Source organism: Diceros bicornis, chromosome 1, assembly GCF_020826845.1.
Source record: "Diceros bicornis minor isolate mBicDic1 chromosome 1, mDicBic1.mat.cur, whole genome shotgun sequence".
NCBI lineage: Eukaryota > Metazoa > Chordata > Mammalia > Perissodactyla > Rhinocerotidae > Diceros > Diceros bicornis.
In genome coordinates, this window is record NC_080740.1 from 831367 (window position 1) to 903455 (window position 72089).

General features: G+C 49.8%; 1 protein-coding gene and 1 long non-coding RNA gene across 2 annotated transcripts; both read right to left on the reverse strand.

Annotated features, from left to right (window-relative positions):
- Nucleotides 1-27148: 27148 nt before the first annotated feature.
- On the reverse strand, nt 27149-57889 carry ZNF496 (zinc finger protein 496). Its single transcript, XM_058555438.1, is given in 11 exon segments — nt 27149-27479; nt 27481-27974; nt 34696-34809; nt 35738-35845; nt 36310-36442; nt 51590-51666; nt 54919-55102; nt 55493-55919; nt 56244-56360; nt 57048-57548; nt 57694-57889. Coding segments are annotated over 8 exon segments (1761 nt in total). The 5' UTR covers nt 55883-55919; nt 56244-56360; nt 57048-57548; nt 57694-57889; the 3' UTR covers nt 27149-27218.
- Nucleotides 57890-65797: 7908 nt separating this feature from the next.
- On the reverse strand, nt 65798-70440 carry LOC131414267 (uncharacterized). Its single transcript, XR_009222186.1, has 3 exons — nt 69878-70440; nt 67867-68046; nt 65798-67348 (listed from the first exon to the last, which is right to left on the reverse strand). It is a non-coding gene; the product is annotated as an uncharacterized LOC131414267 (long non-coding RNA).
- Nucleotides 70441-72089: the final 1649 nt, after the last annotated feature.

The window sequence follows — 72089 nt, forward strand, 5'->3', positions numbered from 1 at the left end:
GTAATTTTGTTTTTTTTAATTTTTTATTTATTTTTTTCCCCCATAGCCCCAGTAGATAGTTGTATGTCATAGCTGCACATCCTTCTAGTTGCTGTATGTGGGACGCGGCCTCAGCATGGCCGGACAAGCAGTGCGTTGGTGCGCGCCCGGGATCCGAACCCGGGCCACCAGCAGCGAGCCCGCGCACTTAACCGCTAAGCCATGGGGCCGGCCCAACTATGTGTAATTAAACAACACACTCTTTTTTTTTTTTTTGTGCGGAAGATCAGCCCTGAGCTAACATCTGCCAATCCTCCTCTTTTTGCTGAGGAAGACTGACCCTGGGCTAACATCTGTGCCCATCTTCCTCTACTTTATGTGGGATGCCGCCACAGCATGGCCTGACAAGTGGTGCATCGTTGCATACCCAGGATCTGAACCCAGGCCACCAGCAGCGGAGCACGCGCACTTAACCACTACGCCACGGAGCTGGCCCATAAACAACACACTCTTAAACAACCATGGGTCAAAGAAGGAATAACAAGAGAAATTAGAAAAATACTTTCAGAGGAATAAAAATGAAATACAAACATACCAATACTTGTGGATGCAGCACAAGCAGAGCTTGGAGGGAAATTTATAACTAAAACTCTGCATTAGGAAAGAAGAGGGGCTGGCCCAGTGGCATGGCTGTTAAGTTTGCGCACTCCACTTTGGCAGCCTGGGGTTCGCAGTTTCAGATCCCAGGTGCAGACCAACACACTGCTTGTCAGGCCATGCTGTGGTGGCGTCCCATATAAAGTAGAGGAAGATGGGCACACATGTTAGCCCAGGGCCAATCTTCCTCAGCAAAAAGAGGAGGATTGGCATTGGATGTTAGCTCAGGGCTGATCTTCCTCACCAAAAAAAAAAAAAAAGAGAAAGAAAGAAAAGAAAAAATCAACAAAACTGCATATTGTTTCTTTGTAAGATAACTGACAGAACCTTAATTAGGTTGACTAAGAAAAAAGAGAAGACTCAAATTACTTAATCAGAAATGAAAGTGGGGACATTACCACCTACTTTAAACAAATATAAATGATTACAGAAGAATACTATGAACAATTGTACAGCAACACTAGATAACTTAGATGAAATGAACAGAACCCAAGAAAGACACAAACTATCAAAATAGTCTCAAGAAGAAATAGACAATCTGAATACACCTATAACAAGTAAGGAGGTTGAATTAGTTATCAAAAAACTCCAGAGAAAGAAAAGCCCAGGGGCCGGCCCCATGGCGTAGTCGTTAAATGTGCCCGCTCCACTGCTGGTGGCCTGGGTTCAGATCCCGGGCACGCACGGATGCACCGCTTGTCAGGCCATGCTGTGGCAGCATCCTATATAAAGTAGAGGAAGATGGGCACGGATGTTAGCCCAGGGCCAGTCTTCCTCAGCAAAAAGAGGAGGATTGGCATGGATGTTAGTTCAGGGCTGATCTTCCCCACAAAAAAAAAAAAAAGAAAGCCCAGGGCCAGATAATGTCACTGGTGAATTCCACCATCATTTAAAGAAGAATTAACACCAATCTTCTATCTCTTTCAAAAACTAGAAGAGGAGGCAAGACTTCTTAATTCATTCTGTGAGGCCATTATCATCTTGATATCAAAGGCAAAGACATCAGAAGAAATCTGTAGACCCATATTCCTATGAATATAGATGCAAATTCCTCAAGAAAACACTAGCAAACTGGATCCAGCAACATTTTAAAAGGATTATGCAACATGACCAATGGGATTTATTCCAGGAATGAAAGGAGGGCTCAACATACAAAAATCAATCAACGTAATACGCCACATTAACAGAATGAAGGAGCAAAAAACATATAATCATCTCAATTAATGCAGTAAAAATATTTTTATGAAATCCAGCACCTTTTCACGATACAAACACTTTAAAAACTAGGAAGAGAAGGGAACTTCCCCAACATGACAAGGGCATTTACGGAAAACCCACGGCTAACGTAATCCTCCATGTTAAAATCTGAAAGCTTCCCTCTAAGATCAGCAAGAGGACAAGGGTGCCCACCCTCACCACTTCTGTTCAACACATGTTGAAGCTACAGCCAGAGTAGTTAGGCAAAGAAAAGGAATAAAAGCCATTCAAAAGGAAAGGAAGAAGTAAATTAACACAATTCAACGATGGTGTGATCTTATATATAGAAAAATCCTAAAGAATCCACAAAAACTGTTAGAGCTAATAAAGAAATTCAGCAAAGTTGCAGACAGATTTCTTTTCATCCATCACACAAAAATCAGTTTTATACCTATAGATTAGCAGCAAGCAATCCAAAAAGGAAATTAAGAAAACAATTCCATTTTAAAGAGTATCCAAAAGTACAAAAACACCTGAAAATAAATTTCACCAAAGAGATGAAAGACTTGTACACTGCAATCTACAAAACATTTCTGAAAGAAATCTGAAGACATAAGAAAATGGAAAGATATCCCATGTTCATAGATTAGAAGAATTATTATTGTTAGGATGTCAACACTAGATAAATTGATCAATGCATTCAATGCAATCCCTATTAAAATTTCAATGGTCTTTTTTCAGAAATGGAAAGCTGATCCTCAACTTCAAGAGGGCCCTGAAGAGTCAAAAACATTGGAAAAAAAATTGAAGTTGGAATACACATTTCAACTTCAAATCTTAATACAAAATTACAGAAATCAAAACAACGTGGTGCTGGTATAAGGAGATGTATAGACTAATGGAATAGAATTGAACATATGGAAATAAGCTCATAACCCAAGTCAATGATTTTCAACAAGGGTACCAAATACATCCATGAGCAATTGGGAAATATTAGTCTCTTTAACAAGTGGTGCTAGGACATGATATCCACATCCATATGAATAAAATTGGACCCCTACTTCACATCATCTCCAAAAATTAACTCATAATGGTTCAATGACCTAAAAGGAAGAACTAAAAGTATAAAAGTCTTAGAAAAGAATGTAAGGATAAATCTTCATTATCTTGGATTTGGCAAGAGATTCTTGGAAATGACACCAAAAGCACATATACACAACATAAGAAAAAATAGATTAATTGGACTTTCTCAAAATTAAAAACTTTTCTGCATCAAAGGATAGTATCCAGAAAGTAAAAATATAGTCTAAATAATAGAGGCAAATATTCAAAAAATCACATATCTGATAAGGGTTTAGTATCCAAAATGAATAAAGAACATTTACAACTCAATAACAAAAAGGCAAATAACCAAATTTAAAAATTGGCAAAGCACTTGAATGGACATTTTTCCAAAGAAGATATACAAATGACCCACAAGCACATGAAAAGATGCTCAACATCATCAGCCATTAGGAAAATGCAAATAAACAACCACAATGAAGCCGCTTCACACCCACCATGATGGCCATAGTCAAAAAATGGAAAATGACACATATTAGCTAGGATGTGGAGAGATTGGAAGCCTGATATATTGCTAGTGGGAACATAAAATGATACAGCAACTGTGGAAAGTAATTTGGCAGTTCCTCAAGAAGTTAAATATAGAATTACCATAGGATCCACTATGTATACATTTTACTAAGTATATACCCAAGGAATTAAAAACCAGAACAAATACTTATGCACAAATGTCATAGCAGAACTATCCACAATAGAAAAAAGTTTGAAAGCAAACCAAATGTCCATCAAAGGATCAATGGGTAAATGTGTTGTATACATATAGTGCAATATTATTCAGCCACTGTTTTGAGAGGTTTGGTGGATTCGATCAGAGACGTAAAGAAACTTTCCACTCCAAACAAATGGACAGAATGTATACTTTATTATATAGAGGAGGGTAAAGGCGATACTCCGCAAACAGATCCGAATAGGTCAAATAACAAGAGGGAAATGACACAAATCGATCAGAAAGGGAAACACCAGATCGATCGAGATAGAAGCAGATTCGAATAGGTCAAATAATAAGAGGGAAAAACATTAGATCAATCAAAAAGGGAAACACCAGATTGACTGAAGGGAAATAACACAAATTGACTGGAAAGAGAAACACCAGGTCGACCGAGAGAGAAACAACAGATCAGTTACTCACAACATCCATGCCCCTGCACCAGGGAGAGTCCCTTCAATTGACATGGCTAGGCGGGAGTCCGATTGTCAGAGGTCGTGGGCAAGGCGTCCCCTCACAGGCGAGACTCTCACCAGGCCTCAGTCTCCAGCAGTTTATATAGCATCAGTAATCTCCAGAGTAAGCATTTGCAGAGTTTGCAGAATAAGCATTTGGTGTTCTCATGCACAAACGGTTATCAGTTGCGTACCTGCACTGAGCCCCCAGGCTATCATCCCAGCCCGGCATGGATGGCCAGTCCCTCCCGAGCTACGATGCCCAAAGAGCCTTGTAATCTTACAAATTGCAACTATCTCTGTGGGAGAAGGGCCAGTCCCCAGGAAAAGGGCCAGTTTCCACCACACAGAAAGCAGCTTTATATTTCTTTGTGTGCTGGTGGCTGTAGGTCCATGGAACGGCCAAACATGGCTGTACTCAGGTCAAGACAGCCACAAAAAGGAATGAAATACCACATGGCTAGACCTAGAAAACATTGCGCTACCTGAAAGACGCCAGACACAAAAGGAAACATACTGTATGACTTTACTTATATAAAATATCCAGAATAGGGGCCGGCCCGGTGGCGCAAGCGGTTGGGTGCGCACGCTCCGCTGCGGCGGCCCGGGGTTCGCTGGTTCGGATCCCGGGCGCGCACCGACACACTGCTTGGTAAGCCATGCTGTGGCGGCGTCCCATATAAAGTGGAGGAAGATGGGCACAGATGTTAGCCCAGGGCCGCCTTCCTCAGCAAAAAAAAAAAAAAAGAGGAGGATTGGCTGATGTTAGCTCAGGGCTGATCTCCTCACAAAAAAAAAAAAAAAAAAAAAAAAAATATCCAGAATAAGTAAATGCAGATTAGTAAACAGGTTGTGTTTCCCAGAGACAGGGAAAGGAAGGAATGGTGAGTGACTAATTAACAGGCACAGGGTTTCTTTTGGGCTAATTAAAATGTTTTTGGAATATGCTATGCATAGAGGCAGCATAGCATTGTAAAGATACCAAATGCCACCGAATCATACACTTTAAAATGGTGAATTTAATGTTATGTAAATTTCACCTCAATAAAAAAGACAATTTGGGGACAAGTAGGGAAAATTGAATACACACTCTGTAAAACATATCCCTGTGTTAGGTGTGTTTGAAAAAATTAACAAATGGTGTTGGGAAAACTGGATAGCCATATGCAAAAAAATGAAAGTAGACCCTTACCTTACACCATACACAAAAATTAACTCCAAATGGATTAAAGACTTGAATGTAAGACCTGAAACTGTGAAACTTCTAGAAGAAAACATAGGCAGTACGCTCTTCGACATCAGTCTTAGCAACATCTTCTCAAACACCACGTCTGACCGGGCAAGAGAAACAATAGAAAAAATAAACAAATGGGACTACATCAAACTAAAAAGCTTCTGCACAGCAAAGGAAACCATCAACAAAACGAAAAGACAACCTAACAATTGGGAGAAGATATTTGCAACCCATACTTCTGATAAGGGCTTAATCTCCAAAATATATAAAGAACTCATGCATCTTACCAACAAAAAAACTACCAACCCAATTAAAAAATGGGCAAAGGACCTGAACAGAAATTTCTCCAAAGAAGATATACAGATGGCCAACAGACACATGAAAAGATGTTCAAAATCATTAACTATCAGGGAAATGCAAATCAAAACTACAATGAGATATCACCTGATGCCCGTCAGAATGGCTATAATTAACAAGACAAGAAACAACATGTGTTGGAGAGGATGTGGAGAGAAGGGAACTCTCATACACTGCTGGTGGGAGTGCAAACTGGTGCAGCCACTATGGAAAACAGTAGGGAGATGCCTCAAAAAATCAAGGATAGAACTACCATATGATCCAGCCATCCCACTGCTGGGTATTTATCCAAAGAACTTGAAAACACCAATTTGTAAAGGTACATGCACCCATGTGTTCATTGCAGCGTTATTCACAATAGCCAAGACTTGGAAGCAACCTAAGTGCCCATCAAGGGACGAATGGATAAAGAAGCTGTAGTATATATACACAATGGAATACTACTCAGCCATAAGAAATGATGAAATCCAGCCATTTGTGACATCATGGATGGACATTGAGGGTATAATGCAAAGTGAAATAAGTCTGAGGGAGAAGGTCAAATACCACATGATTTCCTTAAGTAGTAGATAATAACAACAATAAACAAACACATAGGGACAGAGATTGGATTGGTGGTTACCAGAGGGGAAGGGGGGAGGGAGGAGGGTGAAAGGGATAATTCGGTACATGTGTGTGGTGATGGGTTGTAATTACTATTTTGGTGGTGAACATGATGTAATCTATGCAGAAATAGAAGTACAATGATGTACACCTGAAATTTTTACAATGTTATAAACCAATGTTATTGCAATAAACAAAAAATTAAAAAAAAAAAAAGAAAAAATTAAACTGAGTACATTTTAAAGATCTTATTGGCTTTATTCAATGATTCGTGAATTGGGCAGCATTCCATCTCGCAGAGAGAAAGGAGCTGCAGATAATGAGTGACTTTTATAGGCAGAAGGGGATGGAACAAGGAAGTTAGTGGCAAAGAGTGGATTGTTTGTGACAAGGTCACCTTCCTTTGGGGGACAGCAGGGGTCTGTCAGGCAGATGACCTCACTAGTGCTGACCAGGTGATTCCAGATGGACTGGTCTAAGATTGTACTCCTGGGAGAGGTTGAAACTGTAATTGAGTTAGGTACTAAGTCTCAATTAGGTGACATGGGGCTTAGCACAAGTGACTCCATTTTGGGCCTGTTGTCTCTTTTTAAACAACTCCCCTCTTTTGATCAGACTCTCAGCCTAACTGAGAGATGTAATCACAATTAAGGCATTAGTGCCACTCCCCACTGCTGCTCTGGAGTTCTCACACTTTTTGCTGGTCCTCTGTGTGGTATTCACAGGTCACAACTTCAGGTTCATGTTCTTTAAGTCAGTCATTCTCTTTGTTCCTTTTCTGATGTTCCAGTCTCAGAGAGATGATTTGCTTGGGGGCTAGCAGCTGTGAACATGCATTTAAAGCTTTGAGAGAATACAGTGCACCAGGAGACTACTATGATTATTGTAAGCAGGATAATTCCCAATGTCTGGGGTGCACTTTGGAGCCACGGTCCCCAAGACCCAAACCAATCAAAATCAAATACATCAAAGAAAGACCCCACTGAAGGAGTCACTTTCTTAAGCCAACTGGCTTGTTCAGTGATCTCACGTAGCTGAGTTTCAACTTCCCCAGAAGTGTTAACCCAGGTGCAGCGGGTGGTGTTGGCCACAGCACAGACACCTCCTTGATCAGCTACAAGATAATCAAGGCTGTCCTATTATCAAGAACAACCTCCACCAGAGAGTCTAAGGATTTTTGTGGGGCATCTAACGCTTTAGCAGCAGATTCTGCAATGTCTTCAAAATAGGTTCCTAAGGATAGGTTCCTGATCATAGCCTCATTCATACATATTCCCAGCCAGGGAAGTAGGGACCTGCCAAAGGAAATGAATCCTGAACTCCTCCTGGTAGGTCCCTTCTAAGTCAACAGTGTAAATTCAGGGGAGTTGACTAGTGAGTTTTCTCAGTTTGTTAACAGTTTGTGGCACAGTTACATAACCTAAGAGGCATCGCCCAGTTATATGACGGCCATCTACGCATTCATAGGCCCAAGGAGAATGGTAACCACCACCGGCAAAGATAAATCCAATCGGGGCACAAACCACTCCTGCTAAAGTGGCACTGTTAATGCATTCATTCACAGGGATTTCCCTGTTCAAGCCAGGGGTCAGTTGGGTTTTTGGCACATTTGGGAAGTAAATCTTCTAGCCTGAAATAAAGTTGTCCCAAATTCCTTGCAAAGATGGGTGCTGCTGGTGAGGTCTTTTCTTGATTGGGGGCAGATCTGATTAGATAATCCTGAGAACATGGGGTGCAAATGTACTATGATTTGCATAGGTATTTGTGTCTAATTGAGCAAGTACAGTTATAATTGGAGAAAGGTAAAAACAAGGCACTGAATGTTCTCGCTGTGAAAGTCAGATTCTGTAAGTGACTGCTAAGAGGGGTCGATTGTAATTCATGGTGACATTGGGAACAGAAGAGAAACTGGTTACAGGGAGGACCAGGAGGTCTCTAGCATCATAGACAGATTGCAGTTTTTGATGACAAATCCAGCAGTCTGAAAGGTTACCCTCCTTGGCAATGGTCTGGGAGGTACGAATGACGGTGTTATCTTTCCAGGCCAATTCCAGAGTAAAGGAAAGAAAGAGAAGAAGAACGGGCTTCATGGATAGTTCAGGTTTGAAGTCTTGATCTGGCATCTTGGGCGGAAGCAGTCTACTTTGATGTCAGCTGCTTCTCTTCCTAGTCAGTTGGATTCAGAGGTCTTCAGAGTTGGCACAGGACTGATGTCAGGTGGAGCCTTCTTCAGCTGTGAGATGTGCACTCAAGGTTTAATACCTTCTAGATTTGCAGCAGTGTCAGCAGCCAGGAGCCCTTGGGAAGGTCCTTTTAATGAGTCTCACTTTTGCAAAAACATCAGAGTCAAACAGTAACTGTCTGTAAATAAAAGACTTTAAAATGTCCATTGTTAAAGATCTGATGAGAGCTCATTTGATACGAAAATGTAGTTATTTCTGTGATATAAAACATTTTAAGATAATAACTGGTATTATGACTGACAACTTTATAGCAGAACATATCAGATTTCCAGAAATTCCGTACAATTTCTGGAATACTTATGACATATACCTATACAAACACAACATAAAGAAGTCTTAGTATTACTTTTTATTTGACAATGCTTCCTGTGTAATTTAACATATCAAATAAGCCTAATTAGTTTAACATCTCTCTTTTTATAAGGAGAGAGAACAAATCTTTGGGTTGTTCTAGGGTCCCTCTGGAAAATCCCACTTATCTCCAGGTCAAAAAGATTTCATTTAGAATTTGATTTGGGAGAAGTTTGTCAAAAATATCAAAAAGTTTTAAACACTTAGTCAAATAGGATTATAAGGTCACTGTGAAACAATACTTAGTTATTCATTTAACCATAGTGACAATTAAAGAGTTCACAGGTAAATACAGAGAGTTAAATAGCTGTAAAAAAAATAATAATCTTAGCTCTATTAATAGGGAAGACTCAGTTTTCTTAATCAAAACCTTAATAAAGACAACATGAAATACTGAAATTATTTTGACAAAATACAGAATCTTTGTTTCCTAGGCAGATTATTTAAAAGGTAAAGAAAAAATTTTGTTTACAATTTCTTGTTAAGAGCAGACCAATAATCTAAGAAAACTTGTCTGTTCAGTAGATGAAAGAAAATTAAGGTTTAGTTTTACATAAGTACACTATAGATATTGAAGCTTATTTTTAAAACCCTTATAACAAATTCATTCAATCTTATCCAACTCAACCAAGCATAAAATTTCTTTCCCAAGATTCCTTTTCCAATAAACTTTCTACAATTTTGTCCGATGTTTTTTTCCCTCTTTCTCATTTTGAAATAACCAGCCTCACTTTAGAACAAAATTACTTTCTTTTCTCTCAACAAAAATGATCCCCTTTTCTCATACCTTCTCTTACTGAAAACACACATCCTACTTTCCTTTCAGGCAGAAATGTTTCCCTTATTATTTCTAGTAGCTTTGATTATATATATTAGAATTCTTAACCCTTAATTTCTAGTGAAAAGAAAAAAACAACTGTGGACTGTCTCTTACATTAACATTCCATGGATTGGCAGACATAAATACATTTCATAATTTCTAGAAGTATATTCTTCCTTATAAAACTTTTTTTAATGTGGCACTAAACATGTTTACTAATAGACCCAAATATCTTAAGTTTCTCAGTAATAAGAAGCCAAAAGTAGATAAACCTATGATCAGTAAATAATATTTCAGTATTCTATTTTATTTGAAAATCATATAGATATTCAATGACTACCCATTATTTAAGTAAGAAAACTTTAAATTTCAGATTACCAAAAACATTTGGGGAAACTATTTAAAAAGTTCACTTAAAAACTTTTATCCCACTTACAATTAAATCTATTTAATTTACCTGTTCTCAACAATTATGCTTAGGTTACTCATGAAAATTTCATCATACCAAGTTATTTCTCTTGCTGACAAATTTTGTGGCAGAGATAACATGAACTTATTTGACTAGTAAACCCAGGTAGAATAAAAGCTGTATGTCTGCATTATTTTAACGCTGATAACTCTGAAGACATACTTGTTTTAACTAAACCAACAACCTTAAACTAGCTTTAATACCAAATATTTTCCTAGATCGTGTAAACTTGAATACATTTGGATTAGTTTTTATACTTCTGAGAATTTTAGGAATCCTTAATCATATAAGTGTGAAACCGGCAAACAGCCATTGATGATTAAGCAGCTAGTAACTATGGGGGATTGGAATTTGTGAACTCAAAATATATCTCTGCCCGAATGACATTTTGACCCCCACCCCCACTAACTGACCAAAGGCGTTTGGGATGGGAGGCCTGCCCCAGAAAAGGCCATTACTATTGATATCTCCAGGTACCTGGGTGGGTCATGCTAAGCCCATTGTTAGTTCTGGTTACCCTTTATGAGAGACATTTACATTTGTAAAGAAAATCTCCGTCTGTAAAGGTATCTTCTTCCCTGCACCAGGAAGAAGGGAGAATGGCCTTACCTAGAAACTTATCAGAATGGAAGGCAAGGACTTAAATCTGCATGACAAACTTAATCATTGTTAACTGTGCTGTTTGGGCAATATGCTATCTGACTCCCACTAGGTTCCTATAGATGACATCTCCCTGGAGCCTGGGTTACTATGGTAATGGGTGTTTGAGCTATTTTTTTTCAGGAACTGAACCCCTTGTCCACTTCAGGCCGGAATGAGACCACCAACCCATCAACTGGTCCCTTTTGACGGCAAGAGGTTGGAACTCCACCCTCAGGGCATGCTAATGCTGCCATTCTGTGAAGACGTGCCCTACAAAGAAACATGAAGCCTGACTACGCTTGCCCAGATCATCAATTACCTCATCTCTCCTCACCTCCAATCATTTCAGACCACCTTGCCCCTTCCCCATAAATACCCCTGAGTCCCTATGTTCCGGGAGGCAGATTTGAGACTTGTTCTCCCGTTTTCCTCACTTGGTTGCCTTGTGATTAAACCCTCTCTCTCTGCAATCTCATCGTCTCGATGATTGGCTTTCTGGGATGATTGGCTTTCTGGGCTGCGGGCAAAAACGGACCTGGTGCAGTAACAAGTACTTGTTTGTTTTTAAGCCAATAAGATAGATCTCTTCTACAAATTAATTTTAACAATACCATCCAGGGGTAAGAAAATATCACATAGGGGCTGGTCTGGTGGTGCAGGCAGTTAAGTGCTCGAGCTCCGCTGCAGCAGCCCAGGGTTCACAGGTTCAGATCCTGGGCATGCACCGACGCACTGCTTGTCGAGCCATGCTGTGGCAGTGTCCCATATAAAGTAGAGGAAGATGGGCACGGATATTAGCTCAGGTCCAGTCTTCCTCAGCAAAAAGAGGAGGATTGGCATCGGATGTTAGCTCAGGGCTGATCTTCCTCACAAAAAAAAAAAATCACAGAAAATTATCACGTATCTACAACACATATATGGAGACCCACATAAACCTACAGACAGATATAAACAGAGACATTATAGTTTCCGTTGTAAAATTTTAGCCATGAATCAGGTACAATAATACAAAACTCACTAGTTATAAAAGAAGTTGGATCCAAATTGTGTCTTTGGCAGATGGAATGGGTTAAGGTTACCTGCTCAGATAGTTAAAGCTTTCTATTAATATTTGTGCAGACACTTGAGATGGTTCATTTGCCTAAATTCCAAATAATCTTTCTCTCTTTTGTTTGTTTTTTATAAGAATTAACCTTTCTGAAGTTTGCATTTCAAAGAGATGGCCTGGATAAGAGTTCCTGGAGGTAGAACATTTACATCTCAAAGGCACAGGGAAAGAATGCAAGTTCCTCTAAGAAGGACTCTTGTTTCCTAAGGCCAGAATTTTACAATACTTACCGCCTTTTGAGACGAATAGGGGAGGTTTGGGGATTGGCAAAAAGGACTTTGAATTGTTTCTGAAGCTGCATTTCTGATTTTGCAAAGATTTGTAAGACAAGGACAGTTGTTTTTAATTCCTCAAAGAACTGGGCTGCAACATAGGTTGATCCATCTGTCCCACTATATTATTTTCAATTTGCTCTTCTTTTATATATTAGGGAGAAGATCTTCAACTAAAATGGAAATCAAAAGGATTCCTATGTTCTAGATTTAGAGCTAGAATGTTTAGAATGTTTAGTAAATCCTTCCACAGAGGCTTTAGAAGTTTTTTTCTTTTTCCTCTGGGTACATTTAGCTGAGGGAAGACCTGAAACAAGTTCCTGTCAGGCTCTGAATATCAGCTTTTAATCTGGCCAATTTCTGACCACAGAGCTACTTTGGAAAAAAATCCTTTCAAATATCCTGTCAGTTCAGCCAGGACAAACAGCAAAGAACGAGACAACGTGAAATCTTGTTTTCTTCTCTTGACCAGGCACTACAGACAGATTTAGGAGAGCTGACTTCCAGTAACAATTCTCACTCTTCACTCGTTTCTGCCAGTTTTCCCTGAATCCCATCTGCAGGCTTTGGTGTGTACCAGAATTTGGCAAGGTTTTCCACTAATTTTAAACTCTTTTTTTTTCCCCCCAAAGCCCCAGAAGATAGTTGTATGTCATAGTTGCACATCCTTCTAGTTGCTGTATGTGGGACGCGGCCTCAGCATGGCCGGAGAAGCGGTGCGTCGGTGCGCGCCCGGGATCCAAACCCAGGCCGCCAGTAGCGGAGTGCGCGCACTTAACTGCTAAGCCACGGGGCCGGCCCTCCACAAATTTTAATTTTAGCTTCCCTCAGCTGTTTAAGGGAATAACGTAGCAGTTTACCAGAAAATCCCTCAAGAGTCCTGTCAACCCCAGGAGGGTCCATATGGGAGTCCCCCTTCAAGGGTAGATATGGGGTGACTGAAAGGCTGTTAACTTGGTGGACTTTTGTTTACAGTTTTGTAATCTCTTTAGAGTGAAAGACAATTTGTTACCAAACCTCTTAATCTCAAGCTCTTGTGCCCGATGCACAGCAAGCCAAACACTGAGACGTGGGTGCTCAGAGATGGAGGAAGGCCCCATTCAAGCTGGCCAAGACGAGAAGGTGGGAGCCTGGGTTCGCTCAAATCCACCTCCACCAGAGCAAAAAGCAGGGGGCTTGGCAGGAGGAGCTTCGGAGAAACAAAGGGGTCACTCCCGCTAAGCCCCCGGGGAACCTGACTTCTGGGCTGCAGCGGCTGCTGGGGGCGGGCCTTCCAGTGATCACAACCTCCTGAAGGCATTCGTTCTCGTTCTTCTGCAAAACAAGCTCACAAACGCTCGAGACCCGAGTCACTCCTCAAGTTAAACCAGAAAACAGCAGATTGACAAGATTCATCTATGTCTGTGCCGGGAACAAGGTCGAAAGTCAATCGTGTTCTTATTGAACATCTACAGTAACCCTCAGGTCCCCGCTTCACCCTGAAGCGCAGAGCAGTTCAGTGACTCCCAGGGAGCTGCTCAGGGCCGCGCAGAAAGGGGTGGGACCAGGATGCAGTCAGGCCTCCTCCTGGGTCTCTCCCCTGCACTCCCAGCCTCTGGGAAAATCAGACAGACAGACTGACAGAGGCTGGGAGGGGCAGGAGATTAGAGCTGGGAGAGCTGAACCTCCCAGACATCTGCAGTCAGCGTTTCCACGACTCGTGGATGCTCACCTGATTATCAAGACAAAAGTGCACAAGGAGACAGACCCCCAGACAGACCCCCCTCTCCCCTCCACCACCATGCCTCTGCTGCAGCCCTGCTGGAATAAACTGGGGCCAAAAGCAACGCTTTGGGGTCCCAAAGAGAGCTGTCCCTCTGAGGAGAGGTAGGAGGCACCCAGGAGTTAATATCCACACATCAGCCCCCGGCAGCCAAGCCAAGGTGTCGCCAAGGCGTCCTGGCCCTTACAAGTCCCTCACCCACTGGCGACCACCGAGGTGGCCAAGAAGGATGGCCGTGAGGGTAGCTCCTAAGCATTTCCAGGCCAAACAAGTCCTCTCCCCAGAAAGTCTCCTCCCTTGCCCCATTTCAACACAGACTAGGGTCTTATTAAAAGTAAATTTTTTCTTCCCTGGATGTATCATGACTTTACCTTGCTATCCAGAGCCTGAAGCTCAGCCTGGCTGCAGGTCTGTCTTCAGCCACACCCTGTGCGGGATCCCTGACCTCACCTGGGGGAAGTGCTGGCTAAGCAGCCCCCCTGCGCTTCCCCCCCCAGGGCCCTTCCCGGGGCTGAGGGACCTGAGTCTGGTGGGGAGGAGGAGCCGTCTGGCTTCAGACAAGCCTTTGTCTTGGACTTCTCCTTCCCATGTGCCAGTGCCACAAGAAACTGCAGAATAGCAATTTTGGTTCCCTCTGCTTCTCCTTAAAACACAGCTCAAAAAAGTCTCACCTCTGCCCAAGAAAGCAACAAACGGAAGCCTGTGTGCCATGTTCTCAGTGGTCTGTCTGGTGGGAGAGGGACTGCATCTATGACATTTATTCTCCCCTAGGGGAGGCCACGGGGGTGGGAGGGCGGGCAGTGGAGATGAGCAAGGCCTACGCAGCCACCCCGCACCTGACGCGGCCTGTGGCGGGTGGGCCACGAGCAGCAGCAGAGGCGGGGAGTTGGGGCCAGCCCTCTCAGGGTCCAAACCGCAGGGGCTCAGTGCTACCAAGCACTGGGCTCGCTCTGCTCACCGTGACCTGAGCCAGTCAATCACAGCGAGTTAGGGATTGAGAAAGGCAGTTTTAATTTGGTTAGCTGGCGTTGTCTGGAAGATGGGTGACTAATGTCTCAACAAACCCATCTTCAAGGATTACAGAATCTTGAGGCAGTTATACAGGGAAGATGGGCAGTAAGGAGGCAGTCCAGGGATGTTGGTCTCCAGGCATGATGGGCTCCAGGCATTACACTGTTCCATTCTTCTGTCAGCTGTGATGGATACCTTGTAGGTGTGTTTCCCGCCTGTTGCTGGAGAGAAACTCACAGAACAAAGTTTTAATTTATCAAGCTGTCGGGGAGTACATACATAAATGGAGGCCATATATCAGGAGAGCATGTGAATTTTTTAGAGTATGTGCAAAGTCACACAGAGGAGGGGCTGGGGCCATTTAGCGTAACCAGATGGCCTCACTAGTGCTCACTTACATCAGGACGGGAACGCAACTGTGCTGTGGTGGCATAAGAGCTATTTTGAGCAGAAGGCATTGTGGTTCCTGAAGTCCCTTCTTTGCCTTGTTAAAAAATGATTAAGACAATTTAGGTGATACAAACAAACTTTATTGCACACTTCATGAAGGGACAGTCTCATTTGGAGAACTGCAAAATGGGGTGGAGGAAAGAAGGATAAACAATAGGACAAAGAATCAAGAACAAGGAAGAGACAAACAGAAAGCATCTGATTGGCTGGGGCCACAGAGTCCACCCTGTCTGGGGGGAGAAGGCCCAGAGCTGGCCTGGTTGGGGACCAGCTGACTGGGTACACTGCTCTCTGCTCAGGCGGAGCCTTCACGGGGACATGAACATTACCTCTGGTTGTTTGCTGACGCAGCACCCAAGGGACAGGCTCCATCTGCCTCGAAATTCATTTCAACGGCCTGAAAGCAGAGCCTCCCAAACAACTCAGTTGTCCCAAGTCCCCTCCCCCTGCAGGAGTTCCATCAACCAAGGAAGATTGACTCTTATCCAGGAGACAGACCAGAAGTCGTACCACACCAAGCCAGTCGTCACAAGTATCTCGCCTCCCGTCTGTTCTCCTAAAGGCTCAGTTATCTTTCAAAAAGTCCTTTGTATTTCCATAAGTGCTCTCCTCCCACCCTTCTAAACAGTCGTTTGTTCCCCTAAAAGTGCCCTCTCCTCCTCCCACCCCCTAGTAAGATGGTATATAAGTCCCAAATTCTAACCAACAATTTGAGTCACATTTTTGTGAATTTCTGCATACTGGTGAATAAAAATATGTCTTTTCTCTTGCTTATCTTCTTTGGTCAGTTTAATTTGCGGCCCCCAGTTACTGAATACAAGAGGGTCAAGAAAAAGTTTTTCTCCCTAACAGTGCTCAACGAATACGAGACCATGCACAGAACCGGGCTTTGAGAGGCAGGCAGGTGCCACAGGAAACGCAGGTCTAGACAGAGCAGGAGGCACAGCCCACCACGAACCTGGAGGCAGGTGCCAGCACCGGAGCTGGGGCCCCAGCACAAGGATGTGCACCTCGTCCCACGGCTGACCAACAGACTCTGAACAATAATTGCTTCGACCTCGTTGGGCTTCAGCTCCCTTGTCAACAGAAGGCGTGGGCCAAGCCTGCTGATTTTAAGGCGTCCAGTGGTTCTATAACCCTCTGCCTCAAGGCCAGGAACGCACCTTTATGCAAATACCAGCGTTGGGAACCACTTCCCCCTGACGAGGGGGCGGTGAATTCATTCTGGAGAACTCCTTGCTGGGCTAATGTTTTGCCCCTTGTCCCTCTCATTCTGTTCTAAATGAGGGGTCACACGAAGGGCCTTTAAAAGCAAGGCGTGTAAACGAGGGGCCCCATTCTCCAACTGAGTCTGGCTCAGCTTGAGAGGCACATCGACACTCAAGGTGATTCAGTCTGGGCGGCAGGTAAGAGAGGAGGGGAGGAGGGAGGCATGGAGTTTTAATCTTGCCCCTCAGAGCGGAAACAGTGGCTGAGCTTAGAGCTGGGTGGAGGTCCCTGACGGCGAGCTCAGCGGGCTCTGAGCACAGGACAGCAGGCCACCAGACAAGTCTTCTCAGCCTGCCTTCCTGTTTCTCGGGCCTGGAAAAGCTCCCGTGCAAAAGGATGTAGGGGCTGAGCAGGAAGGACTGGGGGCGGGGACGGGCAGGCCAGTGGCCAGGGTAGAGGGAGGAAGGCAGGGGCTCATGGGGCATTTGCTCTGCATCAGCCAACTCGAGGCAGTGGGTTATGAGAGCCCAGAGAGCAGAGGGCTGGTGTTTGTTGGGGCCTCTGGGTGGACATCCAGGTGTGGAGCGGGGCAGGCGGTCAGGGGACAGCCTTCTGGAGTCCGGATGCCAGGAGTTCACAGGGGGCATCGTGTCCACCTGCCCACTTTATGCTGTCCAGTACGGCCCAAAGCCTGCTGTGGGGGCATTGGGGAGCCAGGGACGTCAGGCCCATCCAGAGCTCGTGGGGAGAATCCAGGTGGGCCCCGCATTTCCTCTGCGGCTGAGGCACGGGGATCTCACCACACAGCATCTTAGAACCTCAGTGAAGGTCCGTCTCACCTCTGAGGTTCATTGTCCTGGCTCCCATTTCTTCACCCTGTGGAGGTTCGATCATTCTGTGAAAACTTGCATCCTGAGGACCTCCTGTGCACTACAGAGGTAATATGGGGTCACCTCTCACTCTCTCCTTTCTTCCCAGGCTGGCACACAAGGTCAGCAGGGAGGGGAGCGGACAGCCCCTGGTGGGGTGGGACTGGTGTAGACCAGTGAGTGGCCGGGAGGGTCAGTCTTCCTTGGGTATCCAGGGCTGTGTGTGGCCCTGGCCTGTGGCTTCCCTGGCTCTGCCGATGGCTGGCTCTGGTGGTCCCAGTATGACAGCACCCTGAGGATCTCAGCACCAATCGAGAGGCTTGAACGGAGCACTGTCGTGACTGGACCCAGACTACTCTCATGATGAAGGGCCGACTCCAGGCCCGGTCAGCCCTTAACCCGGGTGTAGGGCTTGTTTTGAACCCAAGTTTTCAACTCGCTGAAGACTGGCCAGTGGATACCTGGGAAAGCAAGCCTTTGGCTTCTGTTACACAGACTCCATGATAGTTAACTTTACGTGTCAACGTGGCTGGGCCCTGGTGCCCTGATATTTGGTCAAGCATTATTCTAGACATTTCTGGGAAGGTGTTTTGGGGATGAGAATAAGACTTAAATCAGCAGCCTGTGAATAAAGCAGATCGTCCTCCATAGTGTGGGTGGGCCTCACTCAATCAGTTGAAGGCTGATATGGGCTAAATGTTTGTGTCCCCTCAAAACCCACATGTTGAAACCTGATCTCCAGTGTGATGGTGTTAGGAGGTGGGCCTTTGGGAGGTGGTTAGGTCATGAGGGTGGAGCCCTCATGAATGAGATTAGTGCCCTGATAAGCGAGACCCAGAGAGCTCCTTCATGCTCTCCACCACATGGGGACACAGTGAGAAGACGGCCGTCTACCTCTCAGCAGACACCAGAGCTGCTGGTCCCTTGATCTTGGACACCTCAGCCTCCACAACTGTGAGAAATAAATGTTTCTCTTAAGAAACACTGTTTAACCACCCAGGCTACGGTATTTTTGTTATAGTGGCCCAAACTGACTAAGACAAAGGCCTTAATAAAACGAAGACTGACTTTCCCCAAGACAAAAGGAATCCTGCCAGCAGACTACCTTTAGACTGCACTGCAGCCCGTCCCTGGTCTCCAGCCACCCACCTTGCAGATTTTAGACTGGCCAGCCCCCACATTCACGGGAGGAAATTCCCTAAAATAACCCTCTCTCTGTACATTCACGTCCCATTAGTGCCGTTTCTCTCTGGGGAGTCCTGGCAGACACACTGAGGCGTCTGTCTCCCCCACCCCATCCCTCAACACTTCCTGCAGCAGAACCTGGGATCCTGGCCCACCAGGCTCTTTCCCTACATGTCTGTGATCCCGGACAAAACCCTAACCAAACGGCCCCCTGCTGAGGAAGGTTTCAGGTGACTCATCGAGTCTCTTTCAGGTTTAACACTCTGGATTTTTTTTTTTTTTAATTTATTTTCCCCCAAAGCCCCAGTAGATAGTTGTATGTCATAGCTGCACATCTTCTAGTTGCTGTATGTGGGACGCAGCCTCAGCATGGCTGGAGAAGTGGTGCGTCAGTGCGCGCCCGGGATCCGAACCCGGGCCGCCAGCAGCGGAGCGCGCACACTTAACCGCTAAGCCACGGGGCCGGCCCATCACACTCTGGATTCTTGACTGAAGACAATCATCTTCTGGGGAGCATCACTTTCCTGTAGAAAACCAGAATGTCGAGGGCAGCTTTGTTTGCCACAGTCACAGGACATTGTTGATTTTAATCCTCCCGTGAAAGAATCAGATCAAGAATCACTGTAGCAGGGTGAATGGGGTCCCCTGAAGATCTGTTGCCTGGAAGCTGTGAATGTCACCGTTTTTGGAGACAGGGTCTTTGCAGATGTAGTTAAGGTAAGGATTTTTCGATGAGATCATTGAGGATCACTGGGTGGGCCCTGAATCCAGTGACAAGAGTGCTTATGAGACAGAGAAGCCATGTGAAGACGGGGGCAGAGTTTGGAGCGATGCGGCCACAAGCCGAGGGACGCCTGGAGCCCCCGGGGGGTGGAAGAGGCAAGAAAGAATTCTCCCCTAGAGCCGTCGAGACCTTGATCCCAGATGTCTGGCCTCCAGAACTGCGAAAGAAGGTACTTCTGTTGTTTTAAGCCACCTGTTTGGGTGGGACACAGACAGGTCTCTGGGGACTAAATTCACCCCACTGCACGGCCCCCTTTACCCCCTGCAGTTCCCGGAGTCTTCTCTTCCTGTCCCGGGCTGTGTTTAACCCATTTTATATGCAGGTTGTAATCATTATTATTGTTACCTTGCTTAGTCCAGAACTCAGAAACCTTGACTTTCTCTCCCGAGAGTATTTGCTTTCACTTGTGATTTCGCTCCTCGGAGTGAAGCCCAGGGAGCTCCGCTGGGCAGTGAGGGGTGGTCCTTGTGGCAACTCGAGGTGCGGGCAGTCCCAGGAAGGGCATCCAGGATCAAGACGGGATCTTGATATCAGGAGCCGGACCCAGCACCCATGAGCCTCGTGCCCTAATGCCTTCTGGCCCCCATGAGGCAGACCCCTCTCCCACCTCCTTCCTTCTACGTCAGTCCCTCACCTCTTTATAATGTGCCCCCGCTGGCAGCTTCACAGAAGGGCTCCTGTTTCCAAAGGTTTTGTGGATAAACTACCCGTGCAGGGATTAGAGACGCAGGGAAGACCGGGTACCTGGAATGGGGCGCTGAGTCACATGGACATACCGCAGCCTAAAGTGGCTCACGACTTTGCTTCATAGTGAGAGGCTAGAAGAGGCTTCCTGACGCTCATCTCCCTGGGGTCAGGGCCCGCCTTGCCCCCCCACTGTGCTGCTTTGCTGAGAGCTGCTTGCGACGCGGCACCTGGAAGATTCCACACGGGGAGTGGGCCTCACGGGAAAGCACCCCAATCAGAGTAACTCTTGGTGAATACAGCTCAGAGAATGACCGTGCTCACCCTGCGCATCTCTTCTCTAGGTCAGTGAAGGATTTGCAAACACGTACCTGGGCTAAAAACCATCCAAAAAGAGGTGCGACTCTGCGGGAGCTCCCTCTGCAGACTGAAGGAACCACAGCTGGGTCACGGGTCAGAGACCAGGTGTCTGCTTCCAGCGCCCACTTCTAACTACTAGAATCCAAAGGAAGTTTTCCACAAACCGAGGAAGTCAACTGTGGACGGGAACTGCAGCATCCCGGCTTCCTGTGGCCCTGAGGGTGTCAGTCCAGCACACTCCTCCTCACACCCCATTCACCGTCCAGTGCGTCTTATGAGAGTCTCCACGACAGGCAGAGGAGATGAGCATTCCCCGCTGTAGAGACAGGACAGTGGGTGCAGACAGCGGCTCTGAAGTCACTCGGCGTTAAGCCCAGGCATGTAGAACACCTTACCACACCAGCTCAACTTCCTGAGCACGAAGAAGCTTTTCTCCAAAAATCTCTTTTAGGGTTGTCTCTGGTTAGAAATGTTTAGGACTTGAAGGTCTGACACATGAGAACGGTCGCCTGCACGCATTCCTTCCACATTCATGCCCAACCTTAGGACGTGATTCTCCATCTGGACACTGGAGTCCTGGGGCTGACCCGCTGGCCCCTCCACTGCACCACCACCGTGGCATGCACAGGGTGCCCAGAACGAGGGAGGAAGTGGCATCTGTCCATGCGAAGCCACGTCCTTAGGGAGGAGTCCACCATCTCTGAGCAATATCCTAAGAGGCCACTTTGTTCTCCTTGTGTGATGTTCTCACCTGCCAGAAATTGCAACGGTCGAAGCACTCGTAAGTGCTAACAGGAGCAGCCCCTCCCACTAACCCCCTTTCCAGGGTGCATGCCGCTCTCGGGCTTACAGCTCCACCAGCGTCTGGGAACAGCAAGCCGGGGGCCTTAAGGGAACAACTCTGGCGGGCTGCAGCCGGCACAGGGTGACAGGCAGTGGGGACAGATTTGACCATGTGAGCACAATGGGGCCGCACCCAGAGAGTCCTCTCTGAAGGAGGCTCTGTAAGGCACCTTCTTGCACAATAAAGAATAGATCTGGTCTTTGCCCCTGGTTCCTGGCACAGAACTTCAAAATCCCTAGAAATTTCCTGAGTAATAGGAGCGTCTTTGTTATGCTAATTGAGACTCAAGTGGGGTGGGGGTAGATAGCTTCAGGATGAGGGCTGGTCGATTTGGAGGGTTGGGACTTTGGGCCAGGCCAACCTCTGGGGAGGGGCTGCAGATGGAGTCAATCGTGAGGTGGGGTATCAGAAGGAAACCCCCACAAGTACCCTGGAGAGGTCAGCTCAGCTTCCCGATTGTGCTGGGAGGACACGGAAGCTCTGCATGGGGACCCTCCAGACCTCACCAAGCGCATCCCTAATGTTGGCTGTTCTTGAACCGTATCCTTTAGAATCAAATCTAATCGTAAGGACAGAGCTTTCAGTGAGTTCTGTGAGTTGTTCTAATGAAAAATCAAACCTGAGGGGGTCATTGGAACCCCCTAATTTGTAGCCAGCCTAGCAGAAGTGCAAGTGAACCCCGAGACTCAAGACTGGTGTCTGAAGTGGGGGTGGTCCTGTGCAGGACTTCCCCTTAACCCGTGGGGTCTGTGCCTCCTCCGGTGGTCAGTGTCAGTGTGGACTTGAACTGTTGGACACCCAGCTGGTGCCGGAGAATCAGGCAGGACTTCAACTGAAGCGGCAGGCTCTCCTGGGCTCCAGGACAAGCTGATCTCCAAGCCCCTGCTCCAGTGGGAGTCCAGCCTCTCTCGGGAGGGCAGAGGCGTTGGGGGCGCCTTACACAGCACGTGTCAAGGTCCCACTTTGTATCACTGAGCTGAAGATGTAAACAGATGAATACCACGAGGTCTCTGCCCTTGGTGAAGAGCAGCGGAAACAGCGTAGACAGAGATGCACCAGGTATCTCTTCTTCCCTACAACAGCGGGGGTCTGTGCCCACCCTCTCTGAGCACAAGACTGCCCCCCTGCCTAACACCTTCTCGTAGGACAGAGACTGTGCACAGGCCAGAGTTCTCTGCCGTCACAATGGCAGCCACACGACAATCCCCACAGGGACGGGAAACTGCCTGAAGGGTGCTGGGGCCCCGGGCGCCCCATCTAGGCAGCCGTCTTTGCTGGAGCGCCTGGTTCTGCTTCCGTAAATTTGGTGCCTGCGTGTCTGGTCAGATTTTTGACTTCTTGAGCACAGACAGTTAAAGGAAGTTGCTAGGGAAGGTTTCAGATCATGACCACAGAATATCGCCCCAACATCAGCCAAGCCATTTTAGAAAAACATGAGTGGCCCAGAGAGAGACCAAGATCAGCGTGGTCCAGCCATGCTTCCCTGCCGCAAGTCGACAGGCCGGTGTTTGCTGAAGACGCAAAGTGCTGGCGTGAATCCACAAGCTCAAGCTCTTTCCCACTCCAGATCTTCACTCGGGAACACTTAAAAATACCCAGGGATCTCCCTCTGGATTCACCCTCAGTGGGTGGGGGGAGCTCGTCTCTCCTCAGAGCTCACAGACACTGCCAGGGGCTCCAGCGCGGTTTGAGGGCTCACTTTACCCCATCCGCGAGCTGCACCTTTTCCGACCTCAGTGCTCTCGGAGCAAGTGTCACAGCCCCTCCACATTTGGACGAGATGCGGTGAGACCTGCACAGACTAGTAGAGACACGACTACACCAAGACGTCTTTCAGCAGGTGATGAAGGGCGCACCCCCGCCAACTGGCTGTGTGCTGAGGAGACAGCCGGGTCCTGCAGACGTCACCATTGCCCACGGTGTCCTGGCTGTAGCCAGGAGAAGCGAGGTAAGCCTCCGGCCCTTCAGACCTGGGGGTGTTACTGAGGAATCTGCTTTCCCTTCTCTTCTTAAGACAGTTCTGCATCTTCTTATGAGGAATTTCTATGACTTCTATGCATCATGGTGATTACATGCACATTAGTCATGGTGCCCTGGGTGCAGGCCATGGTTCAGGGAAAGGCTAAAGTTCCGTCAGTACAGCATGGTCAAAGCAGGCATGCATGGACCCCTCGCTTTGCCCTTGATGAGCTCATGATCCCCAACAACCAGCCTGCAGACACCGGGTGCCCCAGAGCGGGCAGGGCTGCAGGGCAGCCTGGTCACCGTCTTCCTCCCAGTGCTCCTTTGCTGGCCAGCCTGCCTTCTTGTGCATGTTCCCTAAACTGTGGCGTGTATGCAGCGAGCGCTGGTGGGCAGTGACCATCACCTTTATGCAAAACAGTATCGACTTTTGTTGCTAATAGAAAATGTACCTGGGCTTGTCTGATGGAATCGGGGAGGTGACATAATATCATTGAATCCCCTCGTTACACTGCAAGCCAAGAGGCCTGTGCCTGATCTAGACTCTGCTTTTGGCAGTGGGGAAACCACCTCACAGGGAAGAGCCACGTGGACCACACTCCGCAGGTTGCAGGCATGGACCGGAGCCTTCTCCCACAGCGTGACGGCCTGACAAGGGACTTCCCACCACTGGCCTCACATTATTTCTCCCCGCTGGGGTGAGCTCTGGAGTCGGGGGATACCCGAGAATGGCTGTGGTGTGACCAGGAGCGCGACCTCCCCCCGGTGTAGGTATGCAGTTACTCTCTCTCCTCTGGAGACAGGTCAGATCAGTGACCAGATCTGCCCATTTCACAAGGTGTGTCTGAGGACCAGAGGGCCACTTGGAGCAGCAGGCTCCCACCTCCAGGGCCTTGTCAGGCCAAGAGACCATCTGCCAGCCATGCTGCACATGCTGCTTTAACCACAAGGAGAGTCTAAGGTGAATATCAACTCAGGCCGTGTCTTTATTCCGCACCTCTGAGTCTGTGGGAACAATGCCGAGGGACCAGGACAGGGTGGGCAGATGCCTCTCAGACGGGGGTCTCTGAGCCTCCATGGCAAGGTAGAGACGTGGCTCACCTGCCTGCCCAGCCCCAGGGAGGAAGGGAGGGGACTGAGGGTGTCAGCTCTCCTCAGGTGAAGCCGAGGGCCACCTGGAGCTTACCCAGTGCAGGTAACCCCACCAACTTCTGCACGGCATGACGGTGGGATTTGAGCTGCATCACCCGGGAGGGTTTCCAAATCCAGGGGCAATGTGACTTGGGACTAGCTAGGCACCTTGGTGAGCTCTGAGCAGGGCACCGGGGGCTCCCTCACAGGGTGTGGTGGGACTCGAGATGCACAGCCTCCACGAGGGTCTCAGTCCTGCTCCTATCCCTTTGTGTCTTTCTTATGATCAGTTGTTTTTTTTTTTTTTTGAGGAAGATCAGCCTTGAGCTAACATCTGATACCAATCCTCCTCTTTTTTTGCTGAGGAAGACTGGCCCTGGGCTAACATCCGTGCCCATCTTCCTCTACCTTATATGGGACGCCGCCACAGCATGGCTTGACAAGCGGCGCGTCGGTGCGTGCCCAGGATCCGAACCTGCGAACCCCGGGCTGCTGAAGCAGAGCGTGCGCACTTAACCGCTGCGCCAACGGGCCGGTCCCTCTTATGATCAGATCTTACACATAAAATGCACCAGCGAGTAGAGCAATGTTCCTCTTTTGACAAATGTCCGAGGCAGGTGGGTAAACAGCCTTCCCACTGCAGAACTCTCAGGCAAGAGGGTGCAGGTGCGGGTGTGCACAGTCTGGCTTCCATTTGGAATTTCCCTCCCTCAGCCTTCAAGACTCACTTTTTCCCTTTTCCTGGCACATCAACACTAGAGGTAAACTGCTTAGAACAAAGAGCCCGACGGTTTATTTCTGGTTCAGGGCATGACCGAACGTTTTATTGCATTTACGGTTCCCGGGCACGTAGATGCATCTACGTGGGCACAGTCACTGAATTATGAAACCCTGTGGCCCTCTCATCCGGTTTGTGGCAGCAGGGTCTCGAGGTGACGATGAAGTGGGTGACAAGCAGCAAGCCGCCTTGCATTCACTCACCCGGCCTCACCGCCCGCCGACGGGGCCCGACACACAAGTACCACGAGACACCCGCCTGGTCGCTGGCTTTCAGGTTTAGCCACAGCTACTCCACAATCCCAAGCTTTCCGTCCCTGAGCCCAGCCGACACTGCCAGTCTTCCAGGAACAAGACAACCACGGTTTTCACTGCTTGAGGTTTCGATACCCAGTCCAGAATCCCAGGTTACTACTGTGCAGAGGACAGTCGCCCCGGAAGCAGAGGCTGGGGTCTGAATCCTGCTCCCAATGGATGGAGCACTAACGCCAGTCTGTACTGAGTGACTCACCTGTGAATCAGGATTATCTGGCATTGAGGGTTGAACTGTGTCTCCCCAACCCCTGAAATTCATATGTTCAAGTCCTAACCCCAGTACCTCAGGATGTGACCTTATTTGGAAACAGGGTCACACAGGAGTAATCAGGTAAGATGTGAACGTACTGCGGTAGCCAGAGTGGACTCTAATCCAATATGACTGGTGTCCTTAAAAAAACGGACATTGGAGACAGATGCACACACAGAACACCATGTGAAGACGAAGGCAGAGACGGAGCAACGCTCCTACAAGCCAGAGAACGTCAATGATTGCCAGCAACCACCAGAAGCCAGAGGACAGGCCTGGAACAGATCCCTCCTGCACAAGGACCAGCCCTGCCGACACCCTGATCTTGGACTTCTGGCCTCCAGAACTGAGACAATGATTTCTATTGTCCTCAGCCACCCAGTTTCTGGTACTCTGTTACAGCAGCCCTACAAACTAACACAACTGGCACACCAAGTGAATACATGTGCAGAGCACGACTTCACAGAAGGTTCTGTTCCCCGCTCAGCTTGCCCAGACAGAAGAACCCCACACAGGGGTTGAGCTCTCCATTCCTAGACACATGGAATGGGGAGGGGAACTTAAGTGCCTTTCAAATGATGACCACTCTGCTTCCGCCCCACAACCACTGACCAAGAACCTCTAGGGACAAAGAACATTTTGGGGAGGTGTGCAACACACAGTCTAAAACGTGGGCTTTGCCCTTGATGAGCTCACAGTCCCTAGTACCAGTGGCCCCCACAAATAAAAGGGTATGACACAGCTTTCCTTCCACAAGGAAGAGCCATAAAGCCACCCCCAAGGCTTCTGAGCCTGAAAGGGCCGCCTGATAACTGCGGGGCGTTCCTGTGCCCAGATGGTGATGGGGACTCAGACTTCTAATGATGTGGCCTGGCCCGTGTGCTCGGCCCTGCCACCCGTGTGCCCTCGGGTCCCAGCCTCAGTGCCTTCCTCCTAGCCCTCACCCCACAGGCTGTCAGAGAGGAAGGCAGTTACCCTCCAACCTCAGGACCAGGGGTTCAGACAGGGCGGATAGGAGAGAACTGGGAGGGACACCCTGCAAGGGGTCACCACGGGCCGGACGGCAGTCCCTCGGCCGCTTGGGAAGCACTGGACGGGCTTCTGTAAGACCCAGAAACACAGCAAATCAGGGCTGATGGTGACACACCCGCCCTGCTTTTTGGCACAGCCACAGAACCGATGCTCATGTGGCCACTATCCCATTTCTACCTGAGAGCACAGGGCAGGAGGACGTGGTCTCTGTCCTGGGGAGGTGCGTCGATGGGAGGGGTCTGGGACCAGGCAGCACCAGGCGTGAGTGGGCCGCAGCCGGCCCGGGGCTGCACCTGACCAGCGGACCGCACCGGACACTGGGGCCGCACCCGGGCCCGCACCCGTGGGCCGGGGCTGCACCTGCAGGCCGGGACCGGCTCAGTAGGAGTTCAGGGCCTGCTTGGAGCGGCGCTTCATGTGCAGGCGCTGGTGGCGGAGGAGGTCGGAGTTCTGCGAGAAGCTCTTCACGCAGTAGCGGCACTGCAGGGACCGCGCCCTGCTCTTCTCGTGGACCGCGCTGCGGTGCCGGGCCAGGTGGTCGGGCCGCTGGAAGCCGCGCCCGCAGTCACAGCACTGGAAGCCCAGCTTGGCCCGGCCCTTCCCCAGCAGGGCGCCGGCCCCCCCCGCCCGCCGGCCCGGGCGCCGCGCGCTCCCGCTCCCTCACCGGCGCCAGGCCGTCCGGCTGCAGGTGCACGCGCCGGTGGCAGAGCAGGTGCGAGTTGAGGCGGAAGCTCTTCCCGCAGGCGCCGCAGCGGTAGGGTTTCTGGGCCTCGTGGGTCTCCCGGTGCCCGTCCAGGTCCTCGCTGTCGCTGAACAGCTCCCCGCACACCGAGCACTCGTGCGGCTTCTGCTCGCGGCGGCTCCGCAGGTGCCGGATGAAGTTGACTCTCCAGCGGAAGATCTTGCCACAGTTCGGGCACACGTAGGACTTCCTGGAGGAGGTCTGCACCTCGGCCCCCTCGGCGCCGCTCCGGGGGGAGGCGGGGAGACTGCGCGGCTTCTCCGGGGGGCTCCGCGGCTCGTCGGTGCAGTAGGAGCCGAGCTGGGAGTCCTCATCCCCGGAGCTGGACAGAACAATCTCGATGGTCACCTCCTCCTCCAGGCCGGGCTCCAGGGACGGCGCGTTGCCTGCGGCTACAGGAAAGCAACATGGAAGTCAGCAGTGCCGCCCAGGCCGCACGGCAGCCCCTGTGAACGCCACCAGGAGGGTTCTCTTGGGTCCAGAAACCCACATTTTTGCAAGGGAGCTCTCTCCTGTGGGGACCTCTGCTGCAGCCTGAGAAGGAAATCCTTAGCGGGGGCCACATTGAGCCCACTCGTCCTCCTCTTCTCCTCTCCCCCTCCCCGCCCTTTCCCCTAAGCCCTCAGCCCCATCCTTTATTTTTCTTTTTTAGCCACTGAGACTCCTCCAAGCTCTAAGAGTTTGTATTTATCTTTGTAAAGTCGGCTATTCACAGACCACTTGGCACCGCCGTATTACACAAGCGTGGGAAAATCCTTTCAGGGCACGTTAAGGACTTTGGAGAGAGGAAGACCAGATACTCCATAAGCAGAGTGCCAGGAGGGGGCCGGCTACCACGCTCTCAGCACTGCAACGCTCCAGGGCTGTGCGAGACTTCTGACACGCACAGCCCCATTTGCTCCTGAACCCAACCCAATGACACCTTATTTACCACACTGTACACATCAGGGCTCAGGGGTGAAGTGGGAGCTGCGCCTTGCTGTGCTGTTGGACGTCAGGGCGTCCAATGGTCCCAGACCACCAGATCACTGAGTCCCCCACCAGCATCTCTGCCTCCCAGCGTCACATTTGAGGCCCACCAGCAGCCACCAGCGGCAACAGGTAGAGACACATTCTGGACTTCATAACCTAGACTGAAGCTGACTCAATGGACCCCAAGTCTGTGATGGAAAGTGGTACCACAGGGAGGAGGTGGGTGGGCAGCGGGAAACCGGCACGAGGTCGTGGCCTGCAGCCCAGAGCCCGTCACACAGCTCCCGTCTGGCCTCTGTTTCCTCCCTTTTGTGAAATGTGGGGCTCAGGTCTAGAACGGGGGGGTAGTGGTGCTGGGCCCTTCAGGACATTAGTAGGAATATGGTTATTTTGGACTTGACTGCTGGAGGGAGGAGAGTTCTGCAGGTCAGGGAACCTGAGGGCAGCTGGAGCTGGATGAACAGCAGCAGGGCAGGAGGACCCAGAACCCACAGAGAAAGAGAGACATCGGGCAGTGGCAGAGCCCATGCGGCATTTGTCCATCCATGAGACAACAAGGGGAAGGGGGTCGGGAAGAATATGAGGCTGGGGAGTCAGAGGGAGACTGGAAGATTTAGAAAATTCCCAGTCCATCCATATTGGAAAAATGAGAGTGTGTGTTCTGGAGAGGACACCAAGGATGTGGCTGACTGACCATTTGCTCAAGAGATTATGGGGGTGACCCATGGATCCAATCAGCCGTCTCAGGCGGAGCCAGGAACGGAGATGAGGTAATCCACGGAAGATCTGTAGAGGACCCTCTGGTCTGACGGCCAGGACCCCTGTCAACTGCATGGTAGACCAACTACGTTTTTGAGAATTTTATATGAGCAGAAACCCTGCCAGCTTGGACTAAAAAGGACAGACAAAGGATGAACTGAAGGAAGGCTGTCAGACTTCTGGGATTCCACCAAATGGGTCAGTAGAACTATCTGGCTGGAACATACGTTGTTAAGAAAAAGGAAGAACAACTCCAAAGGCGGTTCAGAGGTCTACAAGGCTGCCATTGTCAACAGGGCCCTGAGGACACAGGCCCAGGCAGGGGCAGAGATCTGAGCCAAAGAAGACTGGAAGAGGGAGCCGGCCCCGTGGCTTAGCGGTTAAGTGCGCGCGCTCTGCTACTGGCAGCCCGGGTTCGGATCTCGGGCGCGCACCAACGCACTGCTTCTCCGGCCATGCTGAGGCCGCGTCCCATATACAGCAACTAGAAGGATGTACAGCTATGACATACAACTATCTACTGGGGCTTTGGGGGGAAAATAAATAAATAAATCTTTAAAAAAAAACAAAGAAGACTGGAAGAATTAGCATAGTTAAAATGTCCATACTTCCTAAAGCATACAGATTCAATGCAATCCCAATCAGAATCCCAATGACATTCTTCACAGAAATAGAACAAAGAATCCTAAAATTTATATGGAACAACAAAAGACTCCAAATAGCCAAAGGAATCCTGAGAAAAAAGAACAAAGCTGGAGGTATCACACTCCCTGATTTCAAAATATACTACAAAACTATAGTAACCAAAACAGCATGGTTCTGGCACCAAAACAGACACACAGATCAATGGAACAGAATTGAGAGCCCAGAAATAAACCCACACATCTATGGACAGCTAATTTTCAACAAAGGAGCCAAGAATATTCAATGGAGAAAGGAAAGTCTCTTCAATAAATGGTATTGGGAAAACTGGACAGCCACATACAAAAGAATGAAAGTAGACCATTATCTTTCACCATACACAAAAATCAACTCAAAATGGATTAAAGACTTGAATGTAAGACCCGAAGCCATAAAACTCCTAGAAGAAATTATAGGCAGTACATTCTTTGACATCGGTCTTAGCAGCATGTTTTCAAATACCGTGTCTACTCAGGCAAGGGAAATAAAAGAAAAAAAAAACAAATGGGACTACATCAGACTAAAGAGCTTCTGCAAGGCAAAGGAAACCAGGAACAAAATGAAAAGACAACGCACCAACTGGGAGACAATATTTGCAAATCATATAACCAACAAGAGGTTAATTTCCAAAATATTTAAAGAACTCATACAACTCAACAAAAAAACAAACAACCCAATTAAAAAATGGGCAGAGGATCTGAATAGATATTTTTCCAAAGAAGATATACAGATGGCCAAGAGGCACATGAAAATGTGTTCAACATCATTAACTATTAGGGAAATGCAAATCAAAACTACAATGAGATATCACCTCATGCCCATCAAAATGGCTATTATTACAAAGACAAGAAATAACAAGGTTTGCAGAGGATGTGGAGAAAAGGGAACCCTCATGCAGTGGGGTGGGAATGCAAACTGGTGCAGCTACTATGGAAAACAGTATGGAGACTCCTCAAAAAACTAAAAATAGAAGGGTCAGCCTGGTGGCGCAAGCGGTTGGGTGCGCGCACTCTGCTGCGGCGGCCCAGGGTTCGCAGGTTCGGATCCCGGGCGCGCACCAACATGCCACTTGTCGAGCCATGCTGTGGTGGTGTCCCATGTAAAGTGGAGGAGGGTGGGGCATGGATGTTAGCTCCGAGCCAGTCTTCCTCAGCAAAAAGAGGAGGATTGGCAGATGTTAGCTCAGGGCCGATCTTCCTCACACACACAAAAAAACTAAAAATAGAAATACTGTATGACCCAGCTATTCCACTTCTGGGTATTTATCCAAAGAACATAAAAACACTAATTCGAAAAGATATATGCACCCCTATGTTCACTGCAGCATTATTCACAATAGCCAAGACTTAGAAGCAACATAAGTGCCCATCAAGGGACAAACAGATGAAGAAGATGTGGTATATATACACAATGGAATACTACTCAGCCACAAGAAATGATGAAACCCAGCCATTTGTGACAACATGGATGGACCTTGAGGGTATCATGCTAAGCAAAGTAAGTCAGACAGAGAAAGTAAAATACTGTATGATTTCACTCATACGTGGAAGATAAAAACAACAGCAACAAAAAAACCCACATAGACACAGAGATTAGACTGGTTGTTACCAGACGGAAAGGGGGGAGGGACGAGGGTGAAAGGGGTGACTGGGCGCATTGTGTGTGGTGATGGATGGTAATTAGTCTTTGGGTGGTGAACATGATGTAGTCTACACAGAAAATGAAACATAGTGATATACAACTGAAATTAATATAATGTTATAAACCAATGTTACCACAATAAAACAAAACAAAATGAAACATAAACCAGCTATCTACAAGTCAAGAAGAGAGGCCTCAGGTGAAGCCCACAGCTGACACCTTGAATCTCTGACTTCCGGCCTCCAGAACTGGGAGAAAATCCATTTTTGTTGTTTGAGCCCCAGTCTGTATTCCTTTGTTATGGCAGCCCTAGGAGACTAACATCGTGCACACAGGATGACATCCCCTCAGATCAGCCAAATGACCAAAAACAGATACAGAGTTTCTTAAAAAGCGGGAATAAATCAACAGTCATGCTGTGTGCCATCAACACAAGTGTGAAGAATTCCCAGCAGGTGAGCTGAGCCTCAGAGGTGCGCCCAAGATGCACAGAGAGGACGAGCAGGGAGCTCTGAGCTCAGCACTGACGAGTACAAATGGGGAGGGGGTACCCAAGCCTGCGGCCCTGCTGTGCGTGGCCAGGGAACGCCAGGCTGCTGGCGTGTTGGGGGGGGGCGACGGCACGGGCCCAGGTCAGTGCCTGACCCCTCAGGAAGGTGCCCTCTGGGCTGGTGTGAGCAGCTCGCGGGGATCTGCAGGGGCTGAGATAAGCAGGGAGGGTAGGAAGCAAATGACAAAGGTTGTATAAAAATATATTCTTATAATGTCAGGATGGTGGGGCTTTCTTAAGCAAGACATAAAGCCAAAACAGAGATGATGAATAAGTGTATTTGCATTTTAAAAATGTGAAAAAAGACATTTATGTGCTGAAACACACATAACCAAAGTTTAAAAATGAGAGGAATTATGTGTAAATACATAAGAGGTAACAGATTCAGACCCATAATTTTGAGTTTCCACAAATCCACAGAAAAAGCATGGTACGGCTCGATAATGTGGAGTAAAAAGCATGGGCCTGGAGCCCAACCACATGGGTTCAGATCCACAATCTCATACCCACGGCCTGTGAGTGTGGACCGTGGGCAAGCGACTCCAGCTCGAGTGCCTGAGCTGCAAAACAGAGACGTCACAGTACCGGTTACGGGCTGAATGCGTGTGTCCCCACAAAATCCACACACTGAAGCCCCAACCCCCAAGGTGACGGGACAAGGTGTGAGGCCTTTGGGAGGTAATGGGGTGTAATGAAGTCTTACAGGCGGGGGCCCTTGTGACCGGATTAGCGCCCTTACAAGAAGAGGAAGAGACGAGAGCTCTCTCCGTGTCCACGAGCACCGAGGAGAGGCCACATGAGCACACAGGGAGAAGGCGGCCGTCACCAGCGGAAGAGAGCCTTCACCAGACACCGAATCCACTTCTGCCTTGACCTCAGATGTCCCAAACTCAGAACTGCGAGAAATAAACGTCTGCTGTTTTAGCCGCCACCCTGGTATTTTGCTATAGTACCAGTGCTAGCTAAGACAGTGCCTACCTCAGCAGGTTCTGCGAGGACACACGGCACAACGTTGCAAGACCTTACACGGGTGCCCCACACTGCACACTGTGAAGTGCTTGGGACACAACAGGGCTCCCAGACGTGAAGGGGAGGAGAAAAGAAGCAGGGACTAAATGTTAACCAGGCAATTCAGAGAAAACCGACAAACAAGACCACATTCCCCCTCCGGGCAGCATGACAAAGCGCTGGTCGGACCAGCACAAAGGCGGATGCGGGGACGCAGACCCCTCGCCTGCTGTCAGAGGCGTGAGCAGGAGCGACCGAAATAAAAACGGTGCCTGTTCTCTGCAATCCATCATCTCGCCCTGTTCTCAGAAAGCAGCCCTTGGCTTCTTGCCATTTCAAAGCAGATTCAGTGACAGAGCCGAGGAAAAGGGCAGCACAGCTGCAGACCCCTGTGACATGACCATCTGCCTTCTAGAAGCTGACAGGGCTGAGGGACGGGCTGCAGGCAGGCAGGAGCCAAACAGGGCTCGAAATGCACCTGAGCACCAAGCGTTCAGCAGCCCGACGGAGAACGGGCCACACACGATGGTCCCCCCAGCAGAGAGCAGGCTCCTGAGCAAACCAGGGCCAGCACCGAAGCTTGCGTGTGTGGGGTACCGTCCTTCTAGATCCGCCGTAGATTTACCTAACGTCAAATCGCTTTTGTCCACACGTCCAAGGGGGCTGCAAGCCCTGCACAGGGCTGGGTGGAAGTACCACAACGCCTCGCAAATTTTGCCTCCAAAAGGCATCATGGGGAAACAGACTGGGGAGTCAGTCTCCACAGCTGCAGAAAACCACAACACACGCGTTCAAGCAAGAACCACAGACGGGGTTTGATGGTGGAAGGGCGTCTGAACCCCGAGGACGTTCAAGACACCTGGATTCCAGTCTTTGCCTCTGGAGGTGGCGACTTGACCCACATGACTCAGTCTCAGTGCTGGCTACTCCAAGGGCAGCTAGAGGGCGTGCCCTCGAGGTCCCTACCACGCCCACCAGCACACGTGCATACACACACCACACACAAGTATGCACACACACACCACAGATGTGTATGCAGACAGCACACATGCACCACACATGTATGCACACATACACCACACACAAGTATGCGCACACACCACAGACGTGTATGCACATAGACAGCACACATGCACCACACATGTATGCACACACACCACACACAAGTATGCACACACCACAGACGTGTATGCAGACAGCACACATGCACCACACGTATGCACACATACACCACACACAAGTATGCACACAAAGACCATACACACCACTTTCACGCACACACACCACACACGTGACACACTCACCACGTGCATCACACACACATGCTCATACACACCACGCACATGCACACTCTCAATAGGCACGCACCACACCAGACATACTATACACAACGTACGCCACACCACACATCATCACCACACGCATGCACACACACACAGCTGCAGGCGCGCACACACTCACGCCGCACATCACACACAGGCACCCCAGCCTCGCTCCTTTACCGGGGCAGGTGCTCTGGGCAAGTGCCGTCTGCTGGCAGGTCTGGAGCTCTGGCATCTGCAGCTCATCCCGTTTTCTTCTTTCTTCTACCTGGAATGGCTGGAGGCTGGGAAAGTCTTTCCGGAGAAGAAAACGGAAAAATCGATTTGTCCCGCAGCTGCAGCACCACCTGGGGAGCACCTTAACAGATGCCCGGCCGCGAGGCGAGGCAGCCCTGGGCCGAAGCTAGACAGAAGCAACGTGGATGCTGGTTCTGCCCTGTCCACTTGACTGTGCACAAGCACCTGCCATCCCTGTGCTCATCTGCACCCACAGGCCCAGGGCCCCACAGACGCAGCCTGCACAGAGATGGCACGGGCAGCCACACCAGAGGCTCCCGAAGTCTGTTCCAAGTGGGGATGGTGAGCCAAAACCTGCGCTGCTCTGTGGTCCCAAAGGGGAGGGGGCCCGGGGCTGTGCCGATGCCTATGAAGCTTTCCCCTGAAGGAGCAGACACCCGAGGCAGTGCAGCCCTGTGGTTAGACTCCGGTTCTGGTGACACAGCGAGCCAGGGGAGGGGGAGGCCAGGAGCAGCTGCTGCCGAGCCGGGCCATGTCGGCCAGGCCCCGGCACCTGCCCGGCCGCGGTTTCCGCACGCCACCTGCAGCATGTGGTTGGAAGGATGAGCCAGGCGGGCGTCCAGAGGCGCTGTGCCCAGTGCCCAGCCAAGCGGAGGCACGACCTCTCCTCTCCCACCTGACTGTTGGAGAGCATCTGACCTCAGGTGTGGAGGGGCCGCTGGGTCGTCAGCTCAAACGAGGTGCGACTTACAGCAGAGGAGAAAGACACTCCCGTCACATCCTGGCCCCTGGTTGAGGGAGTGCAACCCCACAACCCCACCTGGCAAAACTGAAATCCCACATCCTTTCTGCGAGGAGTCGGGGAAGAGGCAAGACACGTCCGCCAAGACCCAGTCCAGGGCTGACGGGGCTGCAGAGGGATGGCAGAGGGAGCGGGCCAGCCTTCCACCCCGCCCCATCCACCCCGCTCTGACCCATGACTCACTCCAGTAGGAGACCTGGGGCGCGCCCTTCCCCTGGAGGTCCTGCAGCTCTGCCACATGAGGCTCGTCCTCCTCTCCCTGGGAGATGTCCAGCTGGGCAGCTGGGTCATCTGTTCACAGAAGGGGGGAGACACACTCATCGGGGATCTGCTCCGCAGGAAACCAGGGCAGATGGAGCGTGGTGACTCTGGGACAGGTCCAGGAGAGAGGAGCTGGAGGGACACACCACGGGCAGGGCACCGACGGGGCCACGCAGGCTCCAGAGAAGCAGAAAAGCCGGAGCAAGCAGGGAGGTGAGGAGGGAGCACCCTAAAGGGAAAGTGGCGGGCTTGGGGCTTAGAAAACCAGAAGTGGGGAGAGCCACAGGGTGAGGACACCAGGAGAAGAGCGGCCGCGGGCAAGGCGGTATATCTGGTCTCATAGCCAGGAGCCTGGTTCACAAGTGACCGCAGCAGGCGACAGTCAACCTGCAAAGCATCCTGGGGCCACTGTGTACAGGTGACCTCTGTGGACAGCGACAGCAGACGTGGGCCCCCCGCTTCCCTGTCTCAGGAGAGGGGGAGTCGGGGCTTACGTGGAGGCAGCGAGACCCCGCAGTCCTCCCCGATGATGAACTCTCCGTAGAAGCCAGTCTGGGCAGGGTCTAGGAGGGACCAGTCCTCTTCTGAGAAGCAGAAGATCATGTCCTTGAAAGGAGAAACCCGGTTCTGAAAGCACAGAACAGGGACACCTCAGTCCAGGGACAAGCCGGGACACGCCTGGAGTGAGCTGGGGCCGAGGGCAGAGCCCAGCGACACGTGCAGACGGAGGAAGGGAAGGTGGACAGGCTGCTCCAGGGCTTCTGGCTTCCCAGTTCTAGCCTGAGGTCCACCTCGGACCCAGCTGCTACGGCCGAACCCTAACGGGATGCCTCCCCCGTGGCCAAGGATGTGAAGCAATGGTCCCCCCACTCACTGCGGGGAGGCCACGCCCCACAGCCCCAGGCGGGCAGACTTCCGACACGCGCACCCTTTGAGGCAAAGAAGCCATCTCTAGAGTTTACTGTGCACTGTGCAGCGTGAGGTCTGAACACACTGCTTCACCGCAGCGTCGATGACACGAGACGAATGAAGACTGAAATGCTCCACGCCCATGGGCCGAGAACTGCTGAAGTAAACCACAGGCCATCCTGCCAGGCCCGACTACACCCCGTTAGCAAGGACGAGGGCCTCTCCTACCACAGAGGAGTCCTTCCAAGGTGAGTGTCACATGAAAGGCACCGTCAGAGGCTGTCTAGACGCCCCATGGGCAGGGGCCCGGGTTAGGCGAGCAGAGAGATTTCTCTTTCACTCTGAGTCACGGACCACGGGAATGGGTCAAACCTTAATTTTAATTTAAAAAATGATGGCATATCCATACAGTACCAGGAGACCATAAAGATAAGGAAGTCCTTTCCAAAACAGAAATATAGATCTTTGCCAGTTGAAGTATGAAATTAGGGTCTCAAACTTCCTGTAAATATCAATATGACAACAGATTGATGGTAACAATAAATGTCATTGAAAAATTATTCATTTTGTTTGCAACAATCTGAACCTTAATTATTTGATAGAATATTTGGAAAAAGTAAAATGTGAAAGATGGAGAATTACTGGTCTAGGTGACATTTCTGTTTGTACCTTCTAATCCCAGAACAGAAATACATAAATCTATTATTTCTACTAAGTGTGTCACTATACATATATATATATATATATATACACACACACACACATGGTCGTAGAATTTGTCTGCATGTAGCATTCACTGGATAGTGGCTTAACAAGGCACATATTTCCTGCAAGGTGTTTCAATGTATTTAAAATAAAATTCCATTTTGGGTTAAATAAAAACAAGTCCTTTACACAGTTAATTGGAAAGGACTTCAAAATAAAATTTAGGGGGGGCCGGCCCCGTGGCTTAGCGGTTAAGTGCGTGTGCTCTGCTGCTGACGACCCGGGTTCGGATCCCGGGTGCGCACCGACGCACCGCTTCTCCGGCCATGCTGAGGCCACGTCCCACATACAGCAACTAGAAGGATGTGCACCTATGACACACAACTATCTACTGGGGCTTTGGGGGAAAAAACTAAATAAATCAATAAAATTAAAATAAAATTTCGGGGGAAAAATGCAACCCATATAATATTGTACAATAAACTAACATCTGTTTAAAAAAAGTGAAAAAGAATTCATGATATTTTAAACCTCTGCGCTCGCACCTGCCTCAGCCTCTGGAATATTAACAGTTACTGCCACATGGCTGCCCTGGGGGACAGGTGTGTGTGGGGACAGGGCTGGGAAAGGAGAATTTTCAATGAATGTCCTCCAGTACCTTTGGACTCTTCTTCCCCCACATACACACTTTTTAATTTTTGAAATTAAACCTAGAGAAAACAAAGAGAGTAATACAATGAACAGGAAGGGCATACAACCCTCCAACTGGATTCATCAAGTTGACACTGGCCATTGTCACAGCCCCTCTCACACACGTGGTGGGTGGGTATGTCTACTTGTTGCCCTGGATCACTGGGGAACCGCAGACACCAGGATACATTACCTCCACATGCACCAGCATGAAATCTCCTAAGAAAAGTTACTTCTCCAACACTAGCACAATGCTTTTAGCACAATGGCTCTCAACCAAAGTGGATTGATTCTGCACCAGGGCTACCTGGCAATTCCTGGAGACATTTCTGTTCGTCACCACTGGGGGGTGGGCACTACTGGCATTGAGTGAGTGGAGGCCAGGGATGCTGCTCAACCCCCTACAGTGCCCAGGACAGCCCCATGCGACAAAGAACTCTCTGGCCAAACTGTGAAGAGAGCCACGGTCGAGAAACTGCTCTACAACACCCAACAAACTAAACGTTGTTCAGCAACACCATCTGGTGTCTTTCGAATTATGAAATAGCGTTACCTTTTCAAGGAAAAAACTACGATGGGTTCCACAGGTGACTGTGACAGGAAGTCGAGGCTGGGAACTGGTGGGTTAAAGCTTTCTAATGGGCCCTAGAAATCTTGCTGAACAGAGATTGTGTCTTTAAATGTCAACCATCAGGAACACAAGTGAAATTCAATGGTCACATGTGTACAATCACTTGGGTATTTTTGCTTTCTGTGGGTTTCTGCCCAAGCCCACCTGAGCAGAAGACTAGAAGTGTGATGCTCCCTGGGTCCCTGAGGAGGCAGGAAAACAGGCTCCTATATGTGCCTGGGGGAAATGCAAGCAGTATTTGGGAGAATGTAACAGGAGCACACCCTGTGACCCAGTAATCCTATTTCTAGGCATTTTCCTAAGGAAATCATCAGATGTACGCAAAGGCATGCGTAAAAGAACACGGAACGCACTGTTTGGTAGAATCATGTTGAGGTTTTTCTTTTTTATGCTTTTCGCTAGTGTCTTAAGAGTTACCATGAGCAAGTATCATTTATATCTTATTATTAAAAATTGAGACGAAATACCCATGTACCCAACACTAAGATGTAAGAACTACTGACAGGTAAGTGTTTGCTTTCCGTCTTCTCTGAAGGGTGTGTTGGGTCACAGATGGGACCTTCTCGAGGAGGCCACACCCTGGATCTGCGCTCTGGTATTCAGTACCTGCCTTTTAAACTCCCATTACCTCTGAATAAGCATCAAAATGATATCATAGCACTGTTTTGTATGATTTTAAATGCTCAACTTGCCTTACACTCTCCATTCGGTATAAGACTTATTCATGTCCACGGAGGTCTAGTTCACTGACTTAAACTAATGTGTAGAATTTCATAGAGCACAGTTGATTTTACCCATTCTTCCGTTGATAATAGTTAGGTTTTTCCAAGTATTTGCTATTACAAGCAGCAATTCAGTGAACACTAGTCTGTCTCCCTATCAGTGTGCAAGTGTCTCCAGGGTGGACGTGTGGAGGGAGAGCTCCTGGACCGTCTGGAGCACATCTTCATGGATACCAAATATTTCCACATCATTCCCCCAGTGGAGCCCCTGAACTACACCCCCACAGGCAGCGCCCCACACTCCTGTTTCCAGAAGCCTTGCCAACTCGCGGTATGGTCAGACATCCAGGTCCTGGCGGGGCTGCTGTGGCGGCGGTAAGGGCAGTAGATGAGCATCTCCTCAGTTTACTGGCTAATCGAGTTTCGCCTTCTTTGAGATCCTTATTTATTTCCTCTGCCTATTTTTCTATTTTCTAACTGGTTGTTGTTCCTATTCTTTTAACCGCTTGTTTTAAGTAGTGGATATACTTCACTATCATAAAAGAAAGTATAACAGTATTTCAATGTTAAAATTTAAAAAAAAATTCTAAATGTGTTGCAATCAATTTATGGTGATATAAATAATCAGTAATATTAGTGGTATAGGATGAATTGCAAGAAAATGTTTAACAAATTAGTATGGTGATAATTTTGATGAAATAGCTTCAAAGTCAGAAATGTGGTTTTGGAAGAAAAATAGACCAATACAGAAGAGAAGAAAGAGTCCAGAAACAAAATTTAGTACACACAAAATTTTAATCTACAAGAAAAAAACAGAACCCTAATCAATGGGGAAAGAGAAAGATGATTTTTATCCAATGTGCCTGATATAGTTGGTTGCCTATTTAGAAATTAAGACTAGATTCTGATCCTTCATCTAACTAATATAAAAATAAAAACCTTGAAGTACCAAAAGAAAAAAAAAATGGCTTTCAGAGACTAAAAATAGAGACACCACATGAAGAAATAACTGGCAGATGCTCCACATAAAAATTATAAATATCTACAGTAGTGAAACAGCATGAAGGAAATCAAAAGACAAATGTGAACTGGGAACCAATGTTCACTATTTATGAAAGGCGAAGAGGACCTCAAATATACAGAGCTTACAACACAGCTGGAAACACCTTCCATCCCAACATACGAGGGGACCAAGAAAGTAAATACTTTAAAACACATGAAAAAAAGCTCAAATTCACTAGTACATGAAAAACGTATATAAAATACTATTACCAATCACTGCTTTGATGAAGATTCAGGGAGAAAAGGGACAAAATCTCATCAATAATCATCTGGTCATTATACGTAAAAATGTGTTAGAAACACTTTGAACACCACCTTAGCCTAGAGGCGAAAATTCCCACAACCTAATCATAGAAATCCTCTGGAACCTTCAGAAAAGCTACAATACTAATAAGTAAAATTCACAAAATTGCTGGATAGAAGGTTGATATACAAAAATCAATTATATTTCTATATTTCTATATATGAATAACTGGAAGATGAAATGTAAAAAACCATACCACTTTCAATAGCATCAAAAACCATGAAATTCAGGGCCGGCTCGGTGTAGTGGTTCAGTTTGTGCGCTCTGCTTTGGCGGCCCGGGGTTCGCAGGTTCAGATCCTGGGCGTGGACTTAACGCACCACTTGTCAGGCCATGCTGTGGTGGCGTCCCATGTAAAGTAGAGGAAGATGGGCACGGGTGTTAGCTCAGGGCCAGTCTTCCTCAGCAAAGAAACAAGGAGATCAGTGCTGGCCTGGGCACGAGAGCGTGGCTTCACGGCAAAGGGGCAGAAGGGAGCTTCCAGTGTGAGGGAGATGTTCTACATGTTGGTGGGGGGTGAGGGTCACATGAGCGTAGACACTTATCAAACACTCTGTAAACTTTATACTTAAAACAGGTGTATTGTATGCAAATTATAGCTCAAAATAGATTTAAAAAAGTAAAAATAGACCATTTTCTGTCATCATTTTGGTGATGATTAAAAACAATGTTAATATAAAAACATATCTATGGAACAATGATACATGAATTCTGTATCTATGTCATATTAAAAGTCTCCTGAGACTCTTACTCAGTGATCAGAGCTGGCAGGCCCACACAGGGTGCACCATTGCAGGCCTCACGCCCAGCGCGCTGGGAAGGACACAGCCCAGCCTGGCGCTCAGGCAGAGCTACCCTACCTGGGCGAGGTCCCGTCTCATTCGTTAGAATCATCGACGCCATGAAAGACACTGCAAACCCAGAGGAGATGTTGGGGATGGGACAACTAAACGAGAAGCATGACCTGGATGCGTTTAAATGTTAAATTTCCAGAATGTGATAACTGTATTGTGGCTATGTCAGCAACTGTCCTTGCTTTTAGGAAATATGCCCCAGTGGCATCAATCAAGAGATAAAGGGGCATGAACGTCTGCATCTTACTCTCCAAAGATTCAGTAAAAAATGTGGGTAGGGTGTAGGAGGTGAGACTGGGGCATAGGGAAGGAAGGAATATGGAAATTAAAGTGAAGGGTATTTGGAAGTCTCTGTCCTAATCTTGTAATCTTCCCCAAGTCTGAAGTTAATTCTGAAGAAAAAGCTAAACATAAATAAATAGAATATTTCAAAAATGTCTGAAGCTGAATCAGGAGTTTGGAACAGGGCTTCTCAAACTCGGAGGTAGATATGAATCACCTGGGAATCTCGGTGAAAATGCACGTCCTGCCTCAGTAGGTCGGGGGGCGAGGAGGGGCTGCGTTTGAAGGAGTCCCCATGTGGCTCTGCTGCTGGAAGAGGCCAGTGTGGGCGAGCCTGTCCTCCCAGACAAGCTCCACAGAATGGAAGACAGGCCTCAGCAAGCCATGGGCTCGCAGGAGAGAACTTGGTGTCGGTCTCAAAGGGATCAGGACACGCCACCCGAAAACATGCCACTTTGGCATAAGGAGCTGAAAGCAACTGAGAAACAGAAGATTGAGAGAGAGTGCTCTACCCTCCCCTGTTTGCCTAACAGCAGGCTGTAAACTCCCCTCTGTGAAGGAATCCCACTTCCTTTCCTACCAGGAAGGGCGGTGACTCTTAATCCCCGGGCCGAATGCTAGACTCTCATCCACCCTGAAACAGCACAACAAATTTGACCAAACAACCTGATCTTCCATCAGTGTCCACATTCACTGGCCTTCCCACAATGTACCACTCCTTGAAGCTCAAAATCCTTTTTCTGTGTCTTGCCATTTCTCCAGAAATTTATCGCCCTTGGTGAAAATGGTACATAAGCCTTGGGGCCTGATTGCCTTCTGGGGGTTTTCATGTCATTTCTGTGAGGTACCCCACAGGCATACAAAATAAATCTTTTTCCCCTGTTAATCTGTCTTTCATCAGTTCAATTTGCAGGGCCCCATTCACGGAACCTAAGAGAGTACAGGAAAAAGTATTTTTCCTCCCTGCCAGTCTCTTAATGAGGAAAAGATGGTAAACATCACTACTGATGAAATATGACAGAAATCACCGCTCTAAGGCAGCACCACAGGGGGTCTGGTTCTACAGATTCTGAAGGAAAATGGCAATATGTGTTATCTGAAGAGGTAAGGATGTTTTTTCCCTTTGACCCTTAGGTAGGTATCTGAGAATCTACCCCAAAGTGGAAATAGGAACAAAACACGGCAGCAGAGATGCTCACGGCATCGTGGAAGCAGACCCAAGTGCCAGGGCAGGTGAGTGGTCGGTGATGCTTGGGTCATCCCCTAGGGCCGCCCGGATCGGAGGGGAAACGCTTTCAGATCGGAGGGGAAACGCTTACATGCTGGGGAGAAGCATGCACACAGCACGCAAGGGCCCAGAGCGTGTTCTCAGCAATGGCAGAAAACTCGTCAGGGGACTGGGACCTGTGACACCCTTCCACTTTCCAAATCTCGCCAACTTTATGATGAGAATGGACGGGGGAGTAAATGTCTATTTAAAATAGATTTTCAGAGGAGACCTCTGCTGCCTTCTTGAAGATGGAGCAGACATACTTTTCCCTAATTCCTCCACTCAATACAACCACAATCCTGGGACATTACACACAAAACATACACAAGACAAGTGAAGGGTGAGAGAAGAAGGCAGGACAGCCAGGGGCCTCGGGTCCTAAGGAACAACACAACGGTGAGTCCCCGGGGTTTTCTTCCTGCCTCATCGATCAAAACTTGAAGCTGAAGGCGCTGGCAACCAGAAAGGCCAGTGGGCACAGGTGGAAATAACCCTAACAGGTGCCTGTTCTGTCAGCCCCAGACCAGGGAGGGACAATGACTGGTCTACTCCAGCCAAGCACCACAGCCTCGCTCACACCAGCAGCGGGATGTAGATGTATGCCCTCACGGCAATGGAGCACCTTGCCTCCCTCACTAGGGAGAAGGTCTACACACACACACACACACACACACACACACACACACACACACACACACACACGGCGTCAGTGGAGACCACATGCAGAGAACTGGGATCCCACCTCCACTTGGGAGCCTGCCCTTCAGTGCCAACGGAAACCAAAGAGGCAACCCAACTTCTTCCCGCCCTTGACAGTGACACAATGGCCCCTCTCATCTTCTCCTGCCAGAGCAGTGTCAAAAGAAAAAAACCAGCTAAACCCAAGGCTTAAATAAGATCCAGAGTCTTATAACATAATATAAAAATGTCCAAGTTTCAAAAGAAAATCACTGGTACCAAGAACCAGAAAGATCTTAAACTGAATGAAAAGACAGTCAGCAAACACCAACACTGGGATGGCAGAGATGTGAGAACCATCTGTCAAAGCAGAAGCCATGATCAAAATACTTCAACAAGCAATCACCAGCATGCTCAAAACCCGTGAAAAAGCAGAAAGCCTCTGAAAGAAACAGAAAATATAAAGATCAACACAATGGAAACATTAGAAGTGAAAACCACAACACTGAAATGACGAGCTCACCGGATGGGCTCAAAAGCAGACTGGAGGGGACGGAGGAAGGAGTCAGTCAACCTGAGGACAGAAAAATGGAAATTGTCCAATTTGAACAATAGGGAGAAAACAGACTGGAAAAACATGGACAGAGTCTCAGCACCTGTGGAACTGCAACCAAAGACCTAAAACCTGTGTCAGAGTTCCGGAAGCTGGAGCTGAAAAAGCACTTGAAGAAAACATGGCTCAAGACTTCCCAGATTTGGAAAGAGATGCAAACCACAGACTCAAGAAGCGGAGTAAACTCCAAACAGATAATCCAAAGAAGTCCAGGCCAAGATACGTCATAATAAACTTCTGAAAACTAAAGACAAAAGAAGGAGAAAATCTTAAAAGTAGCCAGAGAAAAATGTTACCTTCCTTGTAGGAGAAAAGGAAATACAAATGGCAGCAGATTGCTGATCAGAAGCTAAGAGGCCAGAAGAAGGGCACCATACTTTTCAAGTGCTGAAAGAAATCGGTCAACCGTGGATCCTGCATCTGAGGAGAATATCCTTCAGGAATGAATGGGGGAGTCAAGACATCCTCACATGAACCAAAAATAAGTACATTTGCCACCAGCAACTTATCCTAAAAGAATAGCTAACGGAAATTCTCTAAACAGAAAGAAATGAAGAAGAAAAATGGTATGCTAGAATATGGGTAAATACAACAGGCTTTCCTTCTCCTTCTGAGTTTTCTAAATAATTTTGATAGTGAGGCAAAAATTATGACACTGCCTGATGTGGTTCTACACGTACACACAGGAACTATTTAAACCAGTTGTATTATAAGGGGGAGGGTGAAGGGGCGTAAGAGTGTGGTAAAGTTTTTTTCATTAACAATATAAAGATACACACTCAGCAACACACTAGGTAAGTCAAAATGGAATTCTACAAAATGTTCAAGTAATCCACAGGAAGGCAAGAAAAAGAAAATACAGAAACAAAAAACAGACTTAAGCTCTAATGTCAATAATTACATTAAAATACATCAGTTAAAACACAGCAACTGACAGAGATTAAAAACATGACCCAACTACAAGCTATCTAAGAGAAACTGACTTCAAAGGTGATACTGCAGGCAGGTCGGAAGTAAAAAGATGAAGATGTATATTATGCAATCATTAATCCAAAGGAGGAGTCGCTCCACTAACACCAGACAAGGCCCACTTCAGAGCAAAGAAAAGCACCAGAAAGGGACTACACATAATAATAAAAGGGCCAGCGCATCAACGGGCACAGGAATCCTAGACTTGTGTGCTCCTAACAGAGAGCCGCCAAGGACATGAGGCAAAAACCGACAGAACTGAAAGGAGAAACAATCAACCACTCTAGTTGGAGACTTCAATGTCCTCTCCCAACAATTGATCGAACAATCAATTACACATAAAATAAGCAAGGAAATAGAAGAATTCAAGAGCACCACCAACCGCTCAACCACCAACATTTATAGAAGACTCCACCCAACAACAGCAGAATATGCATCCTTCTCAAGTGCCTACAGAACACACACCAAGACCACACACCGGGTCAAAGTTCTGGAAGGAGGAGACACTCCCAACAAACGTGAAAGAACTGGAATCACAGTGTGTTCTCTGATCAGAATGGAATCAAACTAGAAATCAGTCAGAGAAAGATAACAGGGAAATCCGCAAGCCGTGGAAGTTAAACAACACACTTCTAAATAATCCTTGGGTCAAAGAAGGAGGCTCAGGGCCGGCCCCGTGGCTTAGCGGTTAAGTGCGCGAGCTCCACTGCTGGCGGCCCGGGTTCAGATCCCGGGCGCGCACCAACGCACCGCTTCTCCGGCCATGCTGAGGCCGTGTCCCACATGCAGCAACTAGAAGGATGTGCAGCTATGACATACAACTATCTACTGGGGTTTTGGGGGCAAAATGAATAAATAAATAAAATTATAAAAAAAAAAAAAAGAAGGAGGCTCAAGGGAAATTAAAAAATACACTGAAATGAATGAAAACAGAAATACATCGTATTCCAGTTCGTGTGCTGTCACTAACGCAGGGCTGAGAGGGCCATTCACAGTGCGAAGTGTCCACCTTAGCAATGCTGACCTCTGAGGCAAAGTCACCACTCAAGTCTAAGCTCCCAGCTCAAGAACCTAGAAAGGGAAGAGCCAAACAAACCCAAAGCAGAACAAAGAGAATAATAAAGACAAGGGCAGAAATCGATGAAAGTGAAAACAGAAAAATAGAGAAAAAATGAAACAACGAGCTAGTTCTTTGAAAAGATCAATCAAGACGAACAGAGAGAAAAAAGAGAAGGCGCACATTTCCAATATCAGGAAGGAACCTGCTGACACCAGACCAAGGAGTCTACACATCACTCTCCACGCATAAACTGACAGCTTAGATGAAACAAACCAATTCTCTGAAAAACACATACTCCGACAACTTGCCCACTCGGAAACAGAAAGAACGAGTAGCCCTATAACCATTCCAGAAGTCGAATCTGTAATTAAAATACCACTTTCCGGTCACCCACACCAAATCTCCAGGTTCGTGTGGTTTCCCTAGGAATTCTACCAAATGTTCCAAGAACCGACACCAATTCTACACAACCCCTTTAGAAAGTAAGAGGGGGACACTTCTCAGTTCATCTTATGAAGCTAGTACGACCCTGATACCAAAACCAGACAAAGACAGCAAAGAAAAAGGAAACCACAGACCAATACCCCTCATGAAGAGAGATACAAAAATAACACCAAATAAAATTCAGCAATATATAAATAGAATTTTACACCAGGACAAGAAGGGGTTTATTCCAGGGATGTAAGCCTGGGTCAATATTCAAATATCAATCAATATAATCCACTATACTAACAGCCTAAGGAAAATTCACATGATCATATCACTTGAAGCAAAAAAGCTTTGACAAACTTCAACAACCACACATAATAAAAACTCCAGAAAAAGAGGAATTGAGGAGCTTCCTCAACTTGATAAAGACAATTTAGAAAAACATAAGTGAACACTATCCTAATGGTGGGAGAATGAAGACTTTCCCCCTGAGATGAGGAACAACAAAAGGAGGTCTGCTCTCCCCTCTGTGCGGGAAGTCCTAGCCAGCAGGATGAGGCAAGAAAAGGAAATAAAGGCACAGAAATTGGAGAGAAATAAATAAAACTTCTCTTATTTGCACATGGAACGACTGTCTACATAGAAAAATCCAGAGAATTCTATTTGAAAACAAACAAAAAACCCCTCCTTAAACTGATGTGTGACTCCAGCAAGGTCACAGAACACAAAACGAACATACAAAAACCAACTGCATTTGTTATACGAGAAATGAATACGTTGTCATCAAAATCAAAACTCTAACACTTACAACTGCTCAAACAATGAAGTACTTAGGTATAAATCTAACAAAACGCGTACAGGACTTGTCTACTGAGAACCCCACAATGCCGATGAAGGAGAGGAAAGAAGAAATAAGCCAATGGAGAGGCACATCCATTCACAGAATGAAAGACACGGATGGTAAAAACGTCTGCACTCTCCACGTTGATATACAGGTTAACAAAATTCCGACCAAAACCTCAGTAAGACTCTGTAGATTTGGACAAGACTATTCTAAAATTCACACAGAAAAGCAAAGGGACTAAAATAGCTCAAATCCTTTTGAGAGAGAAGAATAAAATGTGACAAAGCAATCCATTCCATTTCAAGACTTACTGTATAGCTCCAGTAATCAAGACTGTGTGGCACTGGTGTAGAGAAATAGATCAACGGAACAGAATAGAGACCCAGGAACGCACCCGCACATCTGCTCAACCGATCTTTGACAGGAGCAAAAGCAACTCCTCGGAGGAAAGAGAACCCCTAACAAGTGGTGCTGGAGCAACAGGACGTCCACGGGGGAAAATGAACCTCGAGCCAAGGCCCACACCCCACGCGAAATGAGAGCTCACGGACTTACATGCAATGGATCACACCATGGATCCAATGTATCACGGACTAAATGTAAAAGGTGTAACTATATAACTTTTACAAAACACAGAGGAGAAAATCTTTGGGATCTAAGACTAGGCAAAGAGTTCTTAGACTTGACAACAAAAGCACAATCCTTAAAAGGAAAAACTGACCAACCAGACTTAGTCCAAATTAAAAACTTCCGCTCTGCTAAAGACCCTGTTAAAGGGGATGGAAAGACAAGTTCCAGTGCGAAAGGAAATATTTACAAAACAGATACCCAAAAAAGGGCAAGTATCTGGAATGTATAAGAAGCTATCAAAACAACAGTAAAAAAGTAAATGGTCCAATCGGAACTTGGGCAAAAATCATGAAAAGAGGATATACAGGGCAGATAAGCACATGAAAAGATGTTTCACATCATCAGCCAATAGGGAAATGCAAATGTAAGCCACAATGAGGTATCACCACACACCTATCAGAATGGCTAAAATAAAAACACAGTGATACCAAACACTGACGAGAATGTGGAAAATGCTGATCATTCACATCGTTCGTGGGAATGTAAGACGGTACAGTCACTTTGGAAATGGATATAACGGTTTCTTAACAACTTTTTATTTATTTATTTTTCCCCCAAAGCCCCAGTAGATAGTTGTATGTCATAGCTGCACATCCTTCTAGTTGCTGTATGTGGGACACAGCCTCAGCATGGCCGGAGAAGCAGTGCGTCGGTGCGCGCCCGGGATCTGAACCCGGGCCGCCAGCAGCGGAGCGCACGCACTTAACGGCTAAGCCACGGGGCTGGCCCTGGATATAACGGTTTCTTACAAAACGAAATATGCGCTTGCCATACAATCCAACAACTGCATACCTGGGCATTCATCCCAGAGAAATGAAGACTGCAGCTCACACAGAAACCTGCACACAAATGTGTATAGCAGTTTTATGTTGCATACTTATGAGTCCACTGATACGATGCCCTTGAAATGACAACATTTTGGAGATGGAGAACAGATTAGTGGCTGTCAGAGCCTGATGAGAGGGTGGAGGGAAGAGAAGTGGGTGTGGCTGTAAAAGGCACATGAAGAATCCTTCTGGCGAAGCAAATGTCTCGTACTTTGCGTGTCTCAATGTCAATATGCTGGTTGTGACACTGTGCTATATTTCACAAGACCACTTAGTATCAAGAGTACAAGGCGGGGGGGCGGCCCGGTGGCGCAAGTGGTTAGGTGCGCGAGCTCCACTGCAGCGGCCCGGGGTTCGCCGGTTTGGATCCCGGGCACACACTGACACACTGCTTGGCAAGCTATGCTGTGGCGGTGTCCCATATAAAGTGGAGGAAGATGGGCACGGATGTTAGCCCAGGACCAGTCTTCCTCAGCAAAAAAAAAAAGAGGAGGATTGGCATCGGATGTTAGCTCAGGGCTGATCTTCCTCACAAAAAAAAAAAAAAGTACAAGGGATATCTGTTATTTCTTACAACTGCATGTGAATCTACAATTATCTAAAAAGATAAAAAAAAAACTTTATGTGCACCCATGTTCATAGCTGCATTACTCACAACAGCTAAAAGGTGGAAGCAACCCAAGTGTCCATCAAGAATGAGTGGATAAACAAAATGCATTATATACATGCCATGGAATATTATTCTGCCTTAAAAAGGAAGGAAACCCTGACACATGTCACATCATGGATGAACCTTGAGGACGTTATGCTGAGTGAAATAAGCCAGTCACAAAAACACTGCTTGATTCTACTTACATGAGCAATCTAGAATAGTCAAGTTCATAGGGAAACTAGAACGGTGGTTTCTAGGGGCTGGGGTTTGGGGGAATGGGGAGTTATGACTTAATGGGTGAGGAGTTTCACTTTGGGACGATGATAACTTGTGGTGATTGGCTGCACAACCATATGATTATACTTAATACTACTGAACACAAAAATACTGCTGTGCATTAAAAATGGTTAACATTGTAAATTTTATGTTATGTATATTTTACCACAATTAAAAATAAATCTTTTTTAAAACTCTTAAAAAAAATAAGAACTTCATGACAGTGACTTCTGGTGCACTGGGCCAAAACCATCTTCAACAGACAAAACAGCAGCAATTTATCAAAATCTCTACCGTCTGCTCACTACAGCATTTACAGGAATCTGAGGAAAGTCCAAGACGCACCCCCAAGCTCATCAGACACGAAAGTCTGTCATCAGACCCCCGCAAGTGGCAGAGGTGAAGGGCATCAACTTCCAATCAGAATTACAGGCTTCACTTCCTTTGAGACTTCGTGTTTCAACAGCTATCGGAGCAGAGCAGATGCGGAAACTCAGCGGAGCAACAGGCCCGTGGGTCCAGCACTGAAGGAACGGAGACACCCCGGCCCGTACCCCAGTAATCGCTCCCCAAGCTTACAGTCACATCAAATACACGGTGCTGAGTGCAAGCTTGAGGTGCGTTTACTGTGTGTCTCTATCCTTCAGACGGTCTCCCGTCTGCCAGGGAAGAAGTGACAAAACAGGGCCGCCCCCTCACAGAGCCCACTCTCTCACGGAAGATGACGCTGCAGTGACCACACATCACGGCAGCCGGGGAGAGGAAGACAAATGAGGGGTACGGTTGGAAACCGCAGCCAAAGGCAGAAGCCAGGCTGGGAAGAAGTGAGTGAGGGCACCTGCCAGACCAAGACCAGCCCCATCCATGAAGACGCTGGTGCAGAAACACCAAGGGGGAACGCCAAGGAAACCCCCCAAACACCCAGCAGCGCCCGTGTGATGGCGCTGAGATCACCTGTGTGCTTTCCTCCATTTTCTAGCATTTCTGAAACACGTTACTGTGATTATTATGAAACAAAAAATATCCTGGGACGTCAGAGTGGAGAGGTCTCTCTTGTCTCACAGAGGGGACCCTAGGGTGCCAAGAGGATGATGGGGGACTGGAGGGCATTTGTTTCGAGCCATCACTGTCTGTACCAAGGCTCGAAGGTGGCGGTCACACAGCCAGCCCCGTGAGCAGCCGGGACTACGGGGGCAGGAGGAGGGATGGGCGTCCCATCAACTCAGTCTTCCTGTGTTAGTTCTCCAGGCCGGGGCTGAACAGCCTGGGCGGCAGATGGCAAACCGGCCGGGCTCCCGGCAATGCTGCCCTGTAGCTCACGGAGAGGCAAACGAGGGTTCCCAAGGACTCTCGCAGAAATCACTCACCGGGGGCAGCTGAAGGGCGGCCATCTGCTGTGCATCCCTCAAAGTCGCCTCCTGAAGCAGGGGAGTGTCCTGTGGACCTGAAAGAGACGGGACAAGGTATCCATGAAACCCTGGTCTCCTCTCACCTGTCGGAGGGTGACGACGTGGAGACAGACCACCGGGACTTCCCTCACTCCGTTTTCAGACACGACAACAAGACTCGACGAGGAATGCCCAGCTGGCTCTGTCACCAAGTAGCTATGCGACTGCCCACAGGTGCAGGGACCTCAGCTTTGTCCATCCACAATATGGGGAAAACAAGGGTTAGAGCTCTGGGGAGTTGATGAAGATCACGTGGGACCCCAGGGCCATACACACTTCATACATTTGTAAGTTTATAAACTGCAAAGCTCCATACAAAAGGCAGCCGTCACCATCATGGGTGCCCCTGGAGGAGCATTTGGCACAGTGCCCTCCATCACGTGAACATGTAGGCCGTGGGAGTGGGACCATCTCCCTCTCCCTCACCGTGGGCCTCGGCCACAGCCACTCTGACCTCTCTCTGCTGACCAGCATCGACGCTGCTCAGGCTTCCGTCAGCAGTGAGCCAAACAGCTGTTTCAGAAGGTGCCCCTCTCATAGACTCACACTCGGAAAGCTGCACTTCCGTCTCTCGGTTTAGAGAAAATCCTGGAGGCTGACTCCAGGTCACATGTGAAATCAGCGTCAAAGCTAACACCGGAGGCCAGGGTCCCTCACCTTTCAGACCAGGGACGCAAAGCTTTCAGCCAACAGCAGGGGTGGCTACCTGGAACAAGAGGCTGGGTGCCAGCTCAGCCAGCGGTGAGATCGGGGGGGTGGGTCCCAGGTGTGAGGCTGCCTCTTCACGCTGCTGCCCGAGGCTCAGGCTGAGTGCGCGTGGATTTGAGGAGGAGCGTTTCAATTCTGCTCTTGCACACCTGCCACCTTCTGGGGGGATGAACCACAGCCCTCCCCTACTTTTCCACGATAAACGAGTACACAGACACTTTGCAAATCACTTCGGAAAGCTTTGGCCTCTCAACAGAATCTAGCCTTTTGGAAAGGTCTTCAAGATCAGGAACTGAATGGCTTTTACTGGAAGCTCATCCCAATGACAAATCACCAGCATGTTTAAGGTCTTCCTAACAACTACGTCTCCTCACAACTCCCTCGTCCATTTATTATTGCTCAGGGAAAATGGAAGGGCTGACCCTTCTGACCCAGAGCCCCTCCTGGCAGCCGGCTCATCTCAGAGCTTCACAGGGATGCACAAGCCAGGCTGCCACAGTTCGCTCCTCCCCCTCCGCCCGAAGGCACTCCCAGAGCCCGCTCGCTGCGGGCCACCCCTGGCCACCCACCCCTGGCCACCCACCCCTGGCCACCCACGGCGGCACCCCAGGCTGCCTGCACATGCACTGTTATTTAGGGTGAATGGTTGTTTCCCTCATGCCTGTGGTTACGGGCTGAACTGTGTCCCCACCAAATTCACATGTTCAAGTCCTAACTCCCAGGACCTCAGAATGTGACTGTATGTGGAGATGGGGTCTTTCAAGAGGTGATTAAGGTAAGATGAGGTCACCAGGGTGGGCCCTAACCCAACATAACTGTGTCCTTTTTTTTTTTTTAATAATTTTATTTATTTATTTGTTCCCCCCAAAGCCCCAGTAGATAGTTGTATGTCATAGCTGCACATCCTTCTAGTTGCTGTATGTGGGACGCAGCCTCAGCGTGGCCGGAGAAGCGGTGCGTTGGTGCGCGCCTAGGATCCCAACCCGGGCCGCCAGCAGTGGAGCACGAGCACTTAACCGCTAAGCCACGGGGCCGGCCCCCATGACTGTGTCCTTATAAGGAGAGGAGATGAGGACACAGACACACACACGGGACAGCCACGTGAGGACACAGTGAGAAGACGGCTGTCTACACACCAAGAAGAGAGGCCTCAGGAGAATCCAGCCCTGCCCACACCTGGATCTCTGACTTCCAGCCTCCAGCACTGTAAGACAATGAACGCCTGTTGTTTCAGATGCCCCAGCTGTGGTGTTGGTCATGGCGGCCCTAGCTGACTCACACACCTGTTTTGACTTTTAACCATGGAGAGGCTGAAGAGTTTATTTGATTTGTACAGAAGTCAGTATAGTTTCACACAGAGAGAAATTTAATACAGTCATCCCTCAGTATCCACAGAGTATTGGTTCCTAGACCCCCCGAGGAGATGGAAATCCACAGACGCTCAAGTCCCTTATATAAAATGGTGCAGTAGTTGCACACAACCTAGGCATATCCCCCCTAAATACTATGTAAATGTTGTTACTGTATCGTTTAGGGAATAATAACAAAGAATTCCGAACGTGTTCAGTACAGACACCACCATTGTAGGCCTTTTGATCCACAGTTGGTTGAATTCTTGGATATGTAACCTCGGATACAGAAGGCCAACTGTACACATTTTGTTTTTTTTTAAACTGAAAAGCATATTACAACGCCCAGGACAACTCCTGCGAATCACAAGAACGCACTCCTGGCCTCCTCACACTCTCTTTTTCCATCTGTAACTACAGCGCAACGTGGCAAGTCCACGGAGCCAAGCTCACACCTCGAAAGCCACTCCTTCAACCTTCGGGCACCACAACAACCCATGATGATGCTTCAACTAAACATCATAGGGGGTCAGGCCCCTGCTCGGTATGTTATGGGTGTAATCCTCTAGTCCTCAAAAAACCCAACAAGGGTGATGACTATCTCCACTGGGCGGACCAGGAAACTGAGGCTTGGAGGGTTTACAGGCATGCCCCGGTCACAGCTAGCCGGGCCAAAACCACCTGCCTAGAGCCACCAGCGCACTGCAAGCAGGTATTCAGACGTGTCTAGGTGACACTCAGGCCCCAGACCCTCAAGACATCACCCCGGTTCCTCCAAAGCATTTTTTATTTCCTTGCAGGATCACAGCAATCCTGGAGCAGATGTTTAGCTGGGCACAGAGAGGTTCAGAGGGACAAGAGGACTCAGCTCCCCACACAAGCCCTACTGGGACAGCAATGGTGCCCAGCTGCCCCCAACCAACAAAGCCCAGAGATGTGCCCTCAAAGAGATGACATGGTGCAGCTTCAAAGACACCCTCCTACAGCAGAGGCCCCTCGGGTGGACCTGGCACCATGAAGAAGACACTCTCCTGAGATTCTGATAGAATCACTCTAGATAAAGATTAGACCCTGAAAACGGTTCACGGCTCCTCAGCAGACAGGAGACAACTACGCACGCACGTCAGGAGCCCCTGCCAAGCACACAGGGCAGATACAAACGCCCCTCCCCCACTCCTTCCGGCCCCCTACCTGGGTCCCCACTGAGCTGGCCTGGTAGTCTGCTTGGGAGCCCAGGGCCCTGAGCCAGGGCCATGGGCTGGGCGTCCTGGCTCTTTGCAAGGTCACTATGAGGCTCCGTCGGCAGCTGCTCCTGCTCCTGGTCCGGAGGACCATCCCCATCGTCAATCACCACAGGGTCTTCACAGTGCTTGAGCTGCAATCCCAGAGAGAGCTTTTCAGGCTCAGTGGAGAGGTCCTCGCCCAGAGGAGGGCCAGTGGCTGTGCCAGGATGGGCAACCCCCCTACTCGAGCCTGATGACCACTCACTCCATGGCTGATGGCTAGAGGCTCAGCCCGGGCCTCTGATGGGGCTGTAAATGGGGACGACATAACCGTGCCCCAAATTAGTGCTTTTAGGGAATGGAATCTGCTTTCTTGGGAAACCAAACTCTAGTGTGCACCTAACCAAAGTGTGTAGCTCTGGACAGAATCCTCCTCCCTGGCCAGGGGGCGTGACTCTGCCAAAGCATCTAAGCACAGGGTGGCCACCCTCTCCCTTTCCTGCCCGCCCTCCCAGCCAGCCCAGCCCAGCCACTCTGCTCACCCACTGCCAGGGTCTCCCCGGCTCCCGTTCCAGCACCTCCACGGCAGCAGCAGCCTGATCGCCGCTCTCAGGCTCCTGGGCCCGCACCCAGCCCTGGATCTCCCGGGGCAGGATGGCCAGGAACTGCTCCAGCACCAGCAGCTCCAGGATCTGCTCCTTGGTGTGCCTCTCGGGCCGCAGCCAGCCCCGGCACAGGTCCCAGAGCCGGCGCAGGGCCTCCCGGGGGCCTGCCGCCTCTTGGTAGCGGAAACGGCGGAAGAGGCGGCGGGAAGACTCAGGGCTGGGAAGCTCCCCCTGGGGGCTAGGGTTCTCTCCCGGTGGGCTCCTCATCTTCCTGGGCTCCTCACTTTCCTTTGGAGCCAAGACTCGGGGGCACAGGGCTGTGGGCATGATGGGATTTGATGGGGGTCAGCAGCAGAAGACGACCCTATTTCCAAACAGAAATCGCTGGCTTCAATGTTCTGGTCTCCTGCAGTAGTTTTTTGGGGGGTGGTTATGGGGAAAGTGACAAAGCCCACAGAGACCAGCCCTGGGACGTGTGAGAAGTGCCACTGTGGCTGGTCCTTACACAGAAGGAGAAAGGGAAAGACCCCACCCCCAAAAGCATCATTACATGATTCCCTTAAGTGCGTGACCAGACGAACAAGGCAGAAAAGCAGTTGCATTTCAACGTGACACTGGTGTCTCAAGCATCCCAGGAGACCAACGGGGCCACATACAGGAGAGACACATAATTAACATTCCGTGGTACCTTCGGTGGCCAGGTCCTTCTGGAGAGGACCTGAGATGGACAAGCAGAGCAGGCCGCTATCTTGAGCCTTCAGAGCCAAAGTCACCGTCCTTGCCCTTGAGAGCTTTACAGAATGAGCTGGAAAGACAAAGACAGGGACGCATGGGAGAGCTTTCAAGCAGATCCAGGATGGGACATCCACACTGCTGGTGGCCAGGCCGACTGGAGCTGGACCTGCTGGACCCACAAAGAGCCGGTCTGCCCCGCCCCGCCCAGCCAAGTCTGCACCGGGGGCAGGGGACGAAGCAGACAGCGGAGAAGATACTCAGAGGAGAGATGGGGAGAGTCAAAAGCAGCAGCCACATCCTGACTTCACTAGAGAAGAATAACATCAGCTTTCAGATCAGCCTCCGCCCAACTCACTCCAAAGCCTGAATACTATGCTTTAGCATACATTTAAAGATGCCTTGACCTTCAACCTCGCCTCCACCCTCCCCACCCTTATCATCTTCAAACCACAAAGAAGCTCACAGCCCTCCTTCACGCAGAACAGAGGGAGGATGCTCCCAGCACAGCCCCCTCATCGGCACCGCCACCTGCCCAGCGAACTCGCACAGGGTGACACCAGAGAGTGGCCACTACTCCCAACTGTGGGACCGAGGGAAAGTGAAGGGCAAACGGGACGCTCAGTCCCCTCCCCACCCTCAGGCCCCTGAGACCTCCGGGGCAGGTCACCCACCTCCCCACCTCCTCCACACCCCACCACGCCAGCACCTTAATCTCCAACAGCTCAGTGCCCCCAACGGTCCAATGCCGAATACCGACCTCACTCCCATTCCACAGGAAGACAAGTGAGGCCAGAGGAGCAACAAGGACACTGAATGGCAGTCAGAAAAACCAGGGTCTCTGGATCTCTCTGCTTCCAACGGAACAACAAACACAGACCAGCAGAAGAGGTTCTTCGGTGACAGGAGGGACACACTGCAGCTGGCCCCACCGCGGGACTTCCTTCAGGTTCCTGCATCTGGACCCGGATCTCCCACCTTCCCAGAGCCCAGCCACCACACACCTGCAGGGCCTCTGGTTCCTCAGGTCCGCCCCCAGCTAGGGGACGCGGCCCCACCCTCAGCACTCAGCGTCCGCCGGAGGGCATCCCGCTCTGGGCTCTGCGGATCACCCCTCACCAGACGCCCGCTCCTCTTTGTCACCCTGGCACCTGGCACGTAGCAGGCTCAGGAGTGAGCGATGAATGAACTAACGTTACTCCCAGGAGGCTTCCCGCAGCGGGCGGGGCGTCTTAAAGCAGCTCTGGGAGGAGGGACAGCGCTGGGTGAGCAGAAAGGAAAGCGGAGGGCATTGTAAGCCAGGGAAAGGAGCAAGCTTCTCCTCGCTCCCGCTCGCTCCCGCTTCCCCCACCACACAGAGACACCCCCACACACGCCTCCCGGTTAACCGGCTCCCGGCTCCTCACCTCCCAGCCTGGAACTCCTTCCCAGCGTCTAACTCAAATCCCTCCTGCTGCGTCTGAAGTCCAGGGCGGCAGCTCCTCATCCTTCCAGTCCGGGCTCCCGGGCGTCCTTCCCGAGGCGGGTTCTCCGCAGGGCCAGGCTCCGTCCCCGGCTAGCCGAGCCCCCGTCTCCTGCTCATCCGGAAAACCTAGGCTCCGCCTGGGAAGGAAGAAGTGGGAGCAAATGGAGGCGCCTGGGAAACAACACTGGTGTTGCCTTATCCCCCGCCCGCAGATTCACGGCCGCTCGGCTCCGGGAAAGGAGGCGGCGCCCGCGGAGAGCCGGGGCGCGCGGAGCCGGGGCCGGGGGACAGGGGCGCGCGGGGCTGAAGGGCCGGGCACCGGGGACGGGGGCGCGCGGGGTGTGGGGCCGGGGACCGGGGCCCGGGCGCGCGGAGCTGTGGGGCCGGGGCCCGGGCGCGCGGGCCGCACTCACCCCCGCGGCGCGTCCCCGTTGGCGGGCCGCGCAGGCCTGGCCGCCGCCGGAGCCCGCCGGACGCGGAGGAAAGGAAAGGCCGGAGCCCTCCGCTCCCTCCCCTGGGACACTTCCTGCTCCGCTCTAGGACCGGGGAGGTCTCCGCATCTCAGTGGTTCGCTCCCCCGCCCCCCGGCCGAGGTGTGCGCGGGGTGACATCCGACACCCCCGGCCCGGCCCGCGCGCCCCGCCCCGCCCCGCCCCGCCCGGCTCCGCGCGCGCCCCCTCGGCGCCGGGCCGGGGGCTTCGTGGACCGCGCCGGGGATGCGCGCACGGGGGGCGCCGGGCGGGGGCGTGGGAGTCGCTGCGGGCAGCCCGGTGGGGGGCTGCTCTGTCGGCTGTTCTCCCCTCCGCCCGCCAGGGTCCTGGGGACGCCCGGAGGGCCGATCTGGGACCGCGGCTGGACGCTGGAATTGGGAGGGGGCGAGAGGGAGGCTCCCGCGCGCTCTGGGCCGCCCCACTCGGAATCCGCCCGAGACCACCCGGCCCGCGCCCGGGCAGGCCCAGCCTCCTCCAGCCCAGACCGCTCCTCTCCGCCCGGCCCGCGGCTGCTGAAGGGCGAGCAGGACCGGAGGAGCGGGGACCCTCCACGCCTCGCCCTCCGTGGGACGCCCATGGTGGCAGCCCGCGCCTCCACGGGGGGAAGCCGGTTTGCGCAGGGTCAGTTAAGAAAGGCTGCCCGCCGCGCCCTCTGGAGCGCACGAAGGGGCTGCGGTTAATCCGGCCCCGAGTGGGGGTCAGGAGCTCTTTGCTCGCTGAAGTGAAGGATGTAGCTCTTCACACAGAGGCAGAGAGAGGGTGAAGTCAAGAGGCAGCGCGGGGCAAGCAGGAATTAGGGCTTCCAGACCCCTGGACAGGGCTTCTTGCCACTGCTCTATGCTGAACACAGCCCAAAGCGCAGGGGGTCTTCCTGGGCCTTCCTTCATCCTCCAAGTTCCAGAGCTGGGAGAAAGCGCAGCGCCCGGTCCTCGAGCAGGTCTGAGTCCCACCAACCCTCCTCCTCCTCCATCTGCCACACGCTGAAGCTGGACTCTCCCGCAGAGGAGATGGCAGAGGACGGTCTCACCTCCCAGAGGGACATCCTACTGCAGATAACTCTGATTTCCTTCAGACCCTGTTTCAAGGGCAAGCACAACAAAACCAATTCCCCCAAAGAAAGGGGCCTGGCGGAGCAGGTGGGGAGAAGGTGGGTGGACTGAGGAGCAGGACCCCTGGGCTGTGTTGCTCTCCTCCTTCCGGGGGCGGGGGGTGCGGACAGTCGCTCCTGACTAGGGGAGTTACTGGGAGCCACCGTTTGTCAAATACCTGACTCTGTGGCTTTAGCAGGAGATGGACCAACGCGAGTCGGGAAGCTCCTTGTGAACAGTGTTGTTCCCCCAAATGAGAGTGAGACACAAGGCACGCCACCTGGAGATCTTACCGGGAGCCTGTGGGTGCCAGGGGGAGCCAGCCCCTTGGGCTTCACTGGACTCTGCGCCAACAGGATTCATGCAGGCCCCCTCCCAGCATCAGCCAGGCGCCTGGCCTGCAGGAGAGGTTCCCCGAGGAGGAATCCAGGATAGCCATGGCAGGTCGGGCTTCGGTGCTTTAGCAAACATCCTGGGGTCCAGACTCTGCGGAGCACTCAGCTGTCGACTGTTGGGACTCAGTGCTCGTAGCTCCACCCAGCGCAGCCCTAAAGCAGGTGAAATACAGACCCCAGAGATGCTAGCACACAGCATCAGGTCAATCCTCCCCACCCCAGCCAGTTCCTTCCCCTGGGCTGACGAGGCCCCGTGCAGCTCTGCTCAGAATATGCCCTGACTTTGGGTTTCTTCTGCATTTTGCTCACCACGTGGGTTGACGCGGAGCCTGTGGGTTAGATCCTGCCTCATCAATTCCTGACCAGGTGATCTCAGACTACTTAACCTTCCTGTGCCTCAGTTTCCTCATCCAGAAAACAGATGATGCTGTCTACCTCATTGGGTGGATGTGTGGGATCATTTAGTCGTTCAACAAACGTATACTGAGACCTGCTAAGCACTCACGGTGCTTGGCACCGTTCCAGGTGCGAAGGGTACACCTGTGGACACAGCTGGCTAGTGCGGGAGGAGGGGGTGGGGCAAGCAGTTAGCAGAGTCAATAACACGATCTGCTGTGTTTGAACCATGCTGCAGAAGAGAAGGGAAGGGGAGCAGCGTCACGTAACAGGCGCTGGGGATGGGCTGGCTACTGTCACATTAAAGAAGAGGTCTGGGCAGGCTCCACTGTGACGGTGACATCTGAGAAGGAGTTGATCAAGCTCAGGCCTGGGTGAGAACAGGGTCCCAGGTAGAGGCCACTGCAACGACAGCAAAGGCCCTGAGGGGGCCACAGTGAGGGGGCCAGTGAGCAAGGGGAGGGCGTCAGAAAGCTGGGGGCACTGGAGGCCATGGGAAGGAGCTTTCCTTGTCACCAAATGGGATTGTGTCAGATGCCATGGACGAAGCCCCAGGAAGAGAGCCCTGTGTGTAAACCCTGCTCTCAGCCATCAGCCCTCACACTTTGCCGTTTACTCAGTTTATATTACAGTCGCTGGTTGTGTATATTTCTATGAAATGCTTGCTGTGTGCCAGGAATTCTTCCATCCTTGGGGAGACCTTGGTGGACAGAAGAGGCTGGCTTCTGGAAGCTGGAAGGGGGATCAGATAATAAATAAGTGACTGTGCGGTGTAATATCATTGGTGATGGACACCAGGCAAAAAATGAAACGAAGCAGGGAAGGGGGGGCCTTAAGGACAGCCAGGTAGGCCCACTATGAGGAGTGACATTTGAATGAGAGAGCAGATGGAGAGAGAGCCGTACAGAGGTGCGTGGGAAGAGCATTCCAGCAGAGGGAACAGCGTGTGCAAAGGCTGAGGAGCAGGAGCTTACCCCCCTCGACTCAAGAACAGCGAGAGAAGGGGAGGCTGGAATGGAGTGACTGTGGAGTTTACACTCAGAGGGTTTCAAGTAGGGGCCTGGCCTGATGGGACCTTCATTTTGCCATGACCACTGTGCAGAACAGATTGGAGAGAGAACGAGGAAGCAGAGGCCACCCTAGAAGCAGCCACAGAAATGCAGGCAGGAGATGTTTCCAGAGTGGGCGGTGGAGGCAGAGCTGGCTGGCGTGGCAGAGATTTCCGGTGTGCTGCCGGCGTTACAGAGTGAGAAGCGGCTCTGGTTTGGCCCAAGCTGGGTGACTGGAGGGTCTGGGAGACGGCGAAGCAGTTTCTGGGAAGGGGCTGGGAGACGATGGTGGGCTTTGTATTCTATGGGTCTGAAGTGCCCAAGCACAAGTAGTGATGACCCTCGGGAGAAAGCCGAGGCTGGAGAGGCGTCTGGAGTCAGGCAGGAGCCGGAGCTGAGACCCTGGGATGGACCACTGCAAGGGCAGGAGAGAAGCAGCCTCGCAGAGACTGGGAAGGTGGGGTGTGCTGATGGGGAGGGGCAGGAGGAAGGGGAGAAGGTGGGCGGGGAGCAGCCTCCTAGCCTCAGACAGGCGAGTGTGTCTCAAGAAAGAGGTGGCCGGTGGGGGTCAGTGCTGCTAGGAGATCAGATTAGACGAGACACAGCCCGGCAGCAGCATGCCCTGCCCGTGGGATTGGCAGCCAGGCTGGGGCAGAGGGACGGGCGGGCTGCTGGGCTGGAGCACAGTTTGGAGGGAGAAGGAATGAGGGAGTGGAGACAGCAGAGCGGAGAAAAGTGGCGGTGGGCTGGCAGAGGGAACGTGGGTCCCTTAAAGATGGAGAAATTACCATGTGTGGCTTGAAGGAGGTAGGGCTGGGCGGAGCCAAGCGCCTGTGAAGGGAGAGGAGCAGGGGAGGGGCCGGGCCCCGAGGCAGTCCAGGTGGACCTCTCTGGATGCTCTGACACTCCTGGGAATAAGAGGCCGGGTGTGATGTTTCATCGTAAGCGTCCGCTCGGGTAGGCCAGGGTTCCCAGGTATTTGGTCAAACATTAATCTAGATGTGCTGTGAAGATGTTTTCTAGATGAGATTAACATTAAAATCAGTAGACTTTGAGTGAAGCAGACTGCTCTCCATAGTGGGTGGGCCTCATCTAATCAGTCTAAGGCCTTGAGTCAAGACTGAGGTTCTCCCCACCCACCCCCACAGGAAGGAATCTGCCTGCAAGCTGCCTTCAGTCCTGAGCTGCCACGTCAGCTCCTCTCTGGGGCTTTGCTGGCCTCCACAGCTGCATGAGTTGATCCCTTAAATTAAATCTCTGTCTCTCTATATATACACACACACATACACACACACATCCTATTGGGTCTGCTTCTCTGGAGAACCCTAAATGATACCCTGGGCCCGCAGCTGACGAGGAGGAACAGGGGTAACATCTCACCTTGCAGAGGGGGATGGTGAATGAGCTGCAGCAAAGGAAACAAATTATGCCCAACGTGGAAAGTGAGCTGTGCACAGCAAGGAACCCTGTGTAGCTCTCCTAACAGCCAGGATTTCCGTATGGAAGGGCAGCAGTTACCTCTCCCCCGGGGAGGAGGGCATCATTACACAAATATGCTTGTGGCCCGACCACAACTACAGGTGTGTAAGGATGTGCCACCTCGCCACCCAGTTCCTGGGCCAGCCACGTCATCTGCCTTCCCCGGGGGCTCATTAGAAGCAGAAGCCTCGGGCCCCAAGCACAGCCTGCCCCATCACTAGCAGTCCTGGGAACAATATCACTGCAAATATGCCTGTGACTTGTTCACAGGCTCCGGGAGACAGGAGAGCGGGTCTGCCCTGGAGCCCCCATCTCCAGCAGAGGTTACGGCCCGTGAAGAGGGCTCAGTGAGGATCCACCCAGGGCAGGAACTTGGCTTGGTTGATTTTCTCTCGCTACAGGCCTCCCAGCTGCATAAGAGGGCTGCTCGTCTATTTTTATGGGTTTTTTTTTCCTTTTGCTGAAGGCAAAAAGACGTGAAGAACTACACACAGGCCAACTGCTCAGGGGCTCCAATGAAAGTCCCTCTGAAATGCCCCAGTTGTCACTAGGGAAAGGTGCCATCCCTTGAAGTCAGGTGTTGGGTGCTGTGGTCAAGGAAACAAAACCAAGACCCCAAACATCAGTTTTGGGGAGCTGGCCATGAGCATCGGGGTGTTAATGCCAGCTCGGCCAGACCACCAGGGACCAGCCTGTAGTTTGAAAAATCTAGATGAACGGAAACAGCTAGATTAATTGTGCTGGTGCCATGAGGGAGGGCACCCGAGGAGGCTGAGTGAGGCTGGATACAGGGAGAAGGGAGGTGTCTTTTGAAAGGTTTGATCCTAGCTGAAGAATGGAGGAGGAGGAGGGGGAGAGGGTGTGGGGAAGTGTGGTCACTTCCGCATCTAGCACTGTTTAGAAGGGGGCTCAGGAGGGGTCCTGGGCCATCGTGAGGTGAGGGTGGCTCAGCCCTGGAGCCACAGATGAGCGACGTGAGTGGATCCGGGACATCATGGTAAGAAAGCTGGAGTCACTCCGAGATGGGGCACGGTGGCATTTCTAGCTGCCACAAGAACAGGGGTGGGGCAAACCGTTTTTGGTGAACACGAAGCTGCTCTTCTGGGTCCGTCCTCCCTGCCTGTTCTCTTCTCGGTCCTCGCCCATTTTCAGGCTTTCACTCCTGGACAGGGTTCGACTTCTTCAGGAGGGAAACACCCTGATCATTGCACTTCTTTGGATGTTTCCATTTCTCTGAGTTCCTCCTTTCTATATGCTCCCAAGTGAGGTGAATCCCAAGATCCTAGAATTTCAAGATGGAAACTGAGGCTCAAGGAGAGGACACTGGTCCAGGACCCAGTGCTGCATGGATGTGTTTGGGGAGAAGGGAGATGGCACACACAATATGTCCAGCATCTGCAGGCTTATCACCTGCATTTATTGCTTTTTTTTTTTTTTGTGAGGAAGATCAGCCCTGAGCTAACATCTATGCTAATCCTCCTCTTTTTGCTGAGGAAGACCAGCTCTGAGCTAACATCTATTGCCAATCCTCTTCCTTTTTTTTCCCCCAAAGCCCCAGTGGATAGTTGTATGTCATAGTTGCACATCCTTCTAGTTGCTGTATGTGGGACGTGGCCTCAGCATGGCCAGAGAAGCGGTGTGTCGGTGAGCGCCCGGGATCTGAACCCGGGCCGCCAGTAGCGGAGCGCGTGCACTTATCCGCTAAGCCACAGAGCCAGCCCCTGCATTTATTGCTTAATTCTCACCAGAATCCCCAGAATCTGGAGCCCCAAGTACCACATAGAGAGTTTGGCTTCTGTCCTGTAGGAAAGAAGGGCTTGCTGCGTGCTGGACCCCACACCCTGATCTGTGTCCAGATCCCATCTCAGAACATAGACCCTGTCCAGGATCCCACACTCTGATCTGTGTCCTGATCTCATCTCAGAGCACAGATCCCTTCCTGGATCCCACACCCTCATCTGTGTCCTGATCCCATCTCAGAGCACAGATCCCTCTCTGTATCCCATGCCCAAGTCTGTGTCCTGATATCATCTCAGAGCACAGATCCCTTCCTGGATCCCACACTCTGATCTGTGTTCTGATCCCATGAGAGCACAGATCCTGTCCTGGACCCCACACTCTGATCTGTGTCCTGATCTCATCTCAGAGCACAGATCCCTTCCTGGATCCCACACTCTGATCTGTATCCTGATCCCATCTAAGAGCACAGACCTTGTCCTGGCCCCTCCATCTCCTAATCCAGTCTGCCCACTGAGGTGCAATTTGTCATATGACCATGGAGCCCCTACCTGGGGTGTTTCCTTCAATGAGTCCCAGGAACAGAGAAGTCCAGTTTCCGCCTCATTGCTGTGTAAGTTACTCAGATGCTGGAGGCAGTGGATAAATTTCTCTGTTCACGATATGGTGACACACACCTGGCTCAAATGGATCAGACGCAGCTTACCTGAGTGCCCCGGCACAGAGCCCGAGATACTCAACAGGCACGTTCCTCAGTCCCTTCAGTAGCGGCAGGTGAACTTTTAAACTTTTTAGTGTTTGACACCTCTTATTTTAGTGTATCTCAGGTTCTTTTCTGCTGTTAAACACTGGAGGCCACCACATATTTTCACTCCAGACATAAAGACTTCTCAGTTACTCCTCATTCCTCAAACACTCCAAGTGCTTTCACTAAATCTTTTAAACAGAGCATGACCTATTCCACGAATTTCCTGACACTCTCCAGCTACTGGCCCTTCCAATTTTTCCAGTCTACCTTCACCCCCATTCCCTCAGCTCAGTTTACTTCATGTGCAAATCGGGGTGGCAGTGAGGGGGCTGAAGGGTTAGAAATGTGCCCCCAACAAGGTATGTCTAAGTCCTAATCTCTTATTCCTGGGAATGTGACCTTATTTGGAAATAGGGTCTTGGCAGATGTAAACAAGTTAAGACAAGGTCATACTGAATTAGAGTGAGCCCGAAATCCAGTGATGGGTGTCCTTGTAAATAGGCCATGTGAAGACAGACGCGCAGGATGAAGGCCATGTGGCAGCAGAGGCAGAGACCAGAGTGATGTATCCATGAGGCAAGGATCAATCACCTTGTGTTACCGCCCAAGGTGGGTATCGTTTGCCCACTGCAAGACATGCCAATAGTCAAGAGGCAAGGAGGTAGGAGAGAAAAGACTTTTTATTACAGCTTGGTAGCAACAGGGAAGATGGCAGACTCATGTCCAAAAGAACCATCTTACAGAGCAAAGATTACAGGCCAGTTATATAGAGGGCTGGTCTCTGGGTGGAGGAGGCAGCTGGTCTTAGTTCCTGACAGTCTTTTGTTTTACTTGATACACATCAGATACTGAAGCAACACCCTATACCCTGATCTTTCAGTTGTCATTGATGATGGCTGTCAGCATAGACTCTGCCCAGGGGTCATCACATTCCTAAAGAACTCAAAAGAACAAAGTTATCAACTTGTAGCAGCTGGGAGGGGCCATAAAATCCACAGAGCATGTCTGGGTCAGTTAGTCAGAGGTCATTCAAAGTTACAATAGGGTTTCTTTTCTGTAATATGGCTTCCCTCACGTCAACCTGGTGTTGAGCCGGCATCAGCTGGATTGCTGGTGACCACCAGAAGCCAAGAGAAGGCAGGAAGGATTTTCCCCAGGAGCCTGGTCCTGCCGATGCCTTAATTTCAGACTCTGGCCTCCAGAACTGTAAGAGGATAAATTCCTGTTGTTTCAGGTCACCCAGTTTGTGGCAATCTGTTGCGGCAGCCCCAGGACTAACACATGCCTGGAAACACCCATGTAGGCACACCGTGAACTTGGCCTGAATGTTAGGAAACGTGTTGGCAATCTTACTTTTCTGCTTGTTTTATAATGATTATTTCCAGTCTCTCATTCAGTCTCTTGTAAATAAATTTGAGACCCTTCAATGAGACCTGAAACTTGTCACCTCCAGCTTTGTCTTGCCCTTTCTCTCCCACATCTGACTGGTCAGATTGACAATGTCCTCCCATCTTCTTTGCATTCTGCTGGTCTTTGTTGAGTCATCTCCTTGGAGTTCTGAGATAATTGCCAGAAGCTTGCTGTCCTAACTTTTCTCCTCTTTGAGTTAGTTCAATTTAGCATTTACTGGGTGTCCACTCAGAGCAGCCTGGCTCATGGGTGAACAAGTGGGGCTTGTTCTGGAAGACATGAAACCTCATAGGCACGACCAGCCGAAGACGAATTAAGAGAACAAGGGACTATTGTGCAAAAAGGAAGGTGATCACCATTCCGGGACAGGAACAAAATGCCTCCCAGGCCTGCCCCAGGCCCCAGGTCCCACTGCAGGACAGGTCTGCAGATGCCTCATCCCCTGCAGGGTGTTCCCAGCCAGAGGGGAGGCCCGCAGGGAAGGAGGGCCTCTGCATTTCGAAGGGAACTGACAGGGAAGCCAGCAGGCTGGTGGGGGCCCCCAGGACCTCCCTGCAAGGTCGGCCTGGAATGGCTCCACTGTGGCATTGGTTACATTTGGTTCAGGTTTTTGGGGTTCACGAGCTTAACAGTTGGAAGGAAGGGCATCCTAGGGGCTTATGCAAAGGCGAGGCCTCTTGAAAACACTTGCTATTTGGAAGGAGCTGTGTGGCAAACCCAGAGGTGAGGTTGGAGGCCCTCATACACCAGGCTGAAGAGTGTGGACCTCACTCTGCAGACCAGCGTCGCTCATACTTCTTTGCCTGCAGCCGAGAAAGGCACACACATGGCAATTCTGTCTCATAATTTCTGCTCTGTTCTGCTAGGAAAAGGCTGGGCTGCTGTTGGCAAAGATTCTCTCCTAAACCGAACTCTACTCTGGCTTTTCTGAGCATTTGTTCAACAAGACCTGCCTTTGGGGCTTTCATGTTCATCTCTGCACTGTCCACTTTTAGCAAGAATCCTGCTAAGTCAGCTTAACCAGAACCCCTACCCTCCAGATATCTGATCACTCTTGAGATGTCTGAGCAGGTTCTTCGCTGCCATCCCTCTTGGGATGTCTGGTCACGGGGCCTGCCTTCAGCAGGAATCCCCTCAGGCCAGGCTGGTTTAGCCAGATGTTCACCCCTGAGGTTTCCTCTTAGTAATTATCCATCCACTGACCCTCCACGTGCTCCTTGGCTATAAATCCCCCTCCCCTTGTATTCAGAGTTGAGCCCATTTCTCTCCCCCAGGGCCAGACCTCACTGCAGAGCTTCCTACACCCATCCCCTGCCCTTACCATGCTTGAACAACGGTCATAACCATTTTGTCTTGAACGCTCAAGACGTGCTGGAACAGGTCTTTTCATACAATGGCGGGTTGATGGCAGGTTCCCATCAGGCTGAAGGGATCTTGAGGTGTTGAGGTTCAGTTGGAATTTTTGGGAAGTCCAGGAGAGAGAAGTGTGGGCTGGGGCTCACTGGCATGATGAGAGAATAGACAATTGTTAGTACAGGAGTTGAAGGCTGGAAAGACAGCTGCCCCCTACCTGTAATTGAGTCCAGCAGTCACGTAAGGGGGCCCTCTACGTCTCAGCCACCGGCAGGCTGTGGAAAGACATGGTCAGGTAAAAATTCTCCCCCAGATCTGCAGAATGTCTGGGAACCAAAAACCCTCAGCTTGTAGTAGCTTACCAAGAAAGAGCATCCAAAAGCCTGCGTTGTGGGCTTTGGGAACAAGGTCTGGCTCCTAAACCTCACCCAGAATGGTAGGAGCTAGAACCCGCACCAGTGAGGTGGCTCTGAGTCTGGCTCACACTGTGGCCATCCTGGGACTGACTCCCCAGCTGTGCTGGAGGGAGGCCAAGGGACTTAAATGGACAGATGCAGGCATGTAGCTAACATGATGTGACCACAGTGCCTCTTGCACAGCTCGCATGACCCAGGTTTCCCACTCTAGGGGTAGATGTTATTTATTTATTTATTTATTTATTTATTTATTTATTTATTTATTTATTTTTGGTGAGTAAGATTAGCCCTGCACTAACATCTGCCAATCCTCCTCTTTTTGCTGAGGAAGACTGGCCCTGGGCTAACATCTGTGCCCATTGTCTTCCACTTTACATGTGGGATGCCACCACGGCATGGCTTAATGTGTGGTGTGTAGGTCCCCACGGGGATCAGAACCTATGAACCCCGGGCCACAGAAGCAGAGCAAGAGAACTTAACCACTACGCCACCCCGCCAGCCCCTAAGGGGAGATGTTTAAATGTTACCTTGTTCTTGCATTTTCTTTCTCTACATTCGTTACTCTCCCCCGCAAGCTTAGAATTTACTTGTGTCCTCAGCATTACTTTAAAAAAGTCTGTATCTCAGGATCAGTTATTACTAACCCCAACTATTTGGTATAATTTCTTTAAAAGATATTTTTTTTCCAAACACAGAATTAATACCCTGATACATTCTCAGAAAATTATCCAGTATCAAACTCCTTCATCCGAGTGTGGAGACCAAGGCGCGGAAAAGTGAAGGACCCACACGGCGTTCGAGGAGTTTCTGCGGACACCACGCGCTTCTGACCCCCGATTCCTGGGCTCTTTTACAAGGACCGCCGCCTGGTCTCCAGAACTTCAGAGCCTCACGCTCGCCGGGGGCGGACCCTCCACGCCCTGGCCCGGTTCCTCCGGCCCTCCCCATCACCGCTGGAGGCCCCCACCCGGGACGGGACTTTCTGGGCACCAGCCTGGCCAGCGCTGCGTCCTCGGGCGGGGGACACGTCCCCCAGACCTCACGCGGGCCCCGCGGCGGAGGGAGGGTGTAGAACCGCCGCGCCGACCTTGGGGCCACCCTCCACTGTTGGCCACCGCCGGTCACCAACTTGGGTTCCGGGACTCGGCGGTGGGATGGGCTCGCGCAGGCCCCGCACCCTCAAAGGAGTGGAATTGGGGTGCCAGGTAGCTTCTCCCTCCCCCACAGATGAATGGGAGAGGCCTTGGGATGAATGTTTATCTCCAAATTGCCATGCAGATATTGGAAATCCCCATTAACCACAATTTCAGTCCTCATTTCTAGGGCGGAAGGTTGAGGAAACTTAAAAAGCAAATAGTTTTGCCAGAGAATCTTCTTAAAAAAGAAAGCTAGCATGCTTGTGCCTCTGGATTGCTCCGATGCGGTGTTAATGACAGAAATTAAAGGAACAGGCGAGAACGAAAGGCGTGGAACTGCGCCTGCCGTGCGCCCCCGCGGAGGGCCTCCCGTTCGCAAATGGAAAGTGGCCTCCGGAGGCAAGGACCGCTGCCCTGGGGCTCTCACCTCTGGGTCTGGGCTTGCATCCTCAACTTGAAATCCAGCTGCTCACTGGGTCCTGTGAATTCGGGGCCAGTGCAGCCTTCCCTCTCCTTCTTCCTCTTCAGAAGCGTGGCCAATACCCAGCGCCACGCTAAGACCTTTGCGCTCGTCTTTCCTACTGGGGGCATTTGGAAGATTCCCGCATTCAGTTTCTCTGGACAGTTACCGGCCCAGCTCCTGGGGGTCCGCTGAACACTACCGAACGAGAGGAGCCCTTCCTTAAACCTGGAACCTCCAACAATCCCCTTCCCACAGGCCTCGGACTGGCGTGTTCCACCCTGTGGGTTGTGCATGGCTTAGTCAACAGAGTTGGGCCAACGCCAGTGTTATTATCTGTTAATGGAGGAGCCAACTGCCCAGTTCTGGAAATGCCCCCATAGGCTCTGGTGTTTCTGAAATAGGGCTTTCATCCTCCCAGGATCTGACAGAAGGACACCCACCAGCCAGAGACTGCTGGGTACCTCACCATAGTTTCATCTCCACAAATCTGTGGGTTCTTTTCCAGAACAAAAGAAGACGCCCACCTCCATAAATAGTTGTGGTTTGGGAATCTACCCCAAAAGGTGGAGCCGGGGAAGTCCTCAGATGTAAACACACAAAATACATTTGAAAAGCTCTTCAAGTAGTACACGTTTTGAAATCCACCCTAAATAACCATAGATAAGGTGGAATGTGCATTTGAAAAGCCATCAAATATACATTTAAAAGAGGAGTTAGAGGAGTCCCAGCTTTCTTCGGAACAACAAAGAGAAGCTGGACCTGGAGGGAAGAAGATGTAAGGAATGTTTTGTTACGTTTTTAACCTTTAGAACACATGAGAAAGTTCTGATTGTAGAAGGGTTGCTTTTCTCATCACACTGTCAGGGTAAGTATTGTTCCCTGAAATGTTCCCATTTTATACAGACATGCATATTTACATACACATAAATACATAGTACTAGATATAATGCTAAATGTATTTCTTTCTTTGACTTTCAATTTTAAAAATTGTGAAAGACAGTAACCATATTAGACCATGAGTTCTTTTTTTTTATTTTTTTAATTTTTGTGAGGAAGATCAGCCCTGAGCTAACATCCATGCCAGTCCTCTTCTGATTTTTTTACTGAGGAAGACTGGCCCTGAGCTAACATTGGTGCCCATCGTCCTCTACTTTATATGGGACGCGGGCACAGCACGGCCTGACAAGCGGTGCCTTGGTGCGTGCGCGGGATCCGCACCAGGGCGGCCAGCAGTGGAGCGCGTGCACGTAACCGCTACGCCACCAGGCTGGCCCCAGACCATGAGTTCTTAAGGAGCAGTCTGTGGAATTCCTCTATTGTATCCAAATCGTGTGTATAACAACAATGCTGATTCCTGACGGCTTCTGCAAACCTCCCGGATGGGAAATGCTGGGAGGGGCCCTTTAGAGTCCCCATTTTGGCACTAGGGTCCATCAGTTTTTCTCAAAATGCAGTGGAAACCCACCCCATCAAAACTACCTGGGGTTTTCATTAACGCCAAGCCTTCCTAGAGCCAAGAAATCTTCCTTTTTCATGAGTTCCCCAGATGAGTTTCTTACACACAACAAAAGTTTGAAGACCACTGCTTTAGGTGATTTTGGTACATACTAAAACTCCATTGTATTTCTTGTATTGAGTTATAATTGACATATGACATAGTATTAGTTTTAGGTGTACAACAAAGTGGTTTGAAATATGTATATATTGGGGAATTAGTTAACACAGTAAGTTTAGTTACTGTTCATCACCACACATGGTTACAAAATTTTTTTTTCTTGTCATGAGAACTTTTAAGATCTACTCTCTAAGCAACTTTCAAATACACAATGTAGTATTAACTATAGTCGCCATGCTGTACATCACATCCCTGGGACTTATTTATCTTATAACCGGAAGTCTGTACCTTTTGACCACCTTCACCCACCTTGCCCACCACCAACCATTACATATTTTTTGTGTGTGTGTGAGGAAGATCAGCCCTGAGCTAACATCCGTGCTAATCCTCCTCTTTTTCCTGAGGAAGGCCGACTCTGAGCTAACATCTATTGCCAATCCTCCTCCTTTTTTTTCCCCCCCAAAGCCCCAGTAGATAGTTGTATGTCACAGTCGCACATCTTCTAGTTGCTGTATGTGGGACGCAGCCTCAGCATGGCCGGAGAAGCCGACCGTCTGTGCG